The 64,708-nt window shown below is 38.7% G+C and overlaps 4 protein-coding genes across 5 annotated transcripts; 3 read left to right on the forward strand and 1 right to left on the reverse strand.

The window, feature by feature from the left end:
- The first annotated feature begins 210 nt into the window (after positions 1-210).
- Positions 211-3,703, forward strand: LOC145784015 (proteasome activator complex subunit 4A-like). The gene is made up of 2 exons (XM_082595772.1): positions 211-3,642; positions 3,698-3,703. Exons 1-2 carry the CDS (start codon positions 211-213, stop codon positions 3,701-3,703), a joined length of 3,438 nt encoding a protein of 1,145 aa, XP_082451898.1.
- A 129-nt stretch (positions 3,704-3,832) lies between these two features.
- LOC145784353 (proteasome activator complex subunit 4-like) lies at positions 3,833-9,521 on the forward strand. The gene is made up of 2 exons (XM_082596156.1): positions 3,833-4,989; positions 5,796-9,521. Exons 1-2 carry the CDS (start codon positions 3,871-3,873, stop codon positions 6,636-6,638), a joined length of 1,962 nt encoding a protein of 653 aa, XP_082452282.1. The 5' UTR covers positions 3,833-3,870; the 3' UTR covers positions 6,639-9,521.
- A 4,167-nt stretch (positions 9,522-13,688) lies between these two features.
- On the reverse strand, positions 13,689-16,963 carry LOC145784485 (DNA-directed RNA polymerase I subunit RPA49-like). Its single transcript, XM_082596312.1, has one exon. The coding sequence runs from the start codon at positions 16,947-16,949 to the stop codon at positions 15,753-15,755; it is 1,197 nt and encodes a 398-aa protein (XP_082452438.1). The 5' UTR covers positions 16,950-16,963; the 3' UTR covers positions 13,689-15,752.
- A 12,502-nt stretch (positions 16,964-29,465) lies between these two features.
- Positions 29,466-39,416, forward strand: LOC145784289 (FACT complex subunit SSRP1-like). Of its 2 annotated transcripts, XM_082596080.1 has the most exons (16): positions 29,466-29,550; positions 29,729-29,914; positions 31,128-31,233; positions 31,822-32,012; positions 33,354-33,448; positions 33,579-33,714; positions 34,123-34,226; positions 34,588-34,716; positions 35,287-35,511; positions 35,732-35,798; positions 36,239-36,403; positions 36,840-36,989; positions 37,704-37,874; positions 38,148-38,248; positions 38,599-38,740; positions 38,841-39,416. In XM_082596080.1, the coding sequence occupies exons 1-16, from the start codon at positions 29,488-29,490 to the stop codon at positions 38,928-38,930; spliced, it is 2,121 nt and encodes a 706-aa protein (XP_082452206.1). In that variant the 5' UTR covers positions 29,466-29,487; the 3' UTR covers positions 38,931-39,416. The 2 variants fall into 2 exon arrangements, 1 of the variants encoding a protein (XP_082452206.1); XR_014290995.1 differs by lacking the exons at positions 38,599-38,740; positions 38,841-39,416 and having other exon boundaries at positions 36,840-36,993; positions 37,709-37,874.
- The last annotated feature ends 25,292 nt before the right edge of the window (positions 39,417-64,708 follow it).

Here is a 64,708-nt window from a genome sequence, read left to right on the forward strand (position 1 = left end):
TGTCAATTCTTGCAACACTTGACTGCATAGAAAAAAAATTATCTGTTATATTTTGATGCATGTACATTGTACAATCTTGCGTGTAGTTTTCCAAGTCCATAAACTTTTTTTGCTTGTTTTGTCAGGTTGTTACTCATTTGTGTTTCTTGATTCATGTAGGCTAATCAATACTGTAATGTACCGTAACCTAATTTTAAAGTTTAACGTAAAATGGATGCGTTCAAGAGTCGTCAACGCCAAGAATTAAGAGAACAGCAGCTTGGATTTAAACCACAGTCTGAAATAGTGCACAACATTAACCTTCCTTATGATCATTGTTACATCGACAATGAGTCAAATGTTGCTTTGTCCTTAATTAAAACGAATCTAGCTAAAGCTATTTTAAGTTTGGACATCTACGAAGGTGTCAGTTTCTGGACAAATCAGCTGACAAAGTACATCAAGTTATATGGCTTCAAGTTTTCTAAAGAAGATCACATTTTATTTGTTAAGCTTCTGTTTGAAATTATCATAATGCCCGAGTTGGACAGTGCACTTGTTTCGCAAATGTGTGATTCCCTTAGGAATCTTCTGAAGAAGCGCCATTTGTTAAGTTGCAGTGACTTACAATTGGAATGGATCCCTTTATACAAATTATATGAAAGACTTGTATATTCTAAAAAACAGATAAAAGGCTTAGAAAAGATTCCTTTGCTAATAAAGGAGAAGCTTGAAGATTTAATTGTAACATGCAATTGTTATTTCATTCCAAAATGTACACAGAGTATGTTAGATGAATGGAGACCTTGCCTTTGTCCATTTTCTTGGCCAATGCAGAAGGCTGTAAAATATTTCAATATATTTTTGCCAATGCTTGCATTTGATGATGTGGATAGGAACGTTTCTTGGAAACTATGGGCTGATGAATTTTTGTTGTTGTGGACTTCAGTGAAAGATGTGTCTTGTGACAAAGATTTCGTTAATTTGTTTGCTCGTCTTGCTTTTTTTAATATTGGGCACATTGATTGGCTTAACTATGTTAATCCACTGTTTGCGAAATTGCACTCTGCTCTAAACTTTCATTTTAATGATTTACAAAAGAATTTAACAAATCAAAATAAGGTATCTTTCAAGATGCTGTCTGTTTGGATAGTTTCTATGATGGGAGGAGATTTAACAAAGATCATTCTCCAAAACTTAAATTGTCTATTAAAAGGAGCAGAAACATATTTCCATCCGTATAATTCTGGTGATTGGACAGACAACCTTTTCAGCTTTGTTGAAGAAATAACTTTTTTTTTTGTAGACAGGGTATTTAGAGAAAGATATGAAAGGAATGACTGGAAACCCATTATTCCAAAATCTTTTCTGTTAGATGATAAAGACATAGAAGAATTTGTTGAAATATTGAAACCAGTTGTCTTGTTGACTCTGTATAATGAAGCAACTGCAGGTGTTACTACAATAACAAAGGTGCTTAAACATTTGACACATTTGAGACCTGATCTGATTTTACCAGAATTGTTGGATAAATCATACATTGCTTTAAATGCTCCTACAGAACCTCATCAAGTGACAGGATGTTTAGCTGCTCTTACATTTGCAATTAGCGCTGGTATATCTGGATACTTTGATACAAAAAAGCACATTGTCCCTTTGTTATTTCAATGTCTTCCAGCACTTGATTTGAATGATCTTTCAAAATCAACACTTGCTTTCAAGTTCATAACCATGTGCATAGTCAGAATACCTCTTGTTGATTGTAGCAGCATGGCACAACATCACACTCATTTAAGTGAAAGTGAAAAAGAAATATTTCATATGACAGCTCAATTTGAAGCTTTTGCATTGCAAGTATTTGATCGATGCTTCGTTCTTTTGGAAATATTTAATCAAGGTAATGAATCACCTTATCATGAGTCAACCTCTCCTGTTGCTTCACCTCTAACTTCATTGGAAATAACCTTTTGGAATGACCTTATTAATACCTGCTGTGCTATTCTTCATCAATCATCCAAATCCATTTATGAAGCCTGTTTAAAGAAAGTTTTTTTGTTTTCATCTACCCATTTACTGAAAGAAAACACTGTTATGGGTGTTGTATCCAGGATAGTTTCTACTGCTGTTCACATTCACCCTGCTGAAGGACTTGCATTGTTTATTCCACACTACTGTAATGTAGTGAAAGAATACTTTGTTGAAAATACCGAAGCAAAAAACCTTGAGACAGTTGATGAACAACTGGTTTGGGATTTGACAATTTTGTCTGTACTCTGTTCAGATGCAACAGAGCATCTTCTGCAGTACAAGCTCATGCTATTTGAAGTAGCTGAAAATGGGATAGAAATGTTAGCAAAAGAAGCATATAAACCAGCTGTTGCTCTGGTTGGAAACTGCATACAGGGTTGGTCTTCATATTTTTCAACAGACAGAAAATGTTGGAATGGTGTTGATTCTATGCATTCTTTTTCTATTTCTGACTGGGGTTCAACTATGTCACCATGGAACATTGCAATTGAATGGCATATACCATCGGAAGATGAGTATGAAGCTTGTTTTGGGGCACTAAATCAATTTCTTGAACCTGCAGTGCAAAAGTTGCATGATTTTAATAATAATCATATTGATTTGACAAAAGAAGAACTGAAAAAAGTCTTGACTGTAATTAAAGTGCTATTGAAACAATGCTACATGTTTAGTTATTCAAAACACTCAAATTTGATTCCACCATGCGAAAACACATCTGGAATTTTCTTTAAAAGTTGGCCAATTTGTACAGTGGAAGCACTGCCTTTTTATGACTCAGTTATGTCTAAAAATACTCGAAAGCAAGTGCATACCAAAGTATTCAATGTTCTCCATGCTTCTTTGAAAAACATTTTGCAGATTAGGGAAGATGATGCTGATGCAATTTGCTTAATAGTTGAGATTTATAAGCAAAGCTTTTTCAAAAGTAGACAGCTAAAAGTTGAACTTGACGAATATTGGAAATGTTTTGATTGTGAACGATTGAAAATGCGAGATGTTTTTGCAATGAACAAGAAAAGTAGTCGTATTGTGCATGTTGGCCGGGTTGAGTTTCAGGAGCAGATGAGAGTGGCAGAATCGTTCTCATTTCCTTTAATGCATGACAAAATAATGTTGGATCTTTTAGATCTTTCCATGTCACATTACTCCAAAGTGCGACTAAATGCTCAAGAATGCTTTTTTCAAGGTATGGAACTTGATCATGATGCAGCATATCAAAAATACCTGCCACATATTTTGAGACATTTGGACCCACAGGATGAGATTAATCCACAAGCATATGAAGGTGCGTTAGACGTACTTATTGGAATAACGGAAAGTACTTTATTTTCCAAAGGAAACCAGAAATGGAATGCTATTTCAGCAATCTGGCTGTCACTTGTAAATGCTCCTTCTTTGAACAAACAGTCCATAAAGGATTTGTTTGACTTGCTAACTTTGAAGCTTTACAACAACTTTGTAACTGTTTCAGTTCAGTCAAAAATTACAGAAGGAGCAATGCAAAGTGCTATAAATCTAATGGCATCCAACAGTTTACCTTCTATTGAAAAATTTGACACTAAAGCTACAATAGAGAAAGGAAAGAAATTCAATGATTATCTCAATCACAGCAATTTGAACAATTACAAACAGCTTGTAGACAGCCTCATTGCCATTTACAATTCTGGAAAGTTGACATGGATGCGTTCAGAGTTAGCAGTCGAAATGTTATCTCTTTTGCTTCGATCTGACATTCCTGCTTCCTCTGCACTGTCAACACTTTTTGTTTCATTGCTGGTTGATGACAGTGTCAAAATTCGTCACCTCGCAATATCTTCCTTTGTTGCTATATTGCAACAACAAAAAAGGGAACATGTTGTGGAAATGTTATCAATGGATGATGCTGTGACTACAGTAGAACAAATGACAGGGCTGAATGTGTGTGACCCAACGGACAATGCTTGGCTTCTGTATGACGAAGACAATCTCCCCAACACAGAAGAAAAATACAATGCAATGAAATTTGTTGACAAAACGTTTTGGGGATATTACTGTTGGCCAAAACAGTTAAAGACGTATGCTTCTTTTGATCAACAGCCTAAACTAGATCGTAATAGAGAGGGACTTCCTTCTGGAGAGGTATTTGCGTTTGATCAATTTACTAATACGGAATTTTTGGAACAAGTTGTTAATTTTTTGTGTATGGAAGTAAACAAGAGTGTATCGGAAGGCCCGTTTTTCTGTGTAGGGATAGAAAAGAACAAATTTGATTACAAAAAAAGCGATATGTTTAAAGGACTGTTTCGCAATTATGGAGACACATTTTTGCCGTTTTTCAAACCACACATTTTGCGGCTTGTGACAGAAAAACAGGCAAGTCATCAGAGATGTGCTGCCGAAATAATAGTTGGCATTGTGAATGGCTCTAGACATTGGCCCTATGCAAAAGTAAGCAAGTTATGGGACTGGCTGATTCCTGTGCTTCAAACAGTTCTTTGTCATATTGGACATGAAACAGAAAACGACTGGTTAACAGCATTTGAAGAAATGACTCATAACAGAGACCCTCGACAAATACATTGGTTACTAAATTTTCTTGTCAATGCACCAACACATATTAGCAATAGTTTGTTAGTGCAAACAAGCAAACTTAAAGTGCTTCACTCCAGCATCCGCCGACAACGCTGGAAAGTGCCACAACTGCTAGATAAAACGTTGAAGCTTGTTGAACCACTGCTGGATTGCTCTTTTGATGAACTTAGAATTACAATTGGACAAGTATTATCAACTGTTTTCAAGTTTGATATTCCCGTAGTGGGCAAATTGTCAACAGTTGAGCGAATCCCATCAATCAATGAGTTTATCCAGCGAGTCGTAACTCGTATCATGCATTTTGATGAGCTTGCTGTGAGTAACGCTGTAGATCAGGTCAACATTGCAGGACTTTCACTGGAACAATCACATGATTGTGTTCATTCTTCGACAAAGTTTGATGAAACGCAGGTAACAGTATTAGTAAAATAAGTTTTTGACGAATTAGCGTATTTAATGTTACGTCCAATACTGAAAAGTTTGGGTGGGAATATTATCGTTTCTAGCAGCAGTTGCAACGTTCCCTTGATAAATGCAATGCGAAAGTAAAAGCAGAAACATACGAGTTGTTTTATTGGTTCGTCAGTAAACTTTATAACTACTGCTAGTAACGATAACTTTACGTCAGTGGTTTTCATTTCCAAAACTCTGGAAAAGCAACGACTTGAACATGGTTCCCAACCTGGGTTCATGAATCCCAACGGGGTTGTTGAATCTTTAAGAAATCTGTCAATTTCATGACAATTAATGTCGTATGAGTTCAAGGTGAATGATTTCTAACCAAAATCTTAAGTCTACAACTTTGATAATGTTTATGGAGTATCCTATGCCTGAAGCAAGACTTACCATTGCTACCTCTTGCATTTTAACCTTTCGAGGAGCATATAGCCTTGGTTTGAATCAACTACAAACCCTGTGGAGTTGTGCGTTATATCGATTCATGTCAATGGAACTGACATAGTTCTAGGTATCTTAATACATCTGCCGAAATTCTTTTCCAAGTTGAAAAAATTAAATAAAAATAAGAGTTTGACTTCACAATTAATTTGAAATGCCAGTGATGCATTATAAAAACGTTGGTACGTTTGCTTGAGTTGTAAGCTACTTTTCTTGTATGGTGAGCAACTGAGCATTGCTAGAAGAATAAACAAACAAACGTATCACTTATATCTTACTGCAACAGATCGTTTTGTTTGACCCTAGTTTTGTATTATCAGGCAGACCACCAGTTGGCAAGAACTAAAGCTAAGACTCGCATCTTCAAGTCGGTTATACAATGGATGGTGTATTTTCACTTTGACTTTCAACAATTCAAAATCAGCTTTTTTTCTCTCCTTCCTTTGATTGGTGAGATGTATCCAGTACATGACTCAACGTCAGATAAAGAACTTGGGATACACGTGAGCTTGGGTATATCTGCCATAGCAGGTCATGTGATTGAGATAAAAGAAATTAAAAACGCTTTGGATGTCATCAAGGTCATTGTTGTGGACAGTTCTTGGCAGACAAAGTTCGCTGCTCTATCTTATATTCAGATATTTGGTTTTACTAACCTCTTCTCAATACGCTCCAATGAAGATGCTACAACTGCATTGCAAGAAATCATAGTAGATTTACTTCAAGATCAACAATATACAGTTAGTCAAATGGCCTGTTCTACTCTGTCTGGTTTAGTTCAGTGCCGAGCCATTCCCGTGACCGAAAACTTGACACAGCTCGCCCACAATTTATGCAGCACGAAATTGAAGAAAAGGGGTAATTCAAACCTAGATGATGAAGACATGGCGAAACGCATGTTGAAACGTCACGCAGGTATACTTATCACAAGCGCATGTGTGTCATCTGCGCCTTACACCATTCCCGATTGGATGCCAGAACTTGTGTTACTTCTAGCCAATCACGTACATGACCCTCAGCCCATTCGAAGGACAGTTAAAAGTAGCTTAGACGAGTTTCGGCGAACACATCGTGATAATTGGATGGAGGACAAGAAAAAATTCACGACCGACCAACTTGACGTCTTAAATGGTGTGCTTACTTCTCCAAGTTACTACGCCTGAGTTCCTACCGTTGGAATTATTAAGATTCATAACCGCATTTCTTGCTTTGCATTTGCAGTTTTTGCATTATTCATGTCTATATTTTGGAGTTATAAGTAGGCTAGGTTTTGTAAAATAATTGATAGCATTTGTATGTAAGTAGTAAGTTATAGCCTACATTATAGCCCAGGTTGTGATTTTCTTCGAACATTGGCAAATGTACTAAACTGTTTACGCAGATACATTTAATAATATGTTTTCGGTACTGGTTCAATGAAATATTAGACATCAAAGACATGTATGTTTGTTTTCTGTGTATAATTTATCCCAACGTACCCAGTGGATTGTCTGTTACCGTACTAGAGTTGGTAAAACTTCAGGCAAATTTCGTACTAGGCTACTCTAGCTTTAGTCCACAATGAATGAATTGTTTACTCGATTGTAAAACTGTTTGCTCTGCAAATGATAGGCATTAAACTATGTCTATGATAACGGCCGATTTCTTGCTCTCAAGAACATTTTCCAGGTATTCCTGTCATTTCCTTATATACAGGAATACTTGGAAAATGTTCTTGGGAGCAAGAAATCGGTTGTTGCCATAGTTTAATGTTGCCTATCATTTGCAGAGCAAACAATTTTACAATTGAGTAACTTTACAAAACCTCTTCAAACTGGCCTATGAGTTATGACATCCAATAAATGTCTTCATTGTCTGGTTTTGATTTTCTTATAACATTGTGATCTGATTTTTATATCTTATAGGCGTATTACATTTCATATTCGCATTATCCGCTTTGTCAACGATTGCTTGCTTTTTAGTCTGTTGTTGCGATTGTTCATTTGTCATATGACGCATTCCGTGAGGTGCCACAGGTTAATAACCTATAGCCTTCCTACCATATTTGGGGTTGTATAGACGTTTGAAAAAACTTTTATCTTGCGATAGCGGAACAACCCTTTGGATCTATGAGGTTTTTCCCGTCTTAAGATTGCACTTCTTTTAAATTTTTGAGAGTTTTTCTATATGTCGTTTTTAGCTAATCTTTTTAGCAGTGTTTTTTTTTTACATAATTGAAACTGTTAGTTTTCTCGTAGTCGAAGTTTTAAGCCTGGCTATTTTCGCAATCGAAAAGCAAATAAATTTTTTTGAGATGGTGTTCTGCATGCATTATAACTTTAGACTTTAATTTATGCTTCAATTTCCTCCTTTCATGCTAAACCGATTTTGTTAATCTTTGTGCTGATTTTCTCGCAATGCCCAATTGCCCATCCTCCCCACTGAGCATGCTTTCAAAGTGAAACATCTCAGTAACCGGCTCGGCGGCTTAGTGGTTAGTGCGCCCGCCTCTGAAGCGGTAGGCATGGGTTCGATACCTTGTCGGGTCATACCAAAGACTTTTTAAAAATGGTACTGAATCTAATTTCTGCTTGGCACTAAGCAATGGAGTCGATTCGGGTAATAATGTACTCATTTGCGCCTCTATACGGCTGCATTGACACTGCCTGTTATGTAAAGCGCTGTGGAGCAACGCATTCTGCGATGGATACAGCGCTATATAAAAACTAACATTATTATTATTATAGTAATCCTTTGGCCATTTATTAGGCTAAGATTTTTACCGAAAATCTCGTTTCACCAATCTGGAAAACTTTCCTCTTTATTTCACAAATGTAGATACAGACGACCTGTTTTAGCCTGATGCTGCGAGTTCGCTGTGGTTGTAGCGATTTGCACTAGCTTTCGGAACACAGTTCCCTAGTCATGTGCTATGACGAAACTTGTCTGTATCTGCATCTGTGAAGTAAGATAAGCAACAATCATGCTGCTGAAAGCGAAACTCAATCTGTTGCATTCTTCTAAATATGTTTATTCGCATTGGATATTGTTGCAGCTACCACTCTGGTGAGTTTGTGCAAGCAAACCTTGTCGTTATCACAGTCTAAGAAGTCAAGAAATATAACTTCAATACCGGTAGCAGGTTTGCTTTAATTGTATGTAATCATGCTGTCCTGGAACACCTGTTTTGCGCATTAGCCTGCCAACTAATTTTTTTAAAAAAGAATCTGATATTTTCATTCAGAAGAGTTTACATGCAAAGAAAGTATTCACGACCAAGTGTATTTTCTATCCATGTTTTTTGTGGGTTTAAAGCCCAGTTAGTTGGAAATAATAGCTTACGATATTTAATTCTTAACAGCTTGCGAATCACGAATGTTGTCAAACATATTCAGCTACGCCGTTTTTATTCTCGATGATTAAGTTTATTACTTATTTCACAATGTAGATATTAACGACCATTTATTACTTAGGCTATGTTGTTTGTTAGTCGTTTTTATGCAATAGAAAGTGAAACTACTTGATTACCATAAAATCTTTTTAATTGTTACTGTATATCGTTTCAGCAATCAAACCAATCCTGTTGTTACTATATTTGTGCAGTCGTTGAATCAACGTGAAAAAGAATTGTATTTGCTTATTGTTCAGGCTTGGCCTAGCCCACTGCAGAGGCTACTCTATGCTTATCCTATTTACAAAATGTTGCTTTGCACTTTGATTGTTTAGGCTTGGCCTAGCCCACTGTAGAGGCTACTCTATGCTTAATTGCTTATCCTATTTACAAAATGTTGCTTTGCACTTTGATTGTTCAGGCTTGGCCTAGCCCACTGTAGAGGCTACTCTATGCTTATCCTATTTACAAAATGATGCTTTGCACTTTGTCAATTATGATAGTATGCACTGTAGTACTCTAATTTTGTACACTGTTTAGTGCTTTCGATCAATAATTAAATACATCGTATAATTACTTTATGTCGAGTATTCAACGTAGAAATAACAGTGTTTAATGGTATTTATAGCCTTTTTATTACTTAGATTTGGATGAGGCACATCTAAATGCTGTAGAGCAAGCCTTAAAGCAGCCGGCGGCCATGGCCGCTTAGTAGTGCTTGAATGACCGCCGGTGCTACCTCCTCGGTCGGCCAATTCGGCCGCCGGTTTCTTATAGCTAATTATTTAATTTCCCAATAGAATGATCGCGGATTAACTGTCGAAAATATGTAGTATCAAAGAGTGATGCAGAATTAGGTCAGCGCGTCATAATCACCACTGTTGCATTGTGCGGAAACATTTGCTATTGTATGGAAAATATCCAGCTGCGATCACCAGCTATAAGTCTTGTTTGTAATTTCTGACGTTTATTTTAACAAAGTGTTAGGGAGCTTTCAAATATTACGTAACGCTGTTTTTCCGAATTTTTGACCCCCCTCCCCCGTGTGACGCCAACGTAACGTTTTTGTCAACCCTCCCTCCCCCACGTGACGCTTTTCCATTACAAAGCTCGTTTTGCCAGTGTATATCAAAATTATGACGTGGAAACACGTGCTGATAAAATATCTTGGTTTGTATGCACCTAAAGCTTACGTTTGAGACATGAAATTTTAGCTATATATATTTTTTGGATTAAAACGTTATGTACCTACTGAAAACGTTTAGTAGCCCACCGTCCAAAATGTTTCTATCCAAACCTTTCATTGTTTGGTTATGTATTGAAAGAAACATCACAAAAGCGCAAAAGAAACCGCAAGGAAAGCTAAGCATCTTCGAATGGGGTCATCAATGCTTCAAAAATGTTTCTATATATGGGAGCAGTAGCCTACTCTCGCTTTGTGTGGTTCGAACTTGATGCATAATTGTCTTCTTCAGACTCGCTCGTATGAATGTCTTCTACCTGTTGAGAGGTTTGTGTCAAAGTCATTTGGTTCTTTAAAGGGCGGGGAAACCCAAATTTACTTTTTGCGAGTTTTTTGTTTCAGCGTGATGTCATTGTGTACAACATGCGTTTTAGCAAAAAAAAAAAATCCAAATTTTGTTTCCCTTGTCTCGTTAAGGCCGCTTTTGTTTGATACCCGTTTGCGAGGTCTCGCGCGCATCAAGCTGTGATTCTGTTCGCTGTGAGGTCACAAGGTACATATAGTTGTGGCCAAAACTTTAAAACCAGACTTGATTTATGACGATTTTTGCATTACTTCAAAATACTGCATCATATATTGTTTCAGTTGCATCATCTTTATGCATCATCTTATATCTGATGCAGTATTTTGAAGTAATGCAAAAATCGTCATAAATCAAGTCTGGTCTTAAACTTTTGGCCACAACTATATGTACCTTGTGACGTCACAGCGAACAGAATCACAGCTTGATGCGCAACGAAACCTCGCAAACGGGTATCAAACAAAAGCGGCCCTAGCGAGACGAGGGCAACAAAATTTGGATTTTTTGATTGCTAAAACGCATGTTATACACAATGACATCACGCTGAAACAAAAAACTCGCAAAGTTAATTTGGGTTTCCCCGCCCTTTAATGAACATATGTAGGCCTAGGCTATGTAACAGTCATAGGCAGTGGCGTACGCAGGATTTTCTGAAGGGAGGGAGGGCATTGACAGTAGCGTAGCCAGAAATTTTGAAAGGGGGGAAAGTTTGACGACCGGTAAGCTTAGCCCGTCGGCGTTTTCGCCTAAGACGACACCCAGCGGCGGGGGTTCTGGGGGGCCTCCCCCAGACAATTTTGAAAAATTACTTTAAATTTGGTGCATTCTGAGAGCATTTGCAACAAAAATGTGGGTATAAATATTCCTGTAAAATGGTGCTGTCAGGTTGCATAGCAAAAGGATAAGATCATGTTTTTTTCGGAAATAAAGCTAAGTCTCTATGTTTTCTTGTTGCTAATTCCTGGCTGAGATGTTTGGTATTGGCAAAACTCGCTCTTGCAGTTTTGTTTAAAATTAGGCAAGTTTTTTTTTAGACTAAAAGCATCATTCCCAAGCATAAAGAGACTGAAAGCATCATTCTCAATATCGTGACGTCACACGCGTGCCAAAGGGGGGTTGTAACCCGAACCCCCCCCCCCCTGGCTACGCCACTGGCCATTGATATCCCGGACGTCTTCATGATATCCCAGTATGGTTTTAGTTTAGACTTTATCCATTTCTTTCTCACTATAATAGGCTTACAGAACACTATGCTACATTGGCATACCTGGGGTAGGGTAGGTGGATTGGGCTATGTATTTCGTATTGGCTTAGTCTATAGGACAACATTGTTAATTGCTTTGACAGTGCAATCCAAAACATATTAAATGCTTTAATCTACGTCGTTAACTACTAAAACATTTTTAGGGGGGGTGGCATGACCCAATGCCCCTCCCTGCGTACGCTAGTGGTCATAGGTATACCTGTTCATCACCATGTGTCGCTTTTTTGCTGCTTGACTCGGAAAGTATGCACAAATAAACTACCGTACCGTACTCGTAAGCGTTACGTAACGTTTTGCTTGAACCCCCTCCCTCCCGATGTGACGCTAACGTAACGCTTTTCATAACCCCCCCCCCCCCCCTCCTCCTCGATAGCGTCACGTAATATTTGAACGGTCCCTTAATCCAAAGTGCTAATTTACATCGGCTGGCAATATTGTCGTTTTTATGTCGATTCAATGTTGTCGGACATTGAATCGTCGTTAAAAAGGAGAATTACCCAGACAACAAAATTCGTTATTTTTATTCAGATTTAACGACTGCAAATAGGGTTGGAAAAAATCGGATTTTTTTGATTTAAGTCGGATTTTTTTGATTTAAATCAGATTTTTTTTTAGATAAAAAAGCGTCGAGTCTACTTGGGGGAAGAGGTCATTTTAGTAAGATAGCAGAACTATTTTTAACCCCTTGATTGATTGAAAGGCTTTGCTTTGCAAGTGTAATCATTTTTATTATTATATTGTAGGCTAGCCTGTCTATTGCACATATTTTTAAGTAGGTGTGATATGTTGCTTTATACTAAATCATAATGTGCATATCGAGATTGAGGTACGTCTTAGACTGTCATCTCACTACACTAAGATCTTTCCTTACGTTTGAGCACACATCACTTTGCTTTTTTGCTCAACTGATGCAAAGCCTACAACCAGACTTTTTGCAAAGAAAGTTTAACTGTGTAATATATGTTACAGACGTACCATACCAAAACAATAAAAGTTCAGATGACACAAAATTGCAGTTTATTTTGCATTGAGAAGTTTGTACATAAATACAAGCTCGCCAGCTTTTGCAGTGCCCAATCGATTTCGAACTTCTGATTGAACCAGACCAAAAGTAGAAAAAACTGACTCAAAAACTATGTTTAGTGAACAACACTGTTTGTGAACTGCCAAGTAAACTAAGTTGCCTTTCAAAACATGCATAGCTATAGCCTTAAGTAATTAAATATAACTTTTGTATTACAGAGCAGCAGTGAAACGTTTGTTGATGTATTTATTTTAGCAAATAAAAAAATCGTTTGATTTTTATTGTTTGATTTAAATCAACCAACCCTGACTGCAAACGTAGAATCAGTGTAAAAATGACGGATTTTGTTGTCTGGGTAGGTTAGTTGACATCCGAGGAGAAAACACGTGTCTTCAGAGTTGAGAAATGTTTCCGCTGTGGGTTAGTGACTTCACGACCTCAATGGTGACATCCTATTGGTATAAATGGTCGGGTTTTATGAAACAATTTACTGAGCAGCGAGCAGTTGAAACAATTTAATGTCGTTAGATGGTCCCGCAATACCGGATTACAATCCCGATAAAGCAGTTATTGCGTGGTGCAACGATTCTATAGCAGGACATTGCCCAGACTTCAACAACACTAAGTGATCATTTTGGCATTGTTGCAAGTTTAATTCTATTTACTTGTGCTATCGTTGGTTGTATTTTGGCTTCCAAGCACGCAGATTTGGCCGCCGAGAAGGAGCTCCCGGTAGGCCACGATGGTTGCCGCAAAAAAACACGAGTTTTAAGGCCTGGCAGAGGACAAAGTTTTTTCACCAGTGATCACTTTCGATTTCAAACGATGGTACAAAACTCCATTAGTATCAACACTGACACCAAGTGTTGTGTCACACCCACAAGGTGTCGCTGAAAAGAGCTGTGTTTGATTGCGCCAAGAGTTGAGCGGTCGTTGCTTCATCCATCGGTTTCTTCATTGACAGAGCCAGGTTTTTGTCACTCGAGCCTGGTTTACTAGGCAATAAAAGAACACACTTTGCACGTCACCTTTATTTTAGTACTGATTGCACATTAAAGCAGCAAACTTTAACGAGAGTTTTAATGGGGAATGGTAGGCTATTTTCCACTTCTTTCAACCTTTCTCTGATGCTGCAACCCGGAAAAAAAAGTACAGCGCATAAATTTTACGTCGTAATTTAACAGCCACCTTACATATAGGCTAGTACTAGTAGCCTATACATACGTACTGTATGTTTTAACTTCACACAATACTTTCATTAAACGCTATAGAAAATTGTTTTTCACGTTGTACAGCAGAGAGTTGGATCAATTACATTACAACCAACAGTGACGTTCGGTGGCTTAAACCGTTGGGAAAGCAACTTGGAAATATGCTGCAGCAAGGTAGTAGGCACGAAGGGCGTAACCGTCGGGCGAAGCCTGAAGGTGTGTTGCCGAAGGCAACACTTCCAGCGGGGGGTCTGGGGGGGCCTCCCCCAGAAATTTTTGAAAAACACTTCCAATTTGGTGCGCTCTGAGAGCATTTCCAAAACAAATCAAAAATAAAAATCTGTCAAATTGTGCTTCGCCTATGTCGTGATCATACATCCATTTAATATTTAGAAGTCATGAACAATCTTAATTTTAACGTTGCAGGACCAAAATCCAGTGTTAGACATGGAATAATAGTTGTCTAAATATTTAATTCGTCATGAATGTTCATTCTCAGATATTCAGTTAGGCCTACACTACAAAAACTAACACTTAGGCCTAAACATTACAACCGCAAGCAATTTGTACAAAAAGCTGGATAAGTTTGCCTCCTGCGTATAGAAGCTTAACGAACTAAATATTGCATCCGCACCTGAACGTTCATTGGCGAAGTAACGTTATATCAACGCTGTAAAAAGGGCAAAGGCATGACTATGAAAGCTAGTAGGCTAAAGTACATGGCGAGGAGAAATCAAAAAACAGGAACAATTATTTCGGCATTATGATGCTGTGCTCTGTACCGTGACGAGAGACCATTCTGACGAGTTAGTCTAGCCGCTCTAGCGAATGTTCGCATTGACATCACTGGGAAAGCAAAACTAACCATACCATAACACATCTGATTGGCTAAGCAGCTGGTGACGTTTTGCAAAACGAGTGATGATTGGATAAAACAAAGGCGTTTTTTGACATTTTTGAATCTGGGAAAGCAAGTTTGATAATTGCTTACCTGAAGCCTTAGACTGAGGACTTAGACTACTCACAAGCGTTACGAGTAATTCTAGTCACGAATACAGTAATTTTCAAGTTAAAATAGACGTGATAAAAATAATAAGAAGTTAAACCTAGAATTCAGTCATTATATTTTGCATAGTTTTCGCTCAGGTAAGCACTGCTTTCCCTCACCGATCGTCACTGACAATCAAATCGATAAAATTTTTAATTACATTGTTCTGAAATTTTCAAATTACAATTACTTTCAAATATCATACAGTTAATTTCAATACAAAAATTAAATGTTTCAATATTTATGTTCAACAATGATTTTTAAAGTTTATCAAAGACAGTTCTACAATCTACATCGTACACAACCACATGCAATGCACATCCCATAAAAACACTTCACGCGGCCGGTCATTGTCTCGTATGTAGACGTCCATTTTGGTTGTACCCTGGATACCCCAACTAGTGCTTCACCATCAACAAAAGTATTCTATGCGTACAAATGTAATTTAGATTTTTTTTTTAAGTTACGATTACACAACTAAGAGTCCCAATTATAATCACACAAACATGTGCAATTAATTACATTCAGTTACAATTGATCCGACTCTGGTACAGTAGCTGGATCTGCAGTGGAGGTAAATAAGTTAAATCGCATAATTAATTAGCCACGTGCAACCGAAGTTGTAGCTGGTGGTTATACAGTGGTCAGTTTCTTGATAATAAAAGATGGTTTTTAAAAAATGGGCAACACACACATTCGACCTAAAAAACACGATTTTAAACGTTTATGATCAATAGTTTTTTATTATTTCATCCATGTTGTGAAGCCTTTGTTGCAATATGAACATTGAACACCAGACACATCACACATATGGAACTAGCGGAGCAATTTTCGACTAAGCATAGTTTTTGAGAATTTAAGTGGCAATGAAAGCACAAAGTTTTCAACTTTTGTATGGCCTCGTGTTGTTGTTTTTGCTGAACCCCCCAGAGCTCTCACAACAGAACTAAGTTTCTTTTTTGAGATGCCAAAAGCTGCTTGCAATTGCTGGGCATTTGTAATAAACGAATCCATGTGCCACGCAAGCACTATTCCAATTGCCAACAGTTGATCTTTCGATTTTTGTGGCATTGTTCTTCTGCTTCTGGTGACGCGTGAAAAAAAAGTTGAAGACAGCCAAGTAGCAAGGGGACTGTCGTTATTAAGAAACTGCATGTCTTCAGTAGCACTTTCTCTACTTTTCATGCAATATACTTTAATAATATAGAACATCAATTGTAGACAACATGCAAAGTCATTATAAACATCCGGATCTTGAATGCGTGCCACTCCAGGATTTTTAGCATGCTCCAGAATAAATTGTGAAGACAAAGGACCTGATGTTCGTTCCCATTCAGCTAAACTTTCTGAAGAAGGCTGAATGAATTGTTGAGCTTCTAATACTAATGATTCACATACTTCAGCTGGAACAAGATCGTTAATGGGATAGACCTCTTCAATAGCTTCAGCATTGCTGTTATGTGGTATAATTGATGTTGTTTCATCGATATCATTTTCTGCAGACAGCTTGTTGGTTTTCATAAACTCCTCAACGGAATTTTGAACTTCAATTGCTGCATTGGCTCCATCGCTTCGTTGGTTGGCCATCAATTTACGTTTTTGTCTATTGCTGCCGAAGGTTCCCACTAAATCCCGATTCTTTTCAAAATTAGTTTTCACTACTTGCTCATGAGTTGTAGATGCTTCATGACGAACAATAGGTGCCTTTTTAACTACTGGATGAAGTTTGAAGTGGTCTGTATCAAAAACTTGAGCTTCTCCTGTGTTTTTGTTTATTTTTGCTACCACATATTTGCAAGCATATGGATGGGATTCTTTCATTTCATAGTTATTTCCTAAATAATGCAAATGTGTACCAGTGACCAACAGCTTTTTCCGATGTTGGAATCCTGTTCGATTGTCTGCATAAATTTTGCATTTCAAGGTGGATCTTTCTTCAGGTTTACCATTAGAAAACTCAACAAGCATATGTCTTTCTGCTTCCGGATCATATGTAAACTGAAATGTGGACATTTTTAAAGAAACAGAAATTCTAAAACACATATGCAACAAATTAATACTGAATTAGTTTTAACTTTGAAAACTAGACAGCTCAAACAATAAAAACTTGAAGGGGAGGGTGACTAGTCTTCACCTCCGTTAGTCGATGTTGCCTACATGCTCCTGATATTGAGTTGCTCAGCAAAGTCAACCCTTGAGTTTGGTCAGAAACAACTTAGGTTTGTGGTACCGAAATAGAACAAAACAAAATATAGCCCAGAGCTGCACTGCATAACAGTCCCTATTGTTGAGTAAAAATTTAAGTGGAAGGATCAGTTTAAAAAGATGTATGGTGCCGTATGAGTAACCTACAAAATTAAGTAAATTTTAGCAGATTTCAGCACAAACTACACAATATTCAATCACTGCCGCAAGTGGACCAAGGCAAAATTTTTTCTTGAATTGCTCATTTTCCTAACTTTGTCCGTAAGTACCGTAATAATAATAATGCTTTTATTTGCACCCATTGCGATAACATACAGTATACTGCGATACAACAGACGACAGGAAGCAGCAAAGTGACATTCGGTATAGTCTTCAAGTCAGCTGCTCCCCTTATTTTGGCTTGGCTTTAAGTGTCTTTCGCCGAGACACAGCCGCGTGCTCTGAAGCGGTGTCGAACCCACGTCCTTTCGAACGTCACGCAGACGTTCTTACCACTTGGCTACGCATAAAATAAGTAGGCATAAAATTTCCAATCTTGGGTCTGACTAGGGACAAATTCTCTGAGAACGCTGTTTAAAATTCAAATTGGCAATTGGCACAGCAATCAGAAAAAGTTAGAAATGGCGCAGTGTTGCCACATAATTCTATCTTAATTTGAGAAATTTAGAACCAAACTTTTCATGAAAAACAAAAAAGTAAAATAAACAACCATGATCATCATCAACAGTATCATAGCCGATGCGGCTTTTGATGAACTAATGCTCAGTTCGTAAATTTTTCCAGTGTTCCCTTTGTCGCGCAGTGTCCCAAAGTGTTCTTGGTTGGCTGATTGATGTATTGAAATTGGATATAAATGTTGTTCGTTGTCTGCCACGAGCAAGTTTCCCGAGAAGGCGGCCGCTTAGACAGAGATTTTCGAAATCTTCTTTTCTGATAATGTGACCGAGAAATTTGAGTTGCCTTTGAGTTATGTTGTTCAATAGTTCCTTATCTTGATGTACCTGGTTTAAAACTTCTGCATCACAACCATGATAGTATCTTCAAAAGAATTTCATTAGGTAAAATCTCAACTCCGCCAAATTTTTGAGTTTATCAAATCACTTCGGTCTCGAGGAAATTTCAATCGATAGCTCAATTGGTTAATTGCACAATTGCCCCGATAGCTCAATTGGTTAACGCGTCGCTTCTTGAACGAAGAAACTTCAAGATCAACAGCGGCGCTGGTTCGACTCTCGGGGTGTGCGCTTGAGCAACGCACGTTAAGGACCGCTCTCCATTCAGTGGCATCTAATGGATGAAATAATTCCCCGGCAAAAAGACTTCAACAATCGGACACTTCACTCTGTCAATCTCAGTGACCGGGTCTGTAACGTCTTGATCTCTCAAGATATATTGATTCTTTTACTGAATTATAGCTTCATCAAACTACCGTCTTGCGCATACATCAGTAATTCGTGACCAAGCCCGCAACCAGGGGGGGGGGCATTTGCCCCCCCCGAAATTTTTTGAAAAAATTTTAAGCGTTCTATGCAGTATGAAATGTACTATACGTTGTACACATACAGCCATACTGTGGATTGTAGACTATCGAAACCGAAAGTAGGCTACGCTGGTTGGAAGCTATGCTAACGATTTTGTTCGATAAATTAGGCTGGCATCCTCATTAGCTGTTTCGTTAGCGTATATATAATGTCAGCATCCATTATCACCATTTAAAGCAGTGGTTCCCAACCTTTTTTGGTGTCGGAACCGAATTTGAAACTTCAGAGTACATATGGAGCCGCATGAAAGCATTCAAGTAATTATAACGAAAATTTTAAAGCATAAAAGCTACCAACGAATAGCAACACTAACAAGAAAAATAACACAAATCAATTTAATGTCCAACTTGGCATTGGCTTTGAGCCAAGTTTGTCAAAGCGAGGCACAAATGCAGAGGATGCAGTAGCTGCTTGAGGTGGTCATCGGTCAACCGATTGCGATATTTATTTTTGATTCTGATCATTTTCCTGAAAAGTGCTTCACATACGTAAGTTGATGCAAATACAGAGGCGTTTTTCTGGGCATTGGTTTTCAAGTTGGGATACTTTCCCTCTGGAACTCGATCGACTCCAAAATTCAAGTAGGTCTTCACTTTGAAATAATTGTTTGAGCTCGATATCTGACTGCATGTCTAGCAACTCCAATTGAAAATTATCAGAAGCAGTGGCCACATTAACTGCAATAGAATTTGCAAACATGTTTACCATTGGCAAAAATAAATTCATTCCGTTAATGCGGCGGTTGAACTCATCAATCAAGTTACTGTTAAGTCTGCTGTATGCTTCAAATGATCCATTGGTTCGATGGTCAGATAGCGTTGGGAAATGTGTTGTAACACCACCTGCAAGCTGCGTTTTTCTTCAGATTTATTACTGACCTTGAACATATTTGTTTGCTTATTCCGTGCCGACTTAAGAGATTCCAACTTTCTTTTCCTTGATTCTCCTTGGTAGCAATCATATTTTGTAGAATGAGTTTTGTATAGTGCCACTCAATGTTAAAAGATTTTACACTACTTATCACCACAGGACATAGAAGGCAATGCGCTTTGTTGTCTGCCTCAATTTGAAAATACTTTTCTTCCCAAGCGCTTTGAAAGACCCGATTCTCCTGCTGAAGAGTACGTGCTTTTTTTTGAAGGCTGATCTGACATAATTTTTGATTGAATATACTAAAACTTAAGGGAATGGCTGATTATCCTATCACAGTTTTATAGCGGCAATAACTTACTGCTTTTCTCAGTCTGTTTTAAAGGACCTACCAGAAATTTTACACGTTTTGAGGTGTGTTGAGCACCACACCATATCAACCTAATTATTTCACTTAATGGTTTATGATTCACAATAAACCGACAATGGGCCATTCACAACAGTAGGCCTATAAAGTAGGCTACAAGGTGTAAGATGAAAAGTTCACTTACAGTGCAACCTCTACGACACCACGACAATGCAGTTTGTTAACAATTTTGACTTAGTAAATAATTTTGACAAGTCAAAAAGTAATCGCCCTAATTATTATAATTAGATTTTTTGTATTTTTTTTATGGGATTTTCAGGAGTCAATGAGAGCCGCAAGAAGGCTAGCTTGGAGCCGCATGCGGCTCTAAGAGCCGCGGTTGGGAATCACTGATTTAAAGCGTTTAAAACAACTAAATAATTCGAGATCAAAAGCAGCTGCGATAGCGTGGTGAATAAGCTACTCAGTTGGGCTTAGGCATTTGTAAATCTGATTTTAAATGAATTCTTAAAAGTGAAAGGCCAGCAAGTGCGATTGATGCGGTGTCAGCAATAGAATCCCAAAAAGAGTTTTATTCAAACATTTACAAACTCTTGATAATTTTGGCTGCACTTCCAGTCACAACTGCTTCTGCAGAAAGAACATTTAACTGTCTACGACGCTTGAAAAGTTACCTTAGAAGCACTGTGGGGCAGGACAGGCTTTCTGGACTAGCTCTCATGCAAATCCATCGTACTCAAATTCCAAGCGCGGAATTGGTGTTAAACGAACTTGCCAAATCAAGTAGAAAGTTAGACATTATGCTCTAAATTAAAATGTCATTTTGCATTTGCAAAGTCAACGTCTTTGGGCCTACAAACATAAAAACTTGTTGAGCCAAAAAAATGTTTCAGGATTGTAATTTGTAATTACCGTGTTGAGTTTATTCATATGTATCTGTTTGTTTATGTTGATGTATCATTGATTAATTTATGACTTCAGTCGTGCCAATGCAGTTCGTAGCCTACAAATGTTGTATTTTATTTGTAATCGACTGAACACATTACTGTGATATCGTAATTTTCTTCCTTGGGTAGTCATAGCTAAATGAGAAAAGGTTACAAAGGCTAGTTTCCTTTAATGCTGTACTAAACAAAAACGTGATTGACATAAGTTATGACCACTGACCCGTAACATGTTAGTGCCACACACTCTATCAATGGGCGTGGATATTAACATAAAAATGTCACAATGCATCTTTTTAATGTTTGTTCTTTGATAAAAATTAAATGCCCCCCCCCCGAAAATATTTGCTGGTTGCGGGCCTGTTTGTGAGAATATATATTTCGTCATAATGATGGTAACCGCACATATATACAGATGGTAGGTGGCGCTATAGGCCTAATCGTTCAATCTGTTACATTTTCCTTCTTCAAGTAGGCCAACCAGTGGCGTATTCTCCATGCATGCAAGACATGCACTGCATGCCTTACAATTCTGATGAAATCAGAAATCTTTCAGAAACAACGAATTTATGCGCAGAAATTGAAAATGTTAATAGCAGAACCATCTCGCTCTCTTAATTTCAATATTCGAAACAACTGTTCGTTTTCAAAATTTGAAAATTTTGGTGACCTGGCAACTCTGCATGCTGAGAAGAGCTCAGCATGCGTTGATACTACAATTTGCCTATTCGCCGCTCTTTTACAACAGCGTGGCGCAAATGGTACCAAGGCATGCAGATTTGAAATTGCATGCAAAACAAAAATCACGATCTCGAGACAGAGTTGCCAGATTGGTCTTTTTAAGGCAAAATTTCAGAAATTTGGAGTTTTTAAAAAGTGTTTGGCCGAACTGTTTTTGTTTGGACGCTTGGTCTTTTTTCGTTTTCCGATTGGCATTTGCTTGGCCTTTTTTCTTTTGGAACTCATAGTTTAAGTCCTTGCGGGTTTCTACTGTAGATAGTATGATATAGCCTACTTGAGACCTAAGCACAGTAGTTTAAAAGATCATCAAGAAAACGGGTCGGGTGTGTGCTGAATGCCATACACCGCTACATAGCGCTTCAAGTCCGCTTTCCCGCAATGCAGGATAAAGATATAAAATTAAGACATTGGATTCATGGTGCGTTCCAAACCTCATTTTTTGCAAAACAGCTCAAACAATTATCAGCTAAGTAGGCTAAGGCTCAGATTGCAAGAAAAGCTATAAAACCTACGGCAAATTTGCAAAATTTTCCTGGGGGGGCATGCCCCCAGCCCCCTACGCTGGCTATGACCCTCCTTCTATTGCATACCTACGAAAATCAACCAGGATACGCCACTGAGGCCAACATTATTTACACAGCATAAAAATACATTCGTGAATTATGAACAGCAACACAAATGCTTGTAAGTCACAAGTCGATGAATAAATCAATCACGATATCTTTGTGGGGTGACAACTTGTCTACCAGATCGGGTTGTCCTATTTTCAAGTCGAGAAGTACTTGATTCATTTCGAACATCAGGCACATTTTGATTCAAGTCATGATTATTTGGGATACAGTTTTCATCAGGATCAAAATTGAAATCACCATTACAGTACGGATCAGCGGGCATTTGCAATAGATGTCTGCGATTACGTCGAAGAGGTCCACGTTCATTACGAACAATGTAAGATCGAGGCTCATTGTATACATTCGAGACAACAGCATTGTTCCAATAATTACGTGTTTTATAACGTACTTTATTTCCTTTCTGCAAAGTAGGTAAGGGTTTTGTATGACAATTAAAATAAGACTTCTGGCGATTTTGACGTTTGCGTAAATTAGCACACACATCAACAATTTTAGGCACAAGTAAAGTGTTAGCAATAATAGGCCTACCAATGCCATTTTGTGTGTATGCGTCGACACGTTTAACAAGGTTTAAAATAGCACATGCATGTTCACCAAGAATAGCAATATCAATGACATCAGTTACGTAAAATAACAAGTCAAAACAATTGTCGCTTTTATCATAGCATTTGATTACGGTGGTGCCATGCGGCTTAACAACGCTATTACCAAAAGCACAAAGTTTGGTGCTCGTCTGCTGCAATTCAAGACCGGACATTTGTGCAAAAAAATTGTAAGGAATAACATTTGCAGCTGCACCAGTGTCAAGCTTACACAATACAGAATATTTGTGACTATCAGGATCACCAATAAGCAGGCGAGTTCGCATTTTCGTGCTGCTTTCTTGTTCATCAATGGTAGAAACTTGTAGAAATGTTGGTTCTGATTCTTCAGCTATGATGTCATGCATCGGCTTCGTAGGTGGTTTTCGACACAACGATTTAAAATGATTACGCACACCACAGTTGAGACATGTTTTGCCATAGGCAGAGCATTGTCTAGGTGCGTGGACTTTACCACAGTATCTACAACTGTTTCTTGGCTTTCGAACGGGTTGCACCGCAGAGGCTGCACGGTTCGTCATGGTTGGCTGGCGTTTACTATTAATGCTGTCGATGTGTTATTGATGTGTTGTATTGTATTGATGTGTCGATGTGTTATCGATGTGTTGTGTGTTATTCATGACCAACAAATGGCTCCTTGTTGCGTCATAAGCGTGGCATAAATCAATGGCTTTTGCCAGCGTTAAGTCTGAGGTTTGCATCAGCTTTTCTTTGATACTCTGGTTTGAAATACCACAGACAATTTGATCACGAAGATTTCTCTCTTTAACAGCTTGATTATGAAATGCACAGTCATTTGCAAGTGTTCTTAGATCATTAATACAACAATCAAAAGACTCACCATCAAGTTGTTGTCTGGAAAGACGAAATTGCTAAAGATTTCTTGTGCTGCAGTCCCAGCACAGTGTAGCAAGTTTGCGACTTGCGTCTCTGCTGACTTCTTGCTGATCTCAGCGGCTACATAGGCTAGTAGGTTCGGAAAGACATCTCCCATTTTTTCCATGCGTGAACTGTTGAAGTTCATCGGGGCAGGCTGCTTAAAATCTGCCATGTTTTAAGATTAAAAAAACGACTATTGATAATTCTTCTTGCAATACGTAGGTTCAAGTATATTCTGACACCATGTAACGTCTTGATCTCTCAAGATATATTGATTCTTATACTGAATTATAGCTTCATCAAACTACCGTCTTGCGCATACATCAGTAATTCGTGAGAATATATATTTCGTCATAATGATGGTAACCGCACATATATACAGATGGTAGGTGGCGCTATAGGCCTAATCGTTCAATCTGTTACAGGGTCTGCGTCAGTGATTCAAAGCCTCTACAAGTTTGCGAAACTGCCAGGATTAAGCTCTGCAAGAAGCTTTTCCAGTCCGAGGATAAAGATTCAATCAATCAATCTTTGCGTTTCATCGCTTCCACTTGTTCTAGACTTCTGCTATTTTATTTCTAAGATTTTTGATTGATTGAGTCAATGTTTATCCTCAGACAGGAAAACCTTTTTTTGAGAGGTCAATCCAAGAAGTTTCGTACCCTGACGCAGCCCGTTCACCGAGATTGACAGAGTGAAGTTTCCCATTGTTGAAGCATCGTTGCCGGGGTATTATTTCATCCATTAGATACCGCTGAATGGAGAGCAGTTCTTAACATGCGTTGCTCAATGCTCAAGTGCACAGCTCGAGAATCGAACCAGCGCCGCTTGATCTTGAAGCTTTTTCGTTCACAGAGTCACACGCTAATCAACTGAGCTATCGGGGCGTTTTTTTGGCTGTCAGAAAATAAAAATAACTTATAACACCGACTGAGATACTGAAGACGCTGCTCGCTTTTACGGTAGAAAATCTTTATTAACAAATGGTTCAAGTTTTTAACCTAGCTGATTTTATTTACTTGTTTTTTCACAAGATGGTCGTTCCTTCATAAAAGTTTTTGTTTAAAAATCGCTTACGCCCTCTTCACGAATGTGTCAAAGAAATCCATGTTTGCTCGTCCGAAAGTTGCCAGTTCCATGGTTTTCGCGCGGAATTAGCCTAGTATAAAGTGATTGTTTCTTTTATTATAATATAATCAAATTTGATGGATTATGTGAAATAAGAGTCGATTTTAGCTAATATAGCAGCATGTTAGCTCAAGTTTGCAAAGATCTATGGTTTTGTGATTGTTTTTTTCAATTCGTTTTGATTTTTTTTTGTTGTTTCTTTTCGTTTTAATTTTTTTTGTCTTATTCGTTTTGATATTTTTTGTTTCTTTCAATTCGTTTTGTCGGCAGCAGTGTCCCAGTGGTTAGCGCGTTGGGCTCGCAGTAGAAAGCCTGCATGTTCGACTCCAGCCACCCGCACTTGCTGTTGTTTCTTTGGGCAAGAAACTTTACGATAATTGCCTCCACCCAGTGATTGATTTTGAGTAATGGGTAGTACCAAATTAAAGTCATAAGTAGAGTAGACAACTGGAAACAGACATTGCAATCGGCTGCAGCCAGGGATGGAGGAACCATTTTAAAAGTAGGTGGGCCCAAAAGCGTAGCAGTCAAAGTTAATCAAACTTCTGCGGGGCTACGCCCCCCAGACCCCCCATGACATTGTTGCATTTTTAATACTTCAAATCGTTTATAACTTACATTGTGTTTTCATGATTGCCTTTTGTGCCAACCAGCGAAAAATTTCCGTTTTTAGGCCCGAATTGGCCAAACAAATTACAAAATTGTTAAATTGCTCCATAGCACTCTACAAAATATGGCGATGTACACACAAATAAAAAGGCAAAATACACACACAGTTATAGGTTAATACCAACCTGGGAGAAATAATCTGCAGCATTATACAGTAGGCCTACGTGCATGCACTGCATAATATGTAATGTTATCATTGCTTTAACCTTAGAGGACAATTAGATTGATTTATAGATTACCGTACTCCACCAATCACACGCAACCACATCCACATGTGCTGCCAATCAACAGTTGGGCTCAACAGAAAGGTTTGAAGATTAGATTTCATCATTCACAGACCAACAAAATTTTTTTTTTGAAAAAGGCACGGCATGTGAGAGTCATTTTAGGGTATTTCGAGGCCCCTGATTCCGAAAATGCACTTGCTTTTTTTCGAATTGGCTCTAGTATTTAAGATAGCCTACACAAACACTACAGTAAAAACTTTTTTTTTTGCAATTTTGAGCCGCTATAGATTTAACATCGTGTCGTTTATTACATTGACAAAACTGAAAGTTATCCCAGGCACATTTCTGAGTTTTATAAACGCTATTTGGAACCAATCACGTTGATTACAACCCAAACAAACGGCTACGGTATTTAACGTTTACTGGCCTATAGTAACAATCAAAATACGACGTGAAGCAAGCCTTAGGATACAATATTAAGATGTAGAATATATAACTTGTGCTTTGCGATAATATATTTGTTGACTTCAACAGTATCAGACTTACTAACTAAGCTACTAAGTACTAACAACAAAATACATATATACATTGTTTTGCTTAACAAACTAGACCAGTGGTTCTCAACCGGGGGTCCGCGGACCCCAAGGGGTCCGTGAAGCGATTTCAGGGGGTCCGTGAAAGTTTCCGAGTTTTCAGCATGATTGATAAATTACAAAATTTAAAAATTGTTTGTGAATTGTTTATGTATTAGCCTACAGTGATTCTCAAATTGTAAGTCGCAACGCACATGTCGTTTGAAATTGCAAAAGACATGGCACAAAGGTTTGGTTTCTTAACTAAAAATATCATATAAATGACTTCAACCTTTTAATAAGGCAATGTTGGCTATGTTTAACTTAATTCTTTTGAGACAGCAAATTGTTGATCAATGCTTAACTTAGAAATACAAACGTTAGTCAGCAGTCTATCACCACTCACTGTTTTTCAATGACTGTGATTATCACGAATTAATATTGATTACAAATGAAAAAAAGGGAGAAATTCTTTGTAACAGTAGCAAATATCCTATTGAATTTTGATAAAATTTATAGAAGCTTATCAAATGAGCATATAAATTACAGATTTTTGATTCTGTGTGCCAACATATAAGTCATAACATAATTTCGTCAATCTCATCAATCGTCAAGTGCGTTGCGAATTCAACAAATTCTTCTAAGTGTGTTGCTTCGAAACTTATGTAACATGATTCCATAAAGAGACGCGGTATACCAAAATTTAAAATATGCTAGAAATTTTTAGGGGTCCGTGACTGCTTCGAAGGCACCAAAAAGGGTCCACCAAGACAAAAAGGTTGAGAACCACTGAACTAGACAAATAAGCAAAACAAGGCCATCGATGAACAAACGCAATTCTTTATTATGGTAGGCCTACTATACTGAGCAACACCCATCAAGGTACGAAGGCCATTTATATAATTACAGAATACAAAGTTGTGTTCTTCAATAAAGTAGCTGCTTAAAGTTTTATCCTTGTTTTGGAAGAACGTAATCTTGGTTCAAAATTCAATTCCTGGTAGTTTCAAAAATTCGAAAAAACTAAGTGCATTTTCGGAATCAGGGGCCCTGAAATACTCTAAATTGACTCTCACCTTTTGTGCCAATATTTTTTTGTAGGCCTGTGTAATCAAACTAGTGTATAATATACACTCATATTATGAGTGAAGAGCTTTTTTTGGAACTCCTTCTCTAATTTGCCGTTTTTGCTACCTTTTCAAAAAAATTTGGCTTTCAAAAGTGGGTGGGCCAGGCCCACCCAGAAAATAAAGTAGGTGGGCCCACGAGGCCCACGTGGTTCTTCCATCCCTGGCTGCAGCGTGGGTCAGGTGTACGTCGGAAGGCGTACACCGATGCATAGCGCTCAAGTTCGCTTTCCCACAATGCAGAATAAAGATAATAAAACAAACAAACAAAAAACTTTGTGGGCTGGGTAGCCAAGTGGCGAGAACGTTTGCGGCGCTCTGCGCGACGTTCGAAAGAATGTGGGTTGGACACCGCTCCCGAGCAGGCGGCTCTGTCTCTGCTAAGACACTGAATAGCATACCAAAATATGTGGAGCCGCTGACTCCAAAGACAAATGTGTTACTTTGCTGCTTCCTGCTGTCTGTTGTGTTGCGTATGTGATCCCGCTAGCAGTGTAGGCCTACTGTATAATATGTTGTTGCAATGGGCTCAAAATAAAATTTGATGTCTATTTGTTGGGTGTATAACAAATTAGTTTTTCTCATTATGTGTTCAGTATATATATAGATCGAAAAGATATGGTGACAATATACATCCTTGTCTGACACCTTTTCCAATGGAAAACAACTCAGTGAGTTCATTCCAATTCTTACTGCTGCTTTTTGAGCAGTATGCAGGCTTCAAATTAAATTAATCAGATTGTGTAGGAAAGCCATAGCCTTTCAGAATTTTCCAAAATTGTTGGTCCTTCACTAAGTCAAAAGCTTTTTGATAGTCTAAAAAACATAAATCATTAGAAAATTTGCATTTCTTTGTTTTTCTATCAGCATTTTAAGATTGAATATTGCGTTTTTTGTTCCTTTGAAAGATCTATAACCAGCCTGTTCTGAAGCTAATTTGTGCTCAATTTGGTTTTTTAATTATTTTTGATTATTGTTAACATTACCTTGCTTACGTGACTACTGAGTAATTAAGGCAATTGTTCTGTTGTTTGCATTGTTACGCTTTTTTTTGGGTAAGGGGACAAATATTGATTTTACCCAATCATCTGGCCAAATGTTGGTATCCCATGTTTTGATACAAAGTTTATGAATAATTCTCACTGCGTTTACAGTTGGATGGGTAATGGGAATATATATCATCAATTCCAGGACTTTTTTGTTTTTAACAGTTTTTAAAGCAATTTGAACTTTGCTTAGCAGTGGTCGTTGCTCTGTATCATATTCATTACGTTTTATATATATTTGGATTTGTCTGTCTATTATCTATAGGATCTTTGTTTTTGTATAATTCTTTGCAAATGCAATATTCTTTTGAATATAACTACCATAAATTTGACCATGTGATGAGATTTTTTAGTATCAATGTTGCCTCTTTTGCACAGTGGCTATTAACAGCGCATGAAATATTTCATGTGTTGTAGGTAGTTAACTTAAACTGTTGTCAGCGATGGTTATGCAAGTGGCCCATATATTGAAAAAACATGAAGATGTTTTGTAACTAAAATCTTTTTAACAAGCCTTTTCAGATGATATATGACATATGTCAATAGCACCTACACACATCAAGTTATTTGTGCTTAAAATTCTAATCATGCATGACTGATGTAGGGCCACTGTGTTTCTTCGCCCTTAAATTATTGTAACCACTTAAATCCTTGTGTTTTTTTAGGAAGTGCCTGTTAGACAGCGTTTACATAATTATATAGGCGATACACATAAACGTTTTTACATTTATGATCTGATTTCGCATGTGCATACTGCATAGCCATGTGCAATAATCTTGACGACTTTGCAGCATGGACAACTTTAATTTGACATCTAGAAAAGTGTGTGTGCTGTTTCTATAAATAATGTATTAAAAAAATATTGAAGTGTAGACAGAATACAGATGTGTAGTTGTGTTGAAGCATGTTTGTAACCTGCAATAAAGTGGAAAACATTTTTTCTTGTCATAGCAGCTGAATTGTAATATAAATATTTTTCAGATTATTTATAAACTTTCAAAATGTCTTCAAATGGAGTCGTAATAGATTTTAAAGATGTATATCAAGAGAATCGTGGAGCGATGGTAAGATGTTTCAAGTATTGAATTGAGTCTCTCAGACTATGAGTGTGTTTTGTCAACTGCTCTGGCTAGTAGCTAATAATTGGAAGTTTGTTTTTATCTTTTTTTGTTAACAGAATTATGTGATTAAAGAAACAATTATTAGTTACTTCTATATTCTTATAATGAAAGTTTTTTGCAGCACGATGGAAGATTACAGTTGCTGAATGAAAAGGTGATATTTAAAAACAACAAAACAGGAAAAGTGGACACAATCGCCAGCAGTGACATTTGCGGAGCAGTGTGGAGAAGAGTAGCAAGGGACAATGAACTAAAGTTGACTTTAAAAAATGGTCATATCTTTAAATTTGATGGATTTAAAGATAAGGTCAAGAGTTTTCTTTGTAGTATCGTATTGCAAATAATATTGCATTTTGATATTCTTGCTAGAAATAAGTTAGAAATAAAAAAGACTGCTTTTCATCATGGCATCACTTGCTGGTCGGTGAAGTAACAAGACCACCAAGCCTCAATCATGAGTTACATGTAGTTGAAACAATGCTGGTCACGCTGCAAGAGCTTTCCAGGTCAATATACACCAGGAGTTTCTCAAAGTGGGATCTGCAGTCCTTTTGGGGTCCGCGAAGCAATATTCTGGTACCGCAAACCACTTTAAAAAAAACGTTGTAAGTTTTTCTTTTTGGACTGGACACGCAAGTCGAGCATACGCTTGCAATATCCAAGTAGCAAACTCTATCTTTTCTTTTGTGCCAGAAAGTCATTTGCCTTTTCATGTCATCTTCATTACGGCAGATTGAGCAGTGAACAGCCTTTTTTGCTGATAAAATAGACCTAATAGCAATTGGAATCTGCTTTACCATCCTGGCGACACGCTACCTCATGTTTCTATTCATGGAGATAAGATTTTCGATTACTTTCCCAACCTACAGGATCTTTAAAAATAGTTTCATCAACAACCCGGTTGGAATTAATGTTAGCAATCTTCCTTCGGAAAACAACTTAAATCGATGCAAAACCTATTTTCATAGGGATGTGTTGCGACTTTTGGGTTGAAATTGCGCAGTCTTATCCTGATATCGCAAAGATGGCACTAAAATTGCTGATTTTATTTCCAACAACTTACAAATATGAAACAGTATTTTCTACACTACTCGCTATCAAAACAAAACCTTGAAACAGCTTTGAAGTAATGCATGATATGGTCACGTTGTGCAATACACAACCCAGCATAAAAGAACTGATAACACCCACGCAGGTGCAGGACAGATACACCTATCACATTGACAAGTGCATTCCTGACTGCATGTAACAAATGAATGATTCTAAAGGTTATTTATCATTTTTGTGCAAATTTTTCTTAATGGTGGATCGTGAGTCATTAAAAAGGTTACAAACGGATCATTAATTTATATTAATTTTTTGAAAAAGTTTGAGAACCATTGATATAAACAATAGACTGTTTGGTTACGTTTTTTATCTGTTTAGTGATGATACTGGATTAACGCTTTGACTTAATTTCTATCATGAGTTGGCACACTGCACTTCTTTCCAACTGTAGACTAATTTTTTTTTTTCTTTAGGAATTTGATAGAATATCCAACTTTATCAAAAATCAATATGGATTTGAAATCGAGCAGCAAGAGTTGAGTGCAAAAGGATGGAATTGGGGCACTACAGATTTTCAAGGTAAAACTATAACAAGAAATCAGTTCAGAGTTTACATAAATGACAATCACCTGGCTCCTGGCTGTGTCTTGGCAAGACGATTAATGACACGCCTGTAGGTGGAAACGAGGATTGGCTTTTTCATCTGTTCACTTATCTAAATTTTCACCCAAGGTCTTGGTACAATGAAACACCTTTCCAATTTGAAAAGTGAGAGCTTTAATATTTACTAAATGGCAATTACCGACGCCAAAGTTGAAGGCTGAGTTTAGTCAAAAAATAATAATAATTTCATTCAGTTAAAAACAGAGCAGTTATGATATATACAAAATTTTTCTTTTCCCAGCTGCAAGTATAAATTTTCAAATCTGTCCATTCACTGATTTGGTCTGCATCAATGCTCTGCAAGTTTATGCATCAGTCAGAATGGAGAATCAATTACTTTATTTTTGCTGGCGTGAGCATTTCTTTAGGCATTGTTCTGTCATGAACTGTTGCGCAATAGCTCTGTAAGCTTTATTATAGTGCTTTGTAAGGCTGAAATATCTGAAATACTGATGGTGTGGAAGATTGCATTGGGATTGACTTCATTGATGTTGATCATTACAGGTTATGAAATGCAATTTGACGTTGGTCAAAAGTTATCTTTCGAAATTCCTTTGACTAATGTTTCTCAATGTACTCAAAGTAAAGATGAAGTTACTTTGGAGTTTCATCAAAATGATGATTCGGAATTGTCGCTCATGGAAATGAGATTTTATATTCCGCCCTCACAAGATGACGCCGTTGACCGTGTAAAGGTATAGAAACCATCTGGCCAGCTTTTCCACTTAAGTTAAACACGTGTACGGTTAATAATAACGATTTTATTGGTAATTATACAATTATACTTTGTTACGGTATATGATTAATAATGTAAATTTTCCATTTGTATTTTATGTAAAAGTCTAATCCAGTGGTTCTCAACCGGGGGTCCGCGGACCCCAAGGGGTCCGTGAAGCGATTTCAGGGGGTCCGCGAAAGTTTCCGAGTTTTCAGCATGATTGATAAATTATGAAATTTAAAAATTGTTTGTGGTTTGTTTATGTACTAGCCTACAGTGATTCTCAAATTGTAAGTCGCAACGCATTGGTGCGTCGTTTGAAATTGCAAAGGACATGGCACAAAGGTTTGGTTTGGTTATAACTAAAAATATCATCTAACTGACTTAAACCTTTTTAATAAGGCTATGTTGGCTATGTGCAACTTAATTCTTTTGAGACAGCAGGTTGTTGATATGATTAACTTAGATTGCTGACTAACGTTTGCAATTCTATCACCACTCACAGTTAGTCAGCAGTCAATAACCACTCACAGTTTTGCAATGACTGCGATTATAACGAATTAATATTGATTACAAATGAAAAAAGGGAAAAATTCTTTGTAACGGTCGCAAGTATTCTATTAACTTTTGATAAAATTTATAGAAAAAACATTTAAATCAGTATACAGATTACTGATGTTTGATCCTGTGTGTCAACATATAGCCTAGCTCATAACATAAGTCCATCTCATCAGTCCATCTCATCAATCGTCAAAAGCGTTGCGAATTTAGCAAATTCTTCTAAGTAGGCTATGTTTTTTGTTTATTTGTCATATCTTTATCCTGCATTGCGGGAAAGCGGACTTGAGCGCTATGCATCGGTGTACGCCTTCCGACGTACACCTGACCCACGCTGCAGCCGACGGCAATGTCTGTTTCCGGTTGTCTACTCTATTTATGACTTAAATTTGGTACTAGCCTACCCATTACTCGAAATCGATCACTGGGTAGAAGCAATTATCGTAAAGTTTCTTGCCCAGAGAAACAACAGCAAGTGCGGGTGGCTGGAGTCGAACATGCAGGCTCTCGACTGCGATCCCAACGCGCTAACCACTCGGCCACTGCTTATGTAATAACATAATATTATGATTCCATAAGGAGACGCAATATACCAAAATTTCAAGTAGAATTTTTAGGGGTCCGCGATCGCTTCCAAGGCACCAAAAGGGGTCCACCAAGACAAAAAGGTTGAGAACCACTGGTCTAATCGCTTTATATAATATACCAATCAATCTGATTAGTGATTATATTGTAATTGCTTGTGTCATTGGTATTTTAGGATTTTCATGAGTCTGTCATGGCCAAAGCTGATGTACTTCAAGTCAAAGGAAATGCAATATGTATATTTCAAGACATGCAGTGTCTCACTCCTAGGTAAGTTTGAATATGTGAGATATTTACTGCACTGCGATTTACTCACATATCTAATGCTGTATTGAAACTTTTTATACAATAAAGTTTCTGTTAAATGTGATAAAATCCAATGTATAATAATTATTTTCAGAGGACGGTATGACATTCGCATGTATCCAAAGTTCATTCAGCTTCATGGAAAGACTTTTGACTACAAAATCACTTACACCTCCATCTTAAGACTGTTTCTTCTGCCACACAAGGACCAAAGACAAATCTTTTTTGTGGTAAGTTATCACTAATCATTATAACTTCCTGTGTTAAACAAGAGAACTCTCCATCTCCATCCATTAAAGACGATCAAAAAGGTGAAGGAGAGGCACGCTATTAATAAGATTAAGTTATGAGACACACAAGTTATGAGCCTCCGTAGAATACCCAACATTTGATGTAACAGGCAATGTAGTTCAAACTTTTGAAGAAATCTGTCTTTGCTTGTTGTTTTTTCTTAAACTTACTAATTGATTAGTTGGGCTTCACACTTTCGTACTTTTCGGTTTTGAAATATTTTTTGTGTTAATGTAACTGCAAATGTAATATGTAATAATATATAGTTTTGCAGTTGGCTTAAACTTTGAACGTGTATCTGAATGGAACAAACTTTTCGTTTGTCAACTCAAATATCTAACTTTTAGGTAAGCCTTGACCCACCATTAAAACAAGGTCAAACAAGATACCATTTTCTTATTCTTTTATTTTACAAAGAAGATGACTTATTTGTTGAATTGTCCTTGACCGAGTAAGTACATATGTATAAGAATATAACTGCAGACAGTGCACACCGTTTCGACCTTCCGATCTCCTCAGTGCAGTAGGTACACTGGAATGGCCATGGAGATACATACCTCCATGTGACATTTTCCCGTTTGTGAATACAATACAATCACCAATATCGTGTGTACCACATCAATTTGCTATGAAAAAAACTCATATAATTCAAAAGTTATATAATGTCTTGTTAGAAAACTTTGCATCACTGTATTGCTGAATAATTTTTTTTATGTGGCAACACCCGCCGTAAATACTTGGAATTTCTCATGAAAGGTAAATTAATTTTTTTTTAAATATGTGTTTTATTCGATGGTGATACCATGTTTTAGTGAAGAAATTGAGGAGCGATTTGAAGGGAAGCTGCAGAAGACAATGTCCGGTCCCATGTATGAGGTCGTCAGTCGTGTTATGAAGCACCTTGTGCAACGAAAGATCACTGTGCCAGGATCATTTAAAGGGTAACAAGCAATCTCAATGTCATGTATGGCCTTGGTCAGAAAGTAGCAGTTTTGCTATGATTTGGCCAGAATCTTAATGTGTCTAACATTCTTCAGTCTGCCTACATTGTTGTAAATGTACTGGTTTTGCTGTGACACGTTGTCAACTCATTTTTTAACATAGATTTTTTTTATATATGTATGGTCGGCTGCATTGTCGAGTAGTGAGTGCCCTGGTTCGACGTTCGATAGGGCACCGGTTCGACACCGCTTGAGCTTGTGGCTGTGTAATTGGCAAGACACTTGAAGGCGTGCCGTCGATTGCAGAGTGGCGCCTCTTTGACTTTAGCCCTTGATTTCCCTCATGATTATAAATAACAGTAGTACTCTGCTTTAGAAAGACATGCCTACGACCCTTCTTAAGGCTATGGCATGCCGAACTGAACATACATATGATTCATAAATATCATTACGGACATTGGTACATTGTTTCGATCTTCGGGTCTCCTCGGTGCATAAAGTGTACAACCGAATGGAACACTTTGAGTTGAGTTAAATAAAACTGCAGTTATGACAATTCAACATTTGCAGGCTGAACGGTCTCCAGTCCATAACGTGCACGTACAAAGCGTCGTCGGGCTTTCTTTACCCGCTTGAAAGAGGTTTCATGTACGTTCATAAGCCGCCACTCCACATACGGTTCGACGAGATTGGCGCAGTCAACTTCGCAAGAGGAACAACGAAGATCAACAGATCATTTGACTTCGAAATTGAAACACGAAGCAAAACCTCGTTTGTTTTCAGCAACATAGAAAGGTGATATTCTGCTAAAAAAAAGTTGCCACAAAATTTTTTCGTTATATATTAGCCTTTTAAGTGTCTATTTCCTGCAAAACCATTTGAATTTCAATGAGTTTCTTGTATGAAATACCCGCCATGGTTTCTTAGTACATTATTACGTATACAGTGCAATGTACAAAAATTCATGTTGTTTACAGAGTGTACTCGTTCGAAAGATTATATTTACTTTTTTTAGAGATCAATACGCGTCACTCTACGACTTTGTCAGCAAGAAGAAACTGAAGATTAAGAATATTGGCAAGGTATTCTTACTGGGCATGTAGACTAGACTTCGCCCGCTAGCAAAGTTGGTGCGTACTACGTCTGCAGACGTTGATACAATGTAAAAAGGACCAACTTTGTTAGCTTTATAGATCGGACAACTCGCGAAGTCGTTTCACGAACACTTTCGTTTGTGAATCTGGATATTTAATTGTAGTCTCTTTCTTTCTCCATTTTGCTTTAAGAAGCATGGTCTTTATCCCAAAACATGAGGGTGGACCAGTTGTCTACAGTGACTACTCCACTTCTCTCTATCGTTGGCATTTTCAAGTTTCTTTTACTCAGGTCATCTTTTACTGTGTCAACCCATGTGTTCTTTGGTCTTTCTTTTCTCATTTTTCCTGTCACTACCTTAATTTAAATGTGAAATTTTTATCAACCCATTTCTTCAGCATGCGACTGTGAACATTTGTCGTTCCAGGGTGGCGGCAATCACCATGACAACATGGCAGACAGCAGCGATGACGACGAAGTGCACGATCCTTATATGGAAAGGATGAAGCAAGAGGCGGCTGCAAGGGATGATGATGACGACGATGACAGTGAGTCCGAAGACGAAGACTTCCAGCCAAATGAGCAAGATGAGGTGGGTTTATTAACAAATACAATGGCTGATTTTGTCAATGAAGCGTATACTACTAACTTATATACACTATTTCACTCCAGCAATGGCATAAGAATCGTAGCGTACCTTTATTTGCGTTTTGTTTTTAAATTTCTGCAAAAACGGTGTGAATGTTCACTTGTTCAGTATACTATTACTAGAAAAGTTTGTAAACGCTGTCTAAACCACGGAATGCTTCACGTCTGAGACCATTCTCATCACTTCATTTTCTATAATGTGTTGCAAAACTTTTTGGTGATAGCAACAGTCACAGCAAAGTTTAATTACCTAACTTAATACATATGGGGACAACCACTTGGAAGTGCTGTTAATCATAATAGTATGTTTCTTGAGTGCTTGATTTTCATTATTGTACCATTCTTGTCCACTGTTGCCAGTGTTTTGCTCACCCGTTCAGGTTGCTGAGGAGTATGACTCGGATGCTGGAAGTTCAGAGGGATCCGATCCCGGAGAAGAGGAGCCATCTAGTGAGGAGGAAAGGCCGAGACAGGAGAAAAAACACAGAAGTGAAAAGAGGGACAGAAACACTGATTCCAGGTCAAAAAAAGTACGTAGCCTGCCTGTCATGCCAACTTTTTGTTTTGACACGAGCTAAACAGTTTTTGCATTGTTAATGTTACCCGCTACCCACATGCAGCTTTTGTACTCCCACAAACGCCTGAGTTAAAGCCTGTGTCGAGATAATGTTAATTGAAAGCACACCAGCTTTGTCAGCTGCGTAGCCGAGTGGTGAGAACGTCTGCGCGACGTTCGAAAGGACGTGGGGTCGACACCGCTCCAGAGCACGCGGCTGTGTCTCGGCAAAGACACTTAATGGCAAGCCAAAATAAGGAGAGCAGTTGACTTGAAGACTATATGTCACTTCGCTGCTTCCTGTCGTCTGTTGTATCGCATCTGTGATCACAGTGTACTGTATGTTATCGCAACGGGCGCAAATAAAAACACGATTATTATTTGAATGAATCGCATGTTTTTTTAGAAATTTAATTTTTGGGTAATGAGCCTTGTGCAAATTGTAGCTAACACACGTTTCGAATTAGGTCGGCAGTTTGGTTAAAGTTTTTTTCATTACCATACCTGATTTCAAGCATTGGCTGCCTCTTGTATCAAAAGTTTCCAAGCTTCTCTGTCTTTTGCTGACTATTAGGTCTATGCTGCTGGTGTTTTTACCTACCCTAAAGCAGACAACGTTAGGATTACTTTTTCGCTATCAGGAACATAAACTGAAAAATTTTTCAAATTGGCGTTAATCTTGTTACAGAAAAGACAAAAGAAAGACCCCAATGCTCCAAAGCGGCCCTCAACTGCATACTTTCAATGGCTCAATGAGAACAGGTCTCGCTTCAAGGAGGAGAACCCAGGCATCAGCATAACGGAATTGAGCAAACTGGCTGGCCAGAAGTGGAAAACCGTTGACCCTGCAGAAAAGGAGGTATTTGACCGATCATATCATTTATTTTAGCATTTAAATAGAAAACAGGCGAAAACAATTTCAGAACCATGGAGTCGGACTAAGAATACCTAAACTAAATTCGGCTTAGCAATTTGTACAAGAATCTATTTACACCGATCCGGGCACACGCCAAATTCTCTCGGCTGTCTGACGTAACAGCCTTGAAATAAATGAATAGAATAATAGCAGTTAGCACAAAGCGCTCATTGTTGTTTTCATTGATTAAAACTTGGACGCAACGTCACGTTTTAGAAATATGAACGTGTGTATCAAAAAGCAAGAATACAATATCAGAAAGACGTCGAGGAGTACAAAGCAAGAAGCGGAGCGACCCATTCTCCTCCACCAAAAAAGTAAGCATTTATAGATAACATCTGCTGAACAAGGGTTTTTGAAACCTTCGTAATTAATTCGTTGCAAGAAAACGTTATCTTAACATAATTTCCGTGCTTAAGTTCTTTTGCTTTCATTCGCTTGATACATTCGCTTGATTTGACTTGTAAAATGAGCAGAGAAAATGTCAAGAGCTGCTTAAAAAGTTTGCTTTTATTGTAGCGTTGTTTATTGAGGAGCTTTTTCAATACCATATGACGTAACCGTGTTTATGTGTCGTAACGTCATGTAAAAGGGTGAAGAAAAAGCCAAGGAAATGGCATCGTACGATATTTGGGTAGTTGCAATGTTGTTTTTTACTTCTGTTTAGAAAAGCGAAGACGGAGCAAAGTAAATCATCAGGAAAGCAAGTCTCCAACACTTCATCTCCGAACAAGTCTTATAAAAGCAAGGAATTCATAACCGAAAGTGATTCATTGTCGTCGTCGGATTCGGATGATGAAAGAAAATCGGTTAGTACCGGATTGTAGCGGTCTATAAAAAAATTGATCACAACAATCAAATTTTCGTTTTTAAGAACAAATTTAACAAGTGCGTTGCGTTTCACGTCAGGTTTCGAAGAGAAGTGATGCAGAAGAAGAAGAGGAAGAGAGTGAAGCTGAAGAGACTCCCCCATCATCCGAAGCAGAAGACAGCGATTAAACATTTCAGACTAAGAAGTTTGAATTCTTGCAATCTTTTGACATTTAGATGGCTTTGGCGTACCGGTATAAGTTTTTCTACTTGCCAATTTGTCATAGCCTTCTGCTACCATTCCAAGGATGTAGCATACTTTCATTGGCTTTCTTCGTAATGCGGTGTGAACGTTTTATGCTGCTATTTTTCCAATTTCTGTGTCGCTTGAAAACACAGTCTCATTGCTTATGCAGAATGCGTTTCCCAGCATTGCATTCAGTGAGGTTCTTCACCGGCATGTGCAAACGTGTTGGTTGCAATGGTTGGTTGTGCAGGGCTGTAGGATTCATCTGACAAAATATACTGTACGTAACATTCTCCACACAGACAGCGTGGCAAAATTAAACGAACTTTCCGTAAAATCATCTCAGGCTGTCATGGTGTTAATGGCGTTTCATCTGTTTGAGACGCACTTATCATGCTCTGCATTGGTTCTTCTATAAAGTTGTGACTTTGTAATGACTGCCTGTTTTTTGTCAGTTAGTTTGTAGAATAAGTATTGGTCAGATGTCAGACTTTACCTGTGTGTGCAATGACCAGTGCGAGATTTCAGCAAATGCGGAGAGAAGTTGCTTGTAGGTTATGCTCCAAAAAATGAAAAAATGCAATGTAAGCTTATTTGATGAAACAAATGCAAGTAGGTCAGATTTTTGTGAGGGTGGCTTGAATGAAACGGATGAAAAGCGGTGAGCGAATGAAACCAAGCAACAGCACGGCATTCAACGTAACTGATTTCTTGCCAAGTTCGTAACTGCTCACAGCAGTTGACGCTTAGCTTTGCAGGAAAGTCCATCACTAAATTGCCATATTATATTTTCTATTTGTACACTGAAATAAATGTGGAGCTATGCCAAAAGAAACTTAATTGATTTAAATTGCAGCCGTCCTAAAAAGTTGGAACAGTGTGTCAGCGGTAGATGGAATGTTTTAGTTCTGCCGTGGATAAAGATTTTATGTCCAACTTTAACCACGGTTGATGTTTGCTGGGTGTCTATGTTAACAATTGTTGCATGCCGATTCATTGAATCACGATATTTCGTGGTTATTTTAATTCACTGACAGCCCAATTTCAGCAAAAACTTCCGAAAGCAAAAAATTATATCAGCCAACGTTGACACAGGTTGTAGCCTAAGTTACTTGTTTCTTTAACGTTACAATAAATCAAAGTCGGCACTCACTTTCAGAATAAACAAATCATCTCTGACAATTTGAGCCAAAATGAAAACACCACAGCTTAATAACGCTGTCCGAAAAGCATGTGACCCAGCCAAGAACCAACTGTGTAGGCTAATATAATTAATTAAATGATTGCAAGCAAAAGTCAGTAGTAAAGTTAAATTTGTTTTATGCATTTCGATTGACATTCCAAAACTTTACCTATAGCCTACAAAAATGTTGACTTTACTTTGACTCAATAAAACGTAAATGCTGTTACATTTCTAACAGAAAGCAATTAGTTATATTGACTTAAAATTAATATCACAGTTGTAGAAAAATAAAATTTGAGTTAAATAAAAATAGCCTGTAGGTCTAAAGTGATAATAGCCTACTCTTGTTGTCACAAACTGCACACATCACCAAAGGTTTTTTCCTGTGCATAAAGAAGCCAATCATTCGCGTGTCTGTTTACCTTGAGGCATATTACAAACATGCTCTTGAGCGGTGTCGAACCAGCGCCCTTTCGAACCTCTTACCAAGCACTCACCACTGGGCTATGCAGGAGAGTTAATTTGAAATAAAGGCAAACGACTTAAATGCTGCTGTTTGCTTTCAAAACTTATGCGGCAAACCAAATTCTTCCACGGTGCATTTCCGCAATAAAACCATTTGACATGTTACCTCACAGAATCAAGAAAAGTGAGGGGCAGGTGTAATTGTAAAAAGAATGTCAGGAAACACCTGCAGAAAATAGATTGCTAAAAAATCAGAGTCCAGACCAGGGTTGCAAGATGGCCTTTTTTTAGGCCAAATTCCAGAAAACTGGCCTTTTTAAATTGCAGTTGGCCTAAAAAATTGATGCAAATAAGGCCAGCTGGCCTTATTTGGCCATTTTTATGGCTGCAAGTTTTGACCGGTTTAGAAAGTATTATTTTAAGGAAATTCAATTTCAATTGTAATATAAAAGTATCACTTATCATCACTTAGAGCAGTGGTTCTCAACCTTTTTGTCTTGGTGAACCCCTTTTGGTGTCTTCGAAGCGGTCGCGGACCTCTAAAAATTTCAATTTGAAATTTTGGTATATCGCGTTTCCTTATGGAATCATACCGTATGTTACATAAGTTTCAAAGCAACACACTTAACAGAATTTGCTGAATTCGCAACGCACTTGACGATTGATGAGATGAGATTGACGAAATTATGTTATGACTTATGAGCTAGGGTAACACTAAAAGGCGGAAATGCGGAAGGCGGAAATTTGCCGGGCGTGAAATGGCGTATTGTCCGCAGAAGTAGCGATTTAATGCCGATGTAGAAAACGCGGAAGTACGATCTTGGCGTCCATCAGGGCTGCCACTCCTAGTGGTTTTCCACTAGATCTAGTGGTTTTTGAAATAATCTAGTGGTCTAGTAGTTTTCTTGGAGAATCTAGTGTTTTTTTATAACTTTGAAATCAAGTAATATACTTTAAGTTATTTCCCTGCTACCATTGTTAAAAATGGTTGCGGAATGAGAAATTCCCTTCTCCAAGCCAAATTTGGAAACTCTGTCTAGCTTTGATGGCATATTTACTGAGCCAGACAAGCTTTTGTAATTATATTTTGTGAATCATTTAATTGTTGCTAATTTGTAAGTATTGTTTATGAAAGCGGCTTGTCAAAATGTTGTGCAGTTTACGCAGCCAAGAGCAGTGTAGTGAAGTTTTTGTAAATTATCTCGCTTTGTAATAATGATTTCAAGTGCGTGTTATTTTTTGCCTTGTATTAAGTTTTTACACTGACTTTCTTTTTGTTGCAGCAAATGAAATCGGATTGAACATGTTGAAATATTTAAAGTGTTGGTGTAATATTTTTTGAAGTGTTGTACCGGTAACTTTTTTTCGATGAAGTCATCATTGGGTGAGATGAATTAGAAACAGCAGCGGAGTAGAAACAATGCTATGTGGGCTTTCCACATTGCGATTATAATGTGTAGCTTACAATTAGCAAATAGTGGCTTCATGAAAGAAATTATGTCATGCAGACATAAAAATCATCTATTTTCACGTTAATTAAACATTTGGCGATGTTAAATCGACATAAAAATCATTTATTTTCACGTTAATTAAGCATTTGGCGATGTTAAATCGACATAAAAATGGCTATTTGTTGTCGCAATAACAATCTAGTGGTTTATTTTCCAGATCTAGTGGTATTTTTTGTCCAATCTAGTGGTTTTTTAATTTTGAGAGTGGCAGCCCTGGCGTCCATATTGTTTAACATAGCGATAACTTCATCATGAAAGAATGAAATGTTGCAGCATGGAAAAAGGCGGAAATGCGATTTTTAACAACAACTCGCCACCGAACCTACTTTTATGTTGAAATATCATTGAAAGATATTGTTTAGAAGTAATTGTGAGGTCATTAAATACTTTGACTGTTTTAATTCCACAGTTATTGGAGTAAATTTCGAAAATTGAAAGGAATTTATTTAAACAGGAAAAAGGCGGAAATGCGATTTTTAACAACAACTCACCACCGAACCTACTTTTATGTTGAAATATCATTAAAAGATATTGTTTAGAAGTAATTGTGAGGTCATTAAATACTTTGACTGTTTTAATTCCACAGTTATTGGAGTAAATTTCGAAAATTGAAAGGAATTTATTTAAACAGGAAAAAGGCGGAAATGCGATTTTTAACAACAACTCACCACCGAACCTACTTTTATGTTGAAATATCATTGAAAGATATTATTTAGAAGCAATTGTGAGATCATTAAGTACTATGACTGTTTCAATTCTAAAGTTATTTTGGTTTAATTCCGCGTTTCTGCATTTCCGCCTTTTAGTGTTGTCCTATGAGCTATATGTTGGCACACAGGATCAAACAGCGGTAAGCTATATGCTCATTTGATGTTTTTCTATAACTTTTATCAAAAGTTAATAGGCCTAGAATACTTGCGACTGTTACAAAGAATTTCTCCCTTTTTTCATTTGAAATCAATATTAATTCGTTATGATCACAGTCATTGCAAACCTGTGAGTGGTGATAGACTGCTGACTAACGTTTGTATTTCTAAATTAATCATTGATCAACAATCTGCTGTCTCAAAAGAATTAAGTTGAACATAGCCAACATAGCCTTATTAAAGAGTTTAAGTAATTTATATGATATTTTAGTTATGAAACCAAACCTTTGTGCAATGTCCTTTGCAATTTCAAACGACGCACCAGTGCGTTGCGACTTACAGTTTAAGAATCACAGTAGGCTAATACATAAATAAAGCACAAACAATTTTTAAATTTCTTAATTTATCCGTCATGTTGAAAACTCGGAAACTTTCGCGGACCCCCGGAAATCGCTTCACGGACCCCTTGGGGTCCGCGGACCCCCGGTTGAGAACCACTGACTTAGAGCCTGACCTATATTCGTTTTAATTTTAATTAGTGAGTAGAGACATAGGTAGAGAGTAGAGAATGTGTTAGCGGTAGACAGGGCGATTCTATTAAGTTGCACCTGCTGTAAACCGTAAAGTATACACTTGCCTTGTTTGTTAATGTGATGTGTTTGCATTCCATTTGTGCAATGTATTTTGTTTGCTGCTAAATAATTTCAAAACCGAGTATTAGTTTTAGTTCTTATAACATCTTAAACGTATTGATTTCGTACTGGGTTGGTCTGTGAATAAGTTTATTATAAAAGCCTACGACAACACATTTCACTGATTGTTGAACACTCCACGTTTACTTCTGATCCGGTTTGCAATACGCAAAATGCTACAGAACGACAGAGAATCTTTGCATTTGTTTATTTTTGATTCTTTAGATTCGTGGTTTTAAACTTCTATACATCAAATAAGTTTTGATGTGAGTGAAGGCTATATTTTATATTGTTATTGCAAAATTGAATTTTATACATTCCTTAGATGATACAAACAGTGTTTTATTTTAATAATTCTTCTGTAGTCATGTATATCTCTGAAAATAGTTTCCAATCCTGTAGTTGTAGACATCCCTGGTACATATACTCAATAAGACAAATTCATGCTTATTGCTTAGCTAGATGTTCCGAATACCACTGTTCATGAATTGAAGTAATAATGGTTTCTAGTTTATCTGCTACTACAGTAATTTTTCATTAATCAAATTATGCGAACGAACCGGTCATTATGCTCTGACAGTGCTAAATTATTATCTGTCATATTTGATCGTAAAATGGCATTTTCAAAAAATTATTTCAATTAAGTTGTTAGCGTTTATTTAGCCTTAGAAGTAAATAAAAAAATTGGCCTTTTTTTGGCCTTATTTTATAATGGATTTGGCCTTACTATAGCTTGAGTATCTGGCAACCTTGGTCCAGACTAGAGTGGAGGAGATACACAGTGGGTTACCTACAAGTTGTTATTGTAACTTCACAGTGTAGCCCAGAGCTGTTTGAAACAAGCGGACAGGTATTTTCGTATCAATGCAAAGTTTCTGTCTTGGTTTCGTTTCGAAATGAGTAGTCTTGTTATGATTTGCCAAATGTATTGGCTAACTGGATATAACAAGGTGACCTACCGCGGCCTCAAACGCAAGAAGAAGCATAAAGCTATCTTGTTTCAACATAAAAATCATTGCTTTGATTTCGTTTCAAATTAAATCATTTGCAAAGAACTGTTTTGACTTCTGAACATGGTCTGCAGTCAAAGGTGATCAAAATACAGAAGAACATTGTAGCCTAGTCTTTTTCATGTAACAGTTACCATACTGTAGTTTAGGACAGCTTGAAGCTAAGAAAAATATTGAACATGAAGATTATAATTTTTTAAAGATGTGGAGCTTGATTTTGTGAAGCCTTTTTCTTTTAAAGTTTCTTTACAATTCAATGGATGCCTGGTTTTGCCTTTTTTGTCATTTTTAAGCCAACCGTTGGCAACGCTAATAACTTAAATTGCATTCTTTTTGTTTATGAGGCAGTGGTTCAAGTAATACCCTCCAAATGTTCCAATTGTTTTTCAGTATATTAGCATTAAGTACCTCAGTGTTAAGGTGTGTGAGGTTCACATATTCTGTAGATTGGAGAAGTGCTGTTTGGCCTACTGTATGTCTTGCTGAAGAACTGGCCATTCTAAAGGCCGATTGTAACCATCTTCTGAACAAATGTTCTGAACTGGTGGGTAAATGTCTTCATCGCAACAAATTTAAACTCAAATGCTTAAAAATAAATTTTATTTGATTTCTACAAGTTACCTTATCTTTATTGCATTTTGCTTCTTTGTAATGACAACGTCACAGGTGTTGGTATCCAGAGATGGGCAAGATCACCAGTATTGGTGATCTTGAAGATCAAGATCACCAAGAATAGGTGATCTTGAAGATCAAGATCACCAAACTATGTGATCTTGAAGATCAAGATCGTGATCTTGAAGATCAAGATCACTTTCAAGATCACTTTTTGTGTACTTGAAAAATAATGGAGTTTTTGATCAATGATGTTGCAAAAAATAATTACTATAAGCAACCTGGGTAAAGGTATATAGTTGGTATTGCTAACTTTTACTTTTAACTACTCGATCGCTGGCCTAAGAATTGTAATAAGTTAGTGACTGTTGCTATTAGACCTATCAATTGTTGACGTAGTTTGCCTAGAATCGCAACGTCACACCCAAGGCCGAGGTTAATTATAGTAATTCTGAAAAAGTCGCAAAATTTGCAATTAGTTTTATACTTTTTATTTATAATAAATAAATAAAAATAAACTTTGAACTGCATCATTTTTTACCAAATTTTAGTTTGGTTCATGTGGGAGTTTTTATTCGTGTTACTAAGTAGTTTTAACTTTCACTGTATTATGTCAATGTTTATTGCACCATTTACCCATCTGGCAACCTTGATACTGTTGTCTGCTATCAAAAAAGTTCAGAGGTTTGCGGTCAGACAAACCGCTCCATACTCAGACCGTAAACAAGTCTTGGTCTGGTTGATTTGCTGCAATAAACCACTTTACATGACCAAAGTCGGCTAGAGTCCAGATTTTTTAACACCGCCATTCTAGACTTTTGAAATATCTAAAATTGGGTCAAAGAAAGAAAACATTTCTTTAAAATTCACACATGGAAATTGTGAACAAAGTTAAATCATTTTTTATTATACGTCAACATAAAGTACACGGAAGTTGACTTCTTTATTATGACCAACACAGAAAACTTTTTCAATTTTGAAATGGCAACACTGACCAGATTAGATGGAGACTTTAAATCGTCTTTTGTTGGACACATATCATATTAACAGTGACTTAATGTTAGTAGTTGCCACTAACTACTTTGTACAGTACGAGTTCTAAAAAAATGACTCTATCTAGTAAGTAAACTTCAATTTTAAAGTGATCTTGATCTTATTGTTCTTCAAGATCACTCAAAAAAAAAGTGATCTTAGATCAAGATCACCAAAAAAAGTGATCTTCAAGATCAAGATCACGCCCATCTTTGAGCACAGCAAACAGTTGCAGTTAAGAAAGTTAATTAGGTAGAATTTCTTCAAAGACCATTTCATTTTATTAAAATAAGCTTTGTATACATATTAAATTTTTTTCTATGATACAAAAGGCAAGCATTATAAATGGACTTTAACTTTTGTCTTGTCCATCAGTGATATATATATTATAGGCCCTACAATCCTACATTGTAAGATATCGTTTCAAAATGGCTGCTAGAAAGTTGTCTACTGTTGATGGTGAAGTTGATCTTCAGAAAATCATTGCCTCTGTATCATCTGGTGAGTCTGGTTCCGACTCCGGTGAAGATATTCCTGAGTTAGATGATTTGGTTGATATGTTTGCCCAGGACTCAAACACTTTTAACTGTTTTTATTATAAAGACAGTGAAAGTGATAATGAAGGCAATACTTCAAGGTCACCATATCAGAGGATAACACCAAACTTGACTTGGGATTGGGTTAAAAATAAACTCCATCCCCAAACTTTTCCTTTTGTGGGCACTAGTGGTATTTTGATGGACATGGATGAAAGTACTTCTCTCAATATTTTTCAGCATTTTTTGACTCCTGAAATGCTTGGAAATATTGAACGGGAAACTAATTTGTATGCTACACAACATCCTGAAGCCACGAGCTCTCGAAGACATGATAAGCCATTCCACTCAACCACAGCAGAAGAGTTGAAACTATTTTTAGCTACTTCTATCATGATGGGTGTGGTGAATCTGCCAGAACTGCACCTTTATTGGAGCACAGATGGCATGACTGATGTGCCTTTGTTTAGGAAAACTATGCCAAGAGATAGATTCATCAAGATCATGCGAAACCTTCATTTCCGCAACAATGATCTGGATGATGGAACTGATCGTCTGTTCAAAATAAGACCTCTGTTGGATGAATTTCTTGGCAATTTCCAAGCAGTCTACAGTCCACGAAAGCACATCTCTGTATATGAATCAATGCAGAAATTTCATGGCAGGCTAATGTTTAAACAGTATACTCCTTCTAAGAGGGCACGGTTTGGGATGAAATTGTACAGACTATGTGAATCAAGTGGAAGTATGAGTGGATACACATGGAATTTTAAGTTGTACAGTGGCCAGGATAGAGATAGTAATGTACCAGTTAGTACACAAGTAGTCATGGATTTATGCCAAGATTTACTAGGAAAAGGTTACTATCTTTATCTTGATAACTGGTACAGCAGTCCACAATTATTTTGCATGTTGCTGCAAAATCGAACCCACAGTGTTGGTAAGGTTCAGCTAAACCTGAAAGAGATGCCAAGGAACTTTCCAGGAAAAAAGATGAAAAGAGGTGAGCAAGTGTTCAAGACGGCAAATGGTGTGATGGCAATGCTGTGGAAAGACAAGCAGGATGTGGCAATGCTCTCAACATGGCATTCACCAGAGCTACTTTCAACTGGTAAAACCAATATTGATGGAAATCCCATAATAAAACCGTCTTGTGTGATTTCTTACAATAAAGGCATGGCAGGGGTTGATCGTTCAGATCAGTTTTCAGCAACCTGTCGTTCTGTTAGAAAGCACACAAGGTGGTATAAAAAGCTGTTTTTTTACACGGTGGACATTGCACTGGTGAATGCATTTTTGCTCTTTAAGGAGTTACATCAAGACCACCGACGATTGACTTTGGCTCAGTTCAAAGTCATGGTAGCTCGTGAGTTGTTAGAATCAGCAGAAATTCCAGACTACCCAAAAGCTGGTCAAAAGAGATCCTTTCCTACCCCTGATCGTCTCAGAGCTAAAGATGGACATTTCCTAGAGTTAAACCCTTCTTTGAAATCCAAACCAAAATCAACCTACCAAAGATGTATTGTTTGCCGGAAAAATGGTCAGAGAAAAGAAACAAGATATCGATGTGATAAATGTGAAGTATCGCTTTGCCCTGTACCATGCTTCAAAGACTACCATACTAAAATAAAATATTATTAATTCACGGGATTAGAATTGCCTATAGCACTAGTCAACACAATTTTCTATGCCAGAGATGTTTCATCGATTTTGAAGTATATTTGGGGTGCTGAATCCTAAAATAATGTTGTTTTTATCGAATTGACTGTATAGTTTGAGATATTTTTTAAGTTTAGGTTAAAAAAATGATAAAAATTTCCATTTTGCATATATATATTTTGTTAATGCGATGTGCAAACTCAAAAATCCATTTGCTACGATTTTGCTTCATTCTTGTACTATTACTTCCAAACCATAAAAAATTATGTTGAGATATTGTCACATGTTCCAGTTCACATATAACAAAAATCGAGAAAAAAAATGTCAAAATTGAATTCGAGTGACAATTGGTACTGGCATTTATTATACTTATTGCTGCGCTGACACCTAAACAATGCGATGTTAATAGAAACTGAAACAACTATTAGTAGTACAAGTAGTCAAAACAAGAAACTATCCTTTAAAAATATTGTACTGTTTTATTTAAGTTCCTGTTAAAATGTTACACTACAACAGATAAAAATTCGATAACTGACATGGTCAAGCACAAGTTATTAACTTTTTGTCAAGCACCTCACCTACATCCTCTGCCTCTGAGAACTGCAGGCTCTGGTCTACTGTACAAGAAGATGGTATGAGGACTGAGGAGTTTTACCAAGCTTCATTCTCGTTATCATGGTGCATGATCTATCAGTCAGACAAGTATCTGTGGTTCATTATAACTTCTTTACTACCAACAATAGGGTGTTGTGTTTCCACATGATCTATCTAGTGCAATAAGCATTTCTAGGTGGAAAATCATGTTAAATCACCCCAACAAAATTTTGAGCAAAAAAGATCAACATTTAGAATTTTTGAACGCCTCATTTCCTCCTCAAAGTGTGTAACTCAAAAACCTCATAGTGTAAAAAGTTGTTTGTTGGCTCAAATGACTCTGAATTGCCATGTTTCTATCTGCTCTAAGAGCAGAGATGTACGTATACGCCGCAAATTCTACGCCGTAGACTTGCGGCGTAGACTTTTTGTTTGCGCTAACGCTTACGGCCACATTTTTTTGGATAGTTGTCACTTGAGGCTACGCCGTAAAGTTTTTGCGCTTTTTTAGCGCATAGCGTCAACGCAAACTTTATAATGTCTTTTTTTCGCTACAACACGCCAATACCTTCCAGCGCTGCAGTTGAAAGAATGTTTTCAATGGGCAAAGACATATTGAAACCAAAACGCAGCAAAATGTCGTATGTGCAGTTTGAAACTCAATAAGAAACGGCGGGCCGTATTCTTGTGATAACTAATTAGTATGTCTCGAGCCGGACGATTACGCATGGCGAGCCGGATCTGGGCCGTAGGTTGCCAACCTTGGTCTAAGAGGAATTTTTTCTCAAAAATGACCAGAAAAAAGTTACACACAAAAACTGATTTTTAGGTTAATTTGAACTACTGGTATGCAAACTCTCACTTACCCCATCTCACTGCATGTAAGCAGTTACAAATTTAAAAAATTACTCTGAATGGTTGTACCAGAAAACATCTCTCTTGTTTATATGCTGTATCCCCCTGCTGTCTATTTACAAAATATAATTCCAAAGTTTAAGACTAAAACGTAATATGCTCTTGCATTTAACAAACAAAAAGCAACAAGATGTTAATGAACGAAAAAAAGAGCGTAATGAAATAACAAAAACTTTGACAGAAATACGGCGGTACAAATACTGCTCCATGAAAATGTGAACTAAACGTTAATTAACCAAGCAGTATCACATCAGTACAAATGCACTTGGTTGATGATGTAGCCAGCCAAACCAGTGAATAAACGGTACACGACAACTGGGCGAGACAAAGTGGGCGATACCCACTTGGGCGAGACCAGGTGGGCGACGAGACAAGTGGGCGACGGACCAGGTGGGCGACGAGTCAAGTGGGCGACGAGCCAAGTGGGCGACGGACCAAGTGGGCGACGAGCCAAGTGGGCGACGGCCAAAGTGGGCCACGGAAGCAAAAGTTTAGCCGTTCGGAAAAAATATGACTTTTAATTTTTACTTTAAAATACAATGATTGATTTGTGGAAGGGAGGCAATGAGAGTTCTCACGCTGAGTTTCACGAAGCATTGGAAGCAACATTTTCATTATTTTTTGTAGTCTAGTAATAGCGCTTGCTGTTTGATGTTAATTTGCATTGTGACATCATCTTGACACATTATTTTGCAATTTGCGGCGGCAGGGTTTATCGTGAAGGTTAAGAGAAACCTCTCAGAAAAGAGACAAACGAATGGCTAAAGAGTGGTTGAAGTCAGTTATGAACGTTCTCTAACCGTTAATCAAAGCTTGTCAGTATAAAATATGATTTTTACTTTAATATACAATGGTTGATTTGTGGAAGGGAGGCAATGAGAGTTCTCACGCTGGCTGAGTTTCACGAAGCATTGGAAGCAACATTTTCATTATTTTTTGTAGTCTAGTAATAGCGCTTGCTGTTTGATGTTAATTTGCATTGTGACATCATCTTGACACATTATTTTGCAATTTGCGGCGTCACGGTTTATCGTGAAGCTTTAGAGAAACCCCTCAGAAAAGAAACAAACGAAAGGTTAAAGAGTGGTAGTAAGAGTAGCCTAATTGTAATCAAAGAGTTAGAAAGGAAAACGCCGCAGAGAGTTGTTGCAGCAAAATTTGATATGGCACAGGCGTAAATTTCACGGATATGGAAGGCACGGGAAAAGCTCTTGAACAACTATCGTAACAACAACATCGACAAAACTCACCTTAAGCAAGTAGAAGTTGTGTTTTATTTCCAGCAAACACAACTTCTTCTGTCCATCTTTCAGACCAAGGTATCATCAAGAATTTCAAACATCATTATCGATGGAGTATGTTGCAAAAACTTCCGGTCACCATCGATGCTAATAAAACGCTGCAGCCTGCAGCCACCAACATAGCACGCGCAATCTGTTTTTTTTTTTCGCTGAGACTTTTCGGTCATTTGTCCGAAATGACTTGTAAAAATTCGGTCATTTTTTATTTATTTCGATCATTTTTTCTGATGAAAATATTTCCTTTCAAGTAGCTGATACAAAGCAAAATTTGCACTTTCTGACTCGCTACAACATTAAGTTTCTCTGAGAAACGTTGTCGTGTTTAACCTGAGAAAAGTTGGAACAGACAAACGTTTCTTCAACGTTCATCAGCGAAACTCAACCTTGCAACATTTGGCCGAATTGTCTATATACATATTTGTTTGCACATTTTGACCGAATTGGCTAGGCTATATTTTTTTCGGACATTTTTCTAAAAAATCGGTCAATGACCGAAAAAAAAAAACAGCGCACAATTAGTGTTCTTGACGCTATAAATCGTATGTGCGCGGAAAATCCAATGTCTCATAGAGACTTGCCATTAACTTACATTTACAATTTTGTATGTGAAAGTACCAATAAAACTTTAATCCGAATGCTCTAGTCTAGACGCTGCGTAGCCGCATCAGCAGTTTACAGAACACATTGTGACTGACAGTCATTACTAGGGCCATTTTGTTTATGACCTAAAAATTGAAAAATATAACTTTAGTTTTAGATACTCTGTCAAAAAATTTATTTTAATGGATTATTTTTAGAGCATCAAATTTATGCTAATCTCCGTAGTTAATGATTCGTATGTAAGTTTTTACATGTATTTTAAACAATAACACACTCGAACAACTAACAAAAACTTCTGTTTCGCTTGAAAATCACTACAAACATTCAAATGTCTAATGCATGTACCTACCAAACCAGCTACTTAGTAGTTAAGATCTCACCACTGGCTGACCTAGTGACCTACCGCAAGTGTTTATAATGTTCAGAGACTGGATTGTGTGTTGCAAAATAATGTGCAAATAACGTCGGCAGCAATGGCCGAGTGGTTAGCGCGTTGGGCTCGCAGTCGAGAGCCTGCATGTTCGACTCCAGGCACCCGCACTTGCTGTTGTTTCTCTGGGCAAGAAACTTTACGATAATTGCCTCTACCCAGTGATCGATTTCGAGTAATGGGTAGTACCAAATTTAAGTCATAAATAGAGTAGACAACCGGAAACAGACATTGCCGTCGGCTGCAGCGTGGGTCAGGTGTACGTCGGAAGCCGTACACCGATGCATAGCGCTCAAGTCCGCTTTCTCGCAATGCAGGATAAAGATAAACAAACAAACAAACAAAACAAATGTGTCAAGATGATGTCACAATGCAAATTAACATCAAACAGCAAGCGCTATCACTAGACTATGCTAGACTACAAAAAATAATGAAAATGTTGCTTCCAATGCTTCGTGAAACTCAGCGTGAGAACTCTCATTGCCTCCCTTCCACAAATCAACCATTGTATTTTAAAGTAAAAATTAAAAGTCATATTTTATACTGACAAGCTTTGATAACGGTTAGGGAACGTTCATAACTGACTTCAACCACTCTTTGGCCATTCGTTTGTCTCTTTTCTGAGGGGTTTATCTTAAGCTTCACGATAAACCCTGCCGCCGCAAATTGCAAAATAATGTGACAAGATGATGTCACAATGCAAAGCGCTATTACACAAAAAATAATGAAAATGTTGCTTCTAATGCTTCGTGAAACTCAGCGTGAGAACTCTCATTGCCTCCCTTCTACAAATCAATCATTGTATTTTAAAGTAAAAATTAAAAGTCATATTTTTTCCGAACGGCTAAACTTTCGATTCCGTCGCCCACTTTGGCCGTCGCCCACTTGGCTCGTCGCCCACTTGGTCCGTCGCCCACTTGGCTCGTCGCCCACCTGGTCCGTCGCCCACTTGTCTCGTCGCCCACCTGGTCTCGCCCAAATGGGTATCGCCCACTTTGTCTCGCCCAGTTGTCGTGTACCGTGAATAAATAAGTACATCATGAGGCATTAACTGACCAGTTTCGGCTTGACTCATGTCTGACTAGTGTATGGTAACGCAGTAACGCACCTAACTTAAAGCAACACAATAAAGTTCACTGATCAGAGATGTCAGTGGTCATAATTATGACTTAATCCTTAACGGAGTCATCAATTTGCTTTAGTTTATTGTCAGGCATGGTATCATCATTGTCCTTAACTTTGCTATGTTGCAAGCACCTTGATAAATTGCCGATTACGCGTTTGGTGGGCTGTTGGTTGTTTTTGAATGATACCCAGTCTCTTTTCAGACCAACATGGTGACTGGTGAGCATTGACTTGTCACATCAAAGAATGCTGACAATAGTCGATTACTCCATGTTAGCTATGCTGTATCTACAGATTTGACAGATATTTTCTGAACATCATATGGAAAAATAGGTGGCTTGTTGGAAAGGCATGCTACTACAGTATATCATTTTTAGGAGAAGGCCTGGTAGAAGCATGCTTGATGAAACATTGTTTACCTGGTAGCATGTTTTACGACACTACTGTTCGAAGATCTATTCAAAAATATCAAAAAAAAAATCAACTTCAATTTTTAGGACATGTGCTGCGAAAAGGAAAATTAGAACATCTCTCTCTCACGGGCAAAATTGAAGGGAAGCGTGCCCAAGGCAGACAAAGATTAACTTACTTAAACCAACAAACCGACAAAACCAACACCGACATACACCTAATACAATACACACAGCAAGTCAATGCTTGGAATTAAGTGCGATATAAAAGAAGAAGAAGACTGTTTAAAGCCTTCATCAAAAATCTTGTCAAAAAAACTAGAGCTGGTCGACCAACGGCACTTGGTTTAACGCATATAGAAAAAAAGTCGGAGCATAGACAATAGACATCCAGTATAAATTGACATATAAAACGAAGAGATCTAGTTTGGGTTTCATTGAAAGATGCTGTTTTAAGACTTAACAATCGCAAATACCTGTTGGCCTTGGTTAACCATCTAGCATCATGAACTGTTTCTTGTTTTTGATTTTAGTATTCTGGTTACTTTTTATCAATGCCTTGAAGCAACTTTGGTTCTAAAAATAATGTCGTTATTATTTGGCCAGATCGCATATCCGAATCATGTGGCAAAGAAGCTTTTTTCTACAAATCAAGCACTTTTGGAATGTGTTCAGCAAATGTTTGATTGTAAGATAAATATGCACTGCTTACACACTTCAATATTAACATTTGCCTGTAGTGGTAAAATGCTATTTATGTATGGTAAAATACTAAATTACATGTTATGGACAACTTTAAACTTTCTGTTTTCAACCTTCACTGTATGATCAATGGTACCCGGTCATTTGGTCGACAGGACGTTTGGTCGACAGACATTTGGTCGACAGGACGTTTGGTCGACAGGACGTTAGGTCGACAGAACGATTTACTTTAGGGTTAGGGTTAGTTAACTAACCATAACCCTAATCTAACCCTGACTCTAACCCTAACCCTAACCCAAAAATGAATCGTTCTGTCGACCTAACGTCCTGTCGACCAAATGTCTTGTCGACCAAACGTCCTGTCGACCAAATGTCTGTCGACCAAACGACCGTGCACCATGATCAATGCACTGTAGGACAAGTGTAGGTACTATATTATGTCAGAATGTAGGCTAGTCTAGACTGCAGGCTGGGTTGCAGACTCAGCTGTAGGCTACTAGGCCTAACTCTTTAAAATCTGTTGTTTTTCAAGGGCTTCAAGACATGACAGAAAACATTCAGAATCAGTAGAAACATGTTACCAATAAATCAAAAAAGTTTTACACAGCTTTCTAGTTTGCACTCACAACACCTCGGCAGTGTCATGATTTTGTGATGAAATTAGGTCCAAAACAGCTTAGAAATCATTTGTTTGTGTGCAACTTTTTTCTGAGCATTTTTGAGAAAACATTCCTCTCAAGGCAGATGGAAATGCGGCAGTTTTGAGTCTTTTGAACCAAAAGCAATCTTCTACTCCATGCGGTTCAGGAGTTACACGAGTTGGGGAGAAATATACAGCTTTTGAAAATTTTGAGGGGAGCAGAGAACATCTAAACGTTAATATTTTTTGCTTAAACTTTTTTTGAGGTGACTTAACATAATTTCTCACCTAGACATTACTATTGGAATATCTCAAAAAGTAGAGCCAATTTTTAAAAAAAATGCCGTATTTGGATTCAGCGCCCCAAAAATAACCCAAAACCGTAAAAACATCTCCGGCATCAGAATTTTTTTTGTTGGGCTGCTTAATGACTCGTTTCGTATTTTACACAGTGTCTACCATTATGCTAAGTGCAGAAAAATGTCAAGTTGCAGAAAATGTTACAAATTTTGAAGCTCTCTTGTGAAAATCACTGTAGTATGCCTTTATTTTTCTTCAACAGATTGATCATGTTTGATCAGCTGTGATCTCCCATATGCACTGCCTCCATTTTGTTTTGTCTTTTGTTTTTATTAGTGCTTCCGGCATGCTTTTAATTACCGTAATTTGCTTGATATTGTCAAAATATTTCATTTTTCGTCGTTCTTTTGCCTTGCACCATCCCAATCAACATTGAATTTTCCAATGAGTTGCTTCTTGCTATGTGTCCAAAATATCTCAATTTTCTGAGGTTGATGTTGTTAATCAGACTCCATTTATCGTCCATTTTTGCGAAACAAATTCGTATGTTTTTCTTTACATCCAGCTGATGCGTTTAGTCTTCTGTGATACTAGGGTGGTCCAAAAAAATTTTTTTTTAAGTGCTCATTTATTTTTGACCTTCAAATGGTTGAAAAGTTAAGTTCCCAAAGTTTCATAGCGATTCGTTCACTGTAAGCACTGCCTAGGGTTTTTCATTCTTACAAAAATCTTAACCTTAAACCATGCGAGACAACTGTCATTTTTTTTCTGTACAAAATTTATTTACAGCCACCTTTCCTTAGCAAGTAATTTAAATTAAAGGATGGATACCATAAAGTAAAGTAAAGATTAGTATAAAGTAAAGAATTTTGCATATTTGTAGGTGATTTTAACCCCAATTTGGATAAAAATCATGCTTGTTTAAAACTTAGAGGGAACTCTGTTTACAGTTCATAAAATGCTTCACAAACAACGATTAATTATTGAAGTTTTTGTTTTTTATTGATACCAGGGTATTGCTTTTTGTGTCTTTCCACAACTTGGAGAAGAAACTGTTTTTGTGATTCATCCAGGGTCATCGACACATTGAAGTCACTAAATAGTTTTACAGCTCTTTCAGCAGAGTCGTTTACTACTTGATAACCTTTGACGATATCTTTTGCCACTTTATAGCTTTCCAGAGCATCCCACAGTTCAGTATTTTGATGAAAAAAATCATAGCAAGCAATTTATATCAAAAAATAACAATGAGCCGTTTTCAATAAATGTTTTCACTTTCCAATGGTGCCTTCGTTAAAATATTTGTATCGCAAATCTGTAACTTTAAACGAATGCTTTGATCCAATGTCGTACAATTTTCCTTTTTTTCATTTAATACATTTATATATCTTGTTTGTCATTCTCTGTTTTTCCTGAGCTGAAACAACATTGTTGCTTGCAAATTGGCAAATAGGCATCATTTCCTCTCTTAAAATTAAACACCACAAATGTCGTAGTAGCGCTTTAGTTGCAGGGTCACCTATTGTTTGATTTGTATTCCTGATACAACTGCAGTGAATGGTAAAGCTGCATATCATTGACTGGGACATCTGTTGTGACTGGTGATTTTATTTATGCCTCAATGTACAAAAGTGACGCAAACAATCCAAACTCTAGACAGCATTTTTTCTCTTGTTTTGTCAAGCCAAACTAGTTTCGCAAACAATATATTTTGAGAACATGACCTTGGCCCATTGGCCATCCACCGTGCATGGTGGAAGGCACCTAGAAGCCGGAAGTGTCCGCCACGCTGTGGATTTTCTCCAAGGAAAATTAGAGCAACTTCAATAAGCTCCCGGTTATCATCCCTTAGTATAACTTCACTTCCATTAAGTGTAAAATGTAGAAATTTTATAGCTTTTTTCTTGAAATCTGCAAGAGTGGTTTCTAAACGAGGATCATAAACTTCACTTGCATCTTTGTTGAATTTTGAGGCTTGACCACTTGTCCTTGAATCTTTTAAACAACAGAATGGTTAGAGCTGATGATGAACCAAAGACATCAGAAAATGCATGACCACTTACATTTCATTTCCTTTTCCAGCAAGTGACAAGCTCCATTAATAGACCCAGTGTTTGAAGCTGTAGTGTCAAATGTCATCCCAACAATCACACTATTCAAACTCCAATCTTTAACAGCCTCAAAAACACTCTTGGAAATCAGAGCCCCTGTACCCCTTTCGACCGGAATGGCCCGTTTCGGTGAGTCCGATTCGGTGAGTCCGATCCCTTAACGGGGGATTTTTTCAATTTTTTTTTAAAATTATTGGGTACCATAGCCTAATTATCATTGCCGTTTTAGGGTTAGGGGTTAGAGGTTAGGAACTCACCGAATCAGACTCACCGAATCGGACTTACCGAATAGTAGCAGACCCCCTTTCGACGTTCGGAACACCTAAACGCTTTTCATCATTCTTAGTAAGAATTTTCATTCCCTTGTATTGATGGAACAATTCTTCCATCTCAATGAACTATAACTCCTTGCCATCCTTTAATGCATCTTTTCGCCATTTCCTTTTCAGTCACTCGATTTTGTATTCTTGTTTGAGGGGACAATAGGTTTGAGGACTGCTATAGCAGCCATCCTGTAAGAATGGATGAACTTATAGTATCTGAGTGCCTTGGGAAGCACATTAATAGGTATCGATGCGCATGTTTAATCGCGGGATGCGGCAATGCCTAATCCAGTGGGGGGCCAAATTTTCCACCTAGATTTGAGTTTGTTATAGTTTCATCATAAGTTACATTAATTTATTCATTTATATGTACATGCCTTGTGAAACTATTCCACCATTTGCATCAACATTATCTCCTATGCATGATGTGATATAATACGCAGTTGGTATACTTGCGCCTGGGTCTAAAATTTGACAAATAATTCAAAAAGGTAGATTTATGGTGCATTGTTAAGCAATACTAAATATACAGGTATAGGCTGGAAACTTTGGGAAAATGTTTTATTAGGGTATTGTATCCAAATGAGCTATGAGCAATTGAGCATCCATGCTGCAGTATATAACCTTTAATTTTTTGTATTCTAAGTTGGACCACCCTATGTGAAACCACATTTCAAAACTTTTTAACGTTTTAATGTCACGTTTTTTGCATGTCCAAATTTCACATCCATCTCTGGCAACTGAGAAAACGAGAGTTTGTGGCAATCTTAATTTTGTGTTTTTACCAATCGAATCTTTTTCCACATTGTTTTAAGTGATGTCACAGCTGTTTTCGCCATAGTAATTCGCCTTCTAATTTTCGTGCTATCATCGTAAGTGTCTGTCATGACACTGCCCAGATAAGAAATTACAGAAATTACTTACATTTTCAACAACATTACCAGACCAGTTACCACCAATGTATAAGCTTGGACAAATTTCATCTTTTTTACTTATGGCCATCAGTTTTATTTTTGTGGGGTACCGTGTAATTTCAAACCAAACTTCTTGACTTGATCCTATTCAAAAGTTCTTGCAGTTCTGTTCACTTCCACCAACCAACGCTATGTCATCAGCATATCGAAAGTTAGTTACCATTTTTCCTCCAATTTTCACAGAGCCATCTAAATTCTCCAAAACTTTTCTCATCATATGTTCAGTACGGTATATAGATTGAAAAGATATGGTGAGAATATATATCCTTGTCTGACACCTTTTCCAATGGAAAACCACTCGGTGAGTTCACTTCCAGTTCATACGGCTGCTTTTTGAGCAGTATATATATATACAATATACGTTCTTCGAATTATATTGATCAAATGTGTAGGAAAGCCATAACCTTTCAGAATGGTCTACAATTATTGGTGCTTCACTGAATCAAAAGCCTTTTGATAGTCTAGAAAACATAAATGAGTTAAAAGGTTGCGTTCTCTTTGTTTTTCTATCAGCATTTTAAGATTGAATATTGCGTCTTTTGCGGGGTCTATAACCAGCCTGTTCAGGAGCTAATTCGTGTTCGATTTTGTTTTCTAGTATTTTTTAAAGGTATTGTTAACATTACCTTCTGCGGGCATAACTAATTAAGGCAATTGTTCACTTGTTGCTGCATTCCGTTATATCGCCCTTTTTTTGGTAATGAGAGAAATGTTTCTCGGCAGCCGATTTGTAGCAAGAATTGACAGCGATAGACACCGTGTTTCGCCCATGAGGCTGGGCTCGTCAGTATCGCACCACTAGTGTTGAACTGTTTTATTCGCATCAGTAGCTCACGGTACAAAAGATTGACACGGTGAGAGAGTACAAACAAACATAGCCAGGTCAAAGACTTTAGGAAACCGGCCTGCCACACCCCGCGGCGGCGGGGAGCGGCGTGATTTATGGGGTGACGATGCACCCGGAGGGTTAAGTCCACCAGCTTAGGTCGCGAGGGCCAGGCTGGGGAGTCGAGGTACCTGTGGAGGGAGAGTGTGGATCGAAACACTATTTATTATGGCCCGTCCGCAAATTTAGAATGGCGGAGCGGGCCAGGGAGACAGGCTCTTTCTGCACAGCCCAGAAAGAAGCCCTGCGACGGACCGGGCGACCCGTCGCGTGTGGACGCTGGAACCGGCAGTAATTGACCGCCGGGCAGCGCCCACGTCTCCTTCACGCGTCCTCGCGCAGGTACTTTGACTCTTATACCCGGTCTGCCAGTAGGCAGAGCGGATAAAATTGGGGTCTCCCACGAGGAAGAGAGTCGAACCATTTAAGGATAATTTGGCTCTCGTGGCAGACGAATATTCAATAAAAATGTGGAGCAGAGGCTCGATGAATCAATATACTGTAATCAAAAAATATATAGGTGGGAGTGTAATTAATACTCACTGGAGAAGAGTAAGCTTTCATTCAGCGAGCACGGATGTGCACTGGCCAGACGTTGAGGCAGGTTCGCCCAGCTGGGTCGGGGAGGCTAGCGATCGAAACCAGAGGCACTGATAGACTACATTACCGGTAAAAATAGAAAGTTGGGGTAGAAGTTTTGAGGCTGCATCGAGTTGATCAGGGGATCGTGTTGATCAATGCATTGAAAGCGGAGCGATGTTGATCCGAGCGGGCAAGAACAGCATTACAAGGCGAAAGCAGCGTATGACAGTTCGAAACAATTGATTGATTAGTACATAGAGAATCTAGTGATGATTGAAATTGCTTAATTGCTATTAAACCAGTCTCAAGACACAATGTAGGCCTACATGAGGTATTTTATTTCCTTCCTTTTTACTTTAGAATGATTGTTTTTGAAAAGACTGGAGTATCATATAAAAGAAATGGCGCAGGTTTATAGAAATAAGGTGATCAATTTTAAGCCAATATTGTTATAAGGTTATAACGTCTAAACGGTTTGCTGTCTAGCGCGCTCGGATACTTACTGCAACGTTATTAGGGAATAAGTTTCTGATCGCTGATGTCGTCTTTTCTATGACGTAGCCCCTCCACAAGTGAGCCCGGCGTTCCAAGCTTTCCAGACGCGGAAAGATCCTTCGATTGAGAGGGAAGCCACTTTTCTAGCCACCTCTGCTACCCCACGAGAAGGAACGCCCAAGGCCGTCAGAGCTCGTCGGGGCATAGCTCCCGAGGGAGCCTACGACGAACGGAAGTGACAGGACGTCCCTGCAAGGGCGCTTCCTGTCTTCCTTTATGTTGACACATAACTCGCCGTACTTGTCGTGTTTCCTGTCGGCGGCTTTTCGAAGAGAATCCGCGCCGTTGTCGAACGGACATGTGACGTCACATACGACCGTGACACCGTCAGGGCGTTGCAAGACGATGTCAGGACGCAGTTCGGCACCGCCCGCTTCCACGTGCTGTGGAACCGTACTATCTATGGAAAGCCCGGGTTGCCATTCGGCAGGCACGTGCCCCACGATCTCCCTTAATACCGAATTGTGTCGTTCCGTGATGACAGTCATCACGGTAGGGCAGTGATTCAATATGTGGGGGAGAGTCTCTTCCGCTTTCCCACACGCACGACACATGGAAGGTAGGTAACGGCGGCCATGGCTTGGTTTTGATTCAAGTGGCATTAGATTCAATCTAGCGTTGTACGCAAATACTCGGTCTGCATGATCCAGGAGCGCCGGGTCCAGGAATTTGAAAATCCGGACAGGCAGTGGGCACTGACCGTCTTGCCTTGGTCAGGTTTGGATTCCCACTGTCTCCTCCACCACAAGTCATTGTGTTGATGGAGGGTCGGCACCACTTTTTTCCTTATAGGAGGGGTGATTGTGGAGCTCCCCGCGGCCAACTCAAGGCCGCCATCCGGGCGGGCGGACCAACGTACGTTCAGGCGACGGGTGGCCGCCGGGACACGGCCCCACAGGCTCTCGCCTGTAGGGCACGGTCTAGGACGGGCGTTGTCAGGAGGGGGGTCACTATTCAGATAACTGGCCAGGTGGTCAGTCGTGGGATCTGGAGTGCCGAACCTCAGACAGGCATGACGCCTAAGCTGCCCGAGAGTGACGGCAGAGACAATGCTGTCAGGTGACGTCAGCATCTTGAAAGCATGAGCTAGCAAAAGCGTGTCACTTTCGCGACACAAGTTCGTGATGCCCAAACCTCCTAATGCAGGCTTACAGTAAAAGAACGCGCTGCAGGCCCACTTGGGAAGACGCCATGCCACCTTCAAACACCGCAAAACCAGTCGGTCAAGCTTCAGAAGCTCATACTGTCTAAAGCGCCGCACTCGCAGATGGTATGACGCGGACGGGAGAATGATGGAAGTGAGTGCCAGAAGTTTCTGGCTTGGGGTAAGAAAGGATTTCATCAATAAGGAAATGTGCTTCTCCAGAGTGGAGATGAAAGGTTGGGTTAGGGATGCGTCCGAGGCGTAACCGGTTCGAGCGCCGAGGTATTTATACGTCTCGCCTTTGGGGATGACTCGAATTTCCTCCCCGGCAAGGGAGAAAGGTTCCGGATCGACCCGCAGACGGGACGCCGACACTTTCCCATAGGAAAGGGTGCCACACTTGCGTGGGTTGAACCGTAGCCCGGACCAGGAAGAGAAGGGTTCAGTAGCAGATAGAAGAGAGATCATCTGCTCGCGATCGGAAGAAACGAGACAGATGTCGTCCGCATAAGCCATACAACGCACTTTGATGTCGTCTTCTTTGGCAGGAAGGTTATAGCCGCAATCCGTTTTGTCACGGACGCCCCTGAGGAGCACCTCGATGACCAAATTGAATAGCAGCCCCGACAACGGGCAGCCCTGACGGACTCCCCGCCCCACAGGGATACGGTCGGTTTCACCATTGCCGCAGCGGACGGTGCAGGTGTTGTCGACGTATATGTCGGAGATGCACTCAATAAGGTCTGTGAGGGCGTCGAAATGACGCAGGACCTCGGCTATGCATTCGTGCCGGACACTGCCAAAGGCGTTTCGAATGTCCAGAAACGCAACTGACACAGGCCTTTTGCGTGACTGTGCATCCGAGAGGATGGTGTCGAGCATGAACACATGCTCATAGACGCCCTCTGTGGGCATGAATCCCTTTTGCTCTCGGCTGATAACATTCCCCTCCACCGCCCATCGCTGCAGGCGCCGGGCCAATACGGCGGCGTAGATTTTATAAATGTTTCGGCAGATGGAGATGGGCCGCCAGTTGCTGACGTCGTGCAGGTCACCCTCAGTGTGATCCTGCTGGTTCTCCACTTGTCCGGTCCACGACGGTTGATCCGGCAGGTCTCGAAAAGGCTGGCCAAGAGTCCCCCTCTTGGGTCCAGGGTCTTCCAGAAACCGTAGGACAATCCGTCAGAACCAGGGGCGGAACCGACATCAAGCGACTGGAGGACCGCCTCCACCTCCCGGGCCGTAATGGGACCTTCACCGTCATCGACGGGGAAGAGGTTTACACCATCATGCTCGTAACGGTGGGAGTTCATCCACTCGGGCATCTGCGAGCAACTCCCAGCTTCAGGAGCGGTCATGTCGCGTCGAAATCTCTCCTCAATTTCTTGAGGTGGGATTTCGCAACGACGGTCACTGTTTTTGCCTTCAACGATCCGGCGGACCGTTCCCTTCGCGTCCCGCGAGAAGGCGGCTCGCAACCCCACGCCCTTACGATAGCGGGCTCCGTTCCCGCGCGAACCCCCGCCGCCCGACCGAGGAGAACCTCCGTTCGAACGACGGCGAGCCGCGCGAGCCCGGGCGCCACGATTGAAGCGTGGTTTGCGAGGACGTGTCCTCTTGGGCGGCGAAGTGCCAGCGGTCCACTCTTCCAATTCAATGCAGAACTGGTCGAAATTTATGCCACCCGCTAAAGTAAGGTTCACTAAACTGCAAAGAGCCCGCCTGGAGCTCTTCGTCTTACTTTCCCTGACCAGTTCAACAGGGTCTTGGATGGATCGTTGAGTGTTGGGTGTGGTGGACATCCCTGGGGTAGTCTGTGGGAGTCCGGAGTCAATCGTGGCTTGGTTGCATGCCATGGCGTCACTTCGGGGTCGAGTCAAGGTTTGGGAAGGGATAGTTGACAGGAAATTAGAGTGGGTGGTTTGGGTAGGTGGGGTAAAAGGCTGGGCTTCAGCAGACAGCGTCGAGGTACAAGGTTGTATAGGAGGGATGGAAACAGGATTAAAGGGTAAGGAGGAGTGAGATGGGTAGCGTTGGAGAGACTTGGAAGAAGAAGTCTGCATGGGCGGCTTGGAAGAGCTGGTTGAGTCCCCAGCTTCAGCTCCGGTGGAAGCCGTCAGAGGCAGAGAAGAAGAAGAAGAGGGACGCGAAGCCGGCTTGGATAAACCGAGCGAGTCCACTGCCACGGATCCGGTGGAGGTCGGCTTGCGCAGAGGTACATGTAGAAAGGGATTCGCACTGACAGTAGGGCCGTGACCGTCCGTGGTTGAGCTATCAGGCGAGGAAGTGGAGGAAGAGGAAAGAGATTCGCTGGTCGACGAGTCGGAAGAGTCCCCACTTTCCGACCCAGGTCCGGCCGAAGACAGGCGAGGAAGAAACAGCACATCTAGATCAGGCAAGCTGTCAGCATCAGCTGGGCTGAGCGAAGTCTTGCCTGGATGAGATAGAACAGTACGGAAAAGTTCTGGTCTAATGTCAGGTGGGGGGGGAAAAGTGGCAGTGCTATCCAGGCCTTGGCGCCAGAAGACTTGAGAGCGGATGACAGAGGAAAGAGGGGATGAC

This window comes from Aplidium turbinatum, chromosome 15 (assembly GCF_918807975.1).
Source record: "Aplidium turbinatum chromosome 15, kaAplTurb1.1, whole genome shotgun sequence".
In the NCBI taxonomy this organism is placed as follows: Eukaryota; Metazoa; Chordata; class Ascidiacea; order Aplousobranchia; family Polyclinidae; genus Aplidium; species Aplidium turbinatum.

What these genes read in the sequence shown, in the direction of transcription:
- LOC145784015 (XM_082595772.1), top strand. Translation starts at nt 211, where the DNA reads ATGGATGCGTTCAAGAGTCGTCAACGCCAAGAATTAAGAGAACAGCAG.
- LOC145784353 (XM_082596156.1), top strand. Translation starts at nt 3,871, where the DNA reads ATGTTATCAATGGATGATGCTGTGACTACAGTAGAACAAATGACAGGG. An exon ending in CAAAGTTTGATGAAACGCAG is followed by an intron (nt 4,990 to 5,795) that starts GTAACAGTATTA and finishes TTGTATTATCAG; the next exon opens with GCAGACCACCAGTTGGCAAG.
- LOC145784485 (XM_082596312.1), bottom strand. Translation starts at nt 16,949, where the DNA reads ATGTCCACATTTCAGTTTACATATGATCCGGAAGCAGAAAGACATATG.
- LOC145784289 (XM_082596080.1), top strand. Translation starts at nt 29,488, where the DNA reads ATGTCTTCAAATGGAGTCGTAATAGATTTTAAAGATGTATATCAAGAG. An exon ending in GTTGAATTGTCCTTGACCGA is followed by an intron (nt 34,227 to 34,587) that starts GTAAGTACATAT and finishes ACCATGTTTTAG; the next exon opens with TGAAGAAATTGAGGAGCGAT. An exon ending in GTGCCAGGATCATTTAAAGG is followed by an intron (nt 34,717 to 35,286) that starts GTAACAAGCAAT and finishes CAACATTTGCAG; the next exon opens with GCTGAACGGTCTCCAGTCCA.